At 32.6% G+C, this 72,089-nt stretch overlaps 8 protein-coding genes across 9 annotated transcripts; 6 read left to right on the top strand and 2 right to left on the bottom strand.

Annotated features, from left to right (window-relative positions):
- The first annotated feature begins 6,672 nt into the window (after positions 1-6,672).
- On the top strand, positions 6,673-7,821 carry LOC125827854 (uncharacterized). Its single transcript, XM_049507200.1, has one exon. It carries the CDS (start codon positions 6,855-6,857, stop codon positions 7,812-7,814), a length of 960 nt encoding a protein of 319 aa, XP_049363157.1. The 5' UTR covers positions 6,673-6,854; the 3' UTR covers positions 7,815-7,821.
- A 16,036-nt stretch (positions 7,822-23,857) lies between these two features.
- Positions 23,858-24,831, top strand: LOC125827620 (transcription factor MYB73-like). The gene has a single exon (XM_049506927.1). The coding sequence runs from the start codon at positions 23,931-23,933 to the stop codon at positions 24,687-24,689; it is 759 nt and encodes a 252-aa protein (XP_049362884.1). The 5' UTR covers positions 23,858-23,930; the 3' UTR covers positions 24,690-24,831.
- A 3,039-nt stretch (positions 24,832-27,870) lies between these two features.
- On the top strand, positions 27,871-29,852 carry LOC125827922 (serpin-Z2B-like). Its single transcript, XM_049507253.1, has 2 exons — positions 27,871-28,125; positions 29,025-29,852. Exons 1-2 carry the CDS (start codon positions 27,871-27,873, stop codon positions 29,850-29,852), a joined length of 1,083 nt encoding a protein of 360 aa, XP_049363210.1.
- A 13,461-nt stretch (positions 29,853-43,313) lies between these two features.
- Positions 43,314-45,398, top strand: LOC125827921 (serpin-ZX-like). The gene is made up of 2 exons (XM_049507252.1): positions 43,314-43,718; positions 44,571-45,398. Exons 1-2 carry the CDS (start codon positions 43,314-43,316, stop codon positions 45,396-45,398), a joined length of 1,233 nt encoding a protein of 410 aa, XP_049363209.1.
- Positions 45,399-46,087: 689 nt separating this feature from the next.
- On the top strand, positions 46,088-46,500 carry LOC125827622 (ribosomal protein S14, mitochondrial). The gene has a single exon (XM_049506929.1). It carries the CDS (start codon positions 46,154-46,156, stop codon positions 46,478-46,480), a length of 327 nt encoding a protein of 108 aa, XP_049362886.1. The 5' UTR covers positions 46,088-46,153; the 3' UTR covers positions 46,481-46,500.
- Positions 46,501-50,104: 3,604 nt separating this feature from the next.
- Positions 50,105-58,778, bottom strand: LOC125827627 (uncharacterized). The gene is made up of 16 exons (XM_049506934.1): positions 58,511-58,778; positions 58,101-58,364; positions 57,909-58,006; positions 57,101-57,263; positions 56,909-57,019; positions 55,219-56,157; positions 54,127-54,279; positions 53,939-54,038; positions 53,759-53,853; positions 52,084-52,275; positions 51,938-51,994; positions 51,786-51,857; positions 51,279-51,377; positions 50,673-50,804; positions 50,392-50,565; positions 50,105-50,288 (listed from the first exon to the last, which is right to left on the bottom strand). The coding sequence occupies exons 1-16, from the start codon at positions 58,613-58,615 to the stop codon at positions 50,118-50,120; spliced, it is 2,925 nt and encodes a 974-aa protein (XP_049362891.1). The 5' UTR covers positions 58,616-58,778; the 3' UTR covers positions 50,105-50,117.
- A 421-nt stretch (positions 58,779-59,199) lies between these two features.
- On the bottom strand, positions 59,200-64,079 carry LOC125827764 (mitogen-activated protein kinase kinase kinase 5-like). Of its 2 annotated transcripts, none has more exons than XM_049507090.1 (11): positions 63,595-64,079; positions 62,234-62,827; positions 62,068-62,155; positions 61,495-61,557; positions 61,250-61,413; positions 60,975-61,050; positions 60,739-60,798; positions 60,505-60,630; positions 60,057-60,278; positions 59,831-59,928; positions 59,200-59,666 (listed from the first exon to the last, which is right to left on the bottom strand). In XM_049507090.1, the coding sequence occupies exons 1-11, from the start codon at positions 64,029-64,031 to the stop codon at positions 59,435-59,437; spliced, it is 2,160 nt and encodes a 719-aa protein (XP_049363047.1). In that variant the 5' UTR covers positions 64,032-64,079; the 3' UTR covers positions 59,200-59,434. The 2 variants fall into 2 exon arrangements, 1 of the variants encoding a protein (XP_049363047.1); XR_007443012.1 differs by having other exon boundaries at positions 59,625-59,666; positions 60,050-60,278; positions 63,595-64,065.
- A 4,329-nt stretch (positions 64,080-68,408) lies between these two features.
- On the top strand, positions 68,409-71,861 carry LOC125827580 (protein OSB1, mitochondrial-like). The gene is made up of 4 exons (XM_049506880.1): positions 68,409-68,793; positions 68,881-69,019; positions 70,478-70,559; positions 71,304-71,861. Exons 1-4 carry the CDS (start codon positions 68,447-68,449, stop codon positions 71,528-71,530), a joined length of 795 nt encoding a protein of 264 aa, XP_049362837.1. The 5' UTR covers positions 68,409-68,446; the 3' UTR covers positions 71,531-71,861.
- The last annotated feature ends 228 nt before the right edge of the window (positions 71,862-72,089 follow it).

Genomic DNA, 72,089 nt, shown 5'->3' with positions numbered 1-72,089 from the left:
ATAATAAATAACTTCATTTAATTGTTTGAACTCGATTCCAAAATTATTTAGCCACAAGTTTGATGGTATGAATACGAATTTTTGGCTAAAAACATCCCTCAAATATACTCTAAATTTAAACAACATTCTTTTACTATCACAATGAGCAAAAAACATCCCTTAACTATCCTAAAAATGGTCAGATTCATCATTCCATCTTTTTTCTTGACAGAAACTAACGGTTAAATTCATTTCCTTTCATGTAAATGAAGCTAGATTAACTATGGATAAATATGTGGCGTTTTTCACATATTAAAGTTGTAATTCTTCTCACGTGAATATGATGAAAAATACATAGTAAAATATTTATAAAAATTTCACATAGTTTGTATCTTAAGAAGCGAAAAACGTCACATAAATTGGAATAAGAAAAAAAAAAAATTTATGCAATATCTAAATATGTTACTTTATATTTTTAAAAATACAGTAACTAGTGTTTATCAACAAAAATAAAATAAAAATAGACTACCTTCATACTTTAAATTCCCTCATTCTCTAGGAAATAAAGAGAAAATTATACATTTTTTTCTTGTAATATTTTGTTGCTTATCTGATTAGTAATTATATAGAGCGAAAAATATTTTACTTGAAATATTTTGCTCACTTTTTACGGGACATCTTGGCTGCTACTGTGAAGTTGAGGATGCAAACCTCTCTTCTTAGCTCATTCAATTTAGTTAGGATTGTCTATTACTACTATAAGCTAAGAGAAGAATGGGAGCAAATTAGGGGATTTGTAGGTTAATCAACCGTTAATTTTTTTGACAAAAACTAATTAAAGGATGAATCTTGCCATTTTTAAGATAATTGAGGGATGTTTTTTGTTCATTGTGATAGTGCAAGGATATGGTTTAAACATAGAGTATAGTTGAGGGATGTTTTTGGCCAAAAACTTGTATGAATACCAATTAAAATTAGATTCTCCTCATGCATTAAATTGGAATTATTAGGTACAAAAGTCCAAATAACCGTCCCAACCACACTTGCACGAGTTGGATATTTTTTTAATAGTTGTATATTTAATGTTCAGATATAATATTATTTCATTAGATACCATATCTTATATACTTTATTTTATTTTATTTTATTTTTTCTTCAAACTTTGGTAAAAGCTGTTACGTATACTTGCGTTCTAGAAGGTGACTTTAAAAGACAAACTTTTTTTGTGGTAGTAAACTAGAAATTAAAGTCGTGAAACTTCTGCAATTTTCGTTATACTCATACATTACTTTAGGCTTAGAAAAATTATTAAATTTTACCAAATTTACCAAATATCTTCGATGTCTATATTTATTTTGGGACAGACTAATTCAATAAATAAATAATTAATGTTTTCCAATATTAGGGGCGCATATTTTCTCTCTGGAAATTATATTACCGCAAAGGAAAAAAAACACTAATTAAGATGCTATTTAGATCCCGTAGGTTATAGTTTATACTGTTGGTTAATTACTAACCATACAAACAAATTAAATAAATTATATCACTTTATTAGATATGTTATGCTTTTAAGAAATGCTTAAAGTTATTGACGGGAGGTTTATTCCGTCTATTCATCTTAAAATTTATAGCTGATTAATTTGAAATTAAAGAAGGAATGATAACAACTTCATCTTAAGAGAAAATTAGAGGTTGTAAGACTTTAAGTGAACCAAAATATAGGCATATAATAAATATCTAGACCTAATAAATATCTAAATCTAATTTTAAAATAGTTAATTTGAAATTAAATAAGGCACGATAACAACTTCATCTTAAGAGAAAATTAAAGGATATAAGACTTTAAGCGAGCCAGAATGCCGACATCTAATAAATATCTAAATCTAATTTAAAACTAGTTAATTTTAAATTAAAGAAGGCACGATAATGACTTCATCTTAAGAGAAAATTACAGCCTATAAGACTCTAAGCAAACCAGAATGCAGAGATATAGTAAATATATAGATCTAATAAATATCTAAATCTATTTTATCGCTAATTAATATGAAATTAAAGAAAGCATGATAACGACTTCATCTTAAGAGAAAATTAGAGGCTATAAGACTTTAAGCGAACCAAAATGCAGACATATAACAAATATCTAGACCTAATAAATATCTAAATCTAATTTAAAGATAGTTAATTTGAATTAAATAAGGCATGATAACGACTTCATCTTGAGAGAAAATTACAGGTTATAAGACTATAAGCGAACCAGAATGCAGACATATAATAAATATCTAAATCTAATTTAAAGCTAGTTAATTTTAAATTAAAGAAGACACAATAACGACTTCATCTTAAGAGAAAATTACATAAATAAGACTTTAAGCGAATCAGAATGCAGATATATAATAAATATCTAGATCTAATAAATATCTAAATTTATTTTATAGCTAATTAATAAGAAATTAAAGAAAACATGATAACGACTTCATCTTAAAAGAAAATTACAGACTATAAAACTTTAAGCGAATCAAAATATATACATCTAGTAAATTTCTAGATCTATCTTTTGATACTCTAATGGGAGTAGTGTGCATTTTATGTGCCTAATCAAGAGGGGGCAAGGTAGATCTAGTGATGGCATGCTAAATTGCCAAGTATGGAAGGGGTTTGTAGTAGGTTACATATTGGGGGTCCATGTAGGGCTATATGATTTGCTAACCACAATCTAAGTCAATATTCATAGCTTGAGCCAAACATATCTCATGTTGAATCGTCTCAATTTATGTGTCACAATTTAAATTTTAAGAGTTAAACAATTTAAATTTGACTGTGAATTTGATCATGAAAAATTTAAATTTTCTGAAATCAAAATATTTAAAATATATATAAAAAAATTACGATAAAAAATAGATTTGTTTGAATTTCGATGTTTGAAAGATGCCACATAAATTAGAACAAATAACGTACTCAATATAAAAGCCTATCTAGAAGCTATGAACTAGTCATGAACAACCTATTTTTTGAACAATTAATTCAATTAAATATAAATGTCAAAGTAGAATAACAGCTGTAGGGGTAGTATGGTTCCAAAATTAGAGGATTAATAAATGTAATTCAGCTAATAAATAGAAGGAGTTTTCTTGTAGGTTGGTTGGTGAAGGATTGTTTAAAAGAAAATTAGGAATTTCAATCTAGAATTAGTTTGACTTTTGGTAGTTAACTTCTCTAGGTAATTAAATAATGAGCAACTCTCGCGTATAGCAAACATAAAAAATTTAGTATTGTATAATCTCACATTAATTTGAACTGAGTTCACCAATTAGTTTAAGTATTGTAAAAACTTATTTCCGATATTTATATTAGGGATGTACATGACCGGATTGGTTCAGGTTTTTCATATATCAAACCAAACCATTTGTGTAAAAATTTTATATTTATAAACCAAACCAAACTAATAAAATTTGGATTTTTCGGGTTTTTCAACCTCGGGTTGGTTCGGATTTTTCAAATACCAAACCAAACCATTGTGTCGAATTTTTTAATTTATAAATCAAACCAAACTAATAAACCTCGGATTTTTTTAGATTTTTGCATACAAACATATAATTAACTTGTGCTCCAAATATTTCTTTAGTCCAACCAAAATACAATTATCTAAGGTGTTTCTTAAAAAAATAATACAAAATATGAGATGAGTACTGATGACACAAAAATATTCAATAAAAAATAATAATGAAATCATCATATAAAATAAATATTGCAAAGTTATAATGAAAATGATCATAATTTAAAAGTACAAAATCATGCTAAAATAAGTTTAATAAGTATTAGTTACATTACTAAATATTTAAGGAAAATTAAATTTAGATTATGCATTTTAATTGTCTAAACCATTGTAAAACTAAAGAACAAATATTCAATATTATTGTCATTCTTAGTGTTGAATTGATTTTTTCTTTTTGCATTAGTATTAATTTGATTTTGATTTAAGTTTTGTTATAATTATCAACTTCTATGAACTATAATCTTTATTGGACCATTCCGAATTCTAAGTTTTAAACTTGAAATAATATATTAAAAGATAAAAACTATGAAATAGTATAAGAAATATTTTAAAATTATATCAAAGTAAATATTTTTTTCTATAATATAAAATTTTAAAATTACATATATAATGTCGGGTTGGTTTTTTTTAGTTAAAACCAAACCAACCCAAAAATAGTCGAGTTTTTTTTCCCAATACCAAACCAAGTCAAACCAAACCACTAGATGGGTTTTTTTCCGGTTTGACTCGATTTATGATTTGATTCGGTTTTCGATTCGATTTTGTACCCTCCTAATTTATATCATGTCCGAAATGCATATCATATTGTATTTGTATATATAGAATTTAGTACTTAACTATAGTTAATTAATTTTAATTTTTTACTTTATTAAATTATTTCATCAATATATATTTAAAACTTCAACAACAATATCTCTTTAAATAAAATTAACTGACCATTCAATAAAGTGTAAGTGAATGATATTTTTGTACAAGAATTCAAACTTTTTAGTTTTTACACCTTGAGAAATAAACTTTTAAAATGTAGACATCTTTTGGTAATATTATTGTTATTATTATTATTGTTACTACAATTATTATATTTTTATTATTATGAGAAGAAGAAAGGGTGTTCACCTTTTTATCAAAAAATTATAATATGCATATATGATTAAATTTTTGTTTTTTGTATATATATAATTTTTTAGCAAAAAATGTCAAGATAAATATTTTGGCTCCGCCACTAAATAATAGGACAGAAAACATTCCTCCACTTATAATTAGAGATCTCAAATTTAAAATTTATGTATAAAAAAATTCGAATAAAAAGCATTTTTAACTTTTAATCATTCCTACATGTTGAAAATGAGAATTTATTGATATTACTAACCTTTCCATTTGCATGCAATGATGCAAAATAATTCAACACAAAACAACAATTAGTCAAAGGAAATATATAGTTGTTGAAAAGGCAGAATTACTTTTTGTTATGTTAATTACTGAGCAGCAGTAATTTTGAAGCTTAGTTTTCCCTTATTTTATTACCATTTACCACTAATAATCTTGCTTCCCACGTTAATTATATAGTATAATAAAAATATAATGATAATCTATCTTTTATTATTCTAATTATCTCACTTGTAATCAATTTGTCTTCACATTAGCCAACCTACTATATAGTTTGAATATTACTAGAACATTTGTTTTAGGATAAACCACCCTTAAATCAGCAAAATTCACATAACTTTCCCTTCTATTTCTTTAATTAATTTTTTCTTTTAAAAAGCATCCCTTATTTATGCAATTAATCCAATATTATTTGTACTAATAACTTTCTTTTTAAAAATGAGCTCAAGCTTTGATGAATTTATGCGGCGTTTTATTCATTATTTCGAAGTTTAAAAAGAAAAAAAGAAAAAAAAAAATATTCGTCATTATTAGGCTCTTACTATTTTAATTTTTTAAACTTTCATCACCTTTTAATTCTCCAACAAGTAATAGACTAATATAGATAACTTGGTCACAACGATTTCATACCCATACTTTAATAATATGGAGCCACCTTTGATAACGATCATTTTATCTCAATATGAATTTATCGATGCAAGGTTGTATCAATAAAGTATATCGAACACTAGATTTTAAAAAAAAAATTAACACAAATGACAGACCTAGGACTACGAGGATATGTCAATACAGTTCTGTAAACTATAGGGTGCTTTTTTGTAATTACACAAGATGATGAAGCTCATTACGCATGGCTCTACCCTATTCAATTATATGTAATTCTTCCATGTCATTTTCCAAGTATCTTTAACTTTTACTTGAAGGACAATCCAAAATTTATATAATTGTGGGTCATTAATCATCATATACTTTCATGACGGACTCAAAATTTTCATAAAGATATTTAAAATATTAAAAATAAATATATAAACTATTTGAAGAGGATTCAACGTGTACTATTAATCATGTATGAATAATATAATTTTTCATCGATGGAGTTTCATCCAAACCCTTTTGCTTCAGACTAGTTTGGCCCTGCCTTTAAAGGTGGAGTTAGAGTTTTAGTTAGAAATTCAACAAAACTTAATAAATTTGATCAAAAAATTATATTTATATTATTCTTTAATAAAATATATACAAATAATTTATTTAGATCACAATAAAATATATTTTAAAAAAATATATTTGAAGAAGTATTGGAAACACTCTTAAACTTTATATGAATTAGTAGTTTCGTACTATTGATAACTTTAAAAACACCCAGCTACTTGATTAACTAAAGTTAAATACACCCTTAATCTTACCACATGTATGAAATACACTCCTAAATTCTCGCCAAGTTTAGATGTGTTTTCAACACTTCTCTCGACTTTTTACTAGGAGTCTCAAATTCCTACAAGAGTTTGAGATTACTTGTTATTTCACGTGGTAGATTGGAGCTGTATTTAAATTCAGTTAGCAAAGTAGAAAAATATTTTTAAAGTTATCACTAGTTTAAGAACGAAACTAATAATTTATATCATGCACACATTCAAAGATATTTTTAATATCTCTCTCAAAATTCTGAATCGGCAATTACGTAAAAATCAACCTAACATGTGTCCCAAGAAAACATGACAAATAATATTTGTAGAAAGGTAATAAAAGGCGGCTCTTTTCTTGATTAGAATTTAAACTCATTAACCCCACTTTTTATTCAACAATATTTAGCTCTCCTCTTTCTTTCTTCTTCCTATAATCTTGTCTTCTCCAATTTCATTCTTTATATAAGCATCTTAAAAAAACACCATTTCTCTGTTTCTCACAAACAGAAACCAGCACAAAAAAATTAATTAAAATGGAAGTTCTGATTCCATTTAACGATATGGATAATTTCGATTTCAATAGTGCAAGATCAACCCCATTTACTAGTCCACCATCAACACCAAAGCCCTTTAATGGCGATTTTTACTTCAGTGCTCCTCCAAGCCCAACTCATCTCTCCCAATTTTATAGCGAATTTGAAAGTTTGTTCGTTGCTGATGCTGATGATAAGGCTGAAATTACTAGCCATGTTGATGAATTCGCTTTCGATGTTAGTCAAGAATTGGAAATTGGCTCTGTTTCAGCTGAAGAATTGTTTGATGGTGGTATGATTAAACCATCCCCTGTTTTACAAATTCAAAAGAAAAACAGAGTAGGAGTTTCTGCGAAAAACAAAAAAGTTCAAGAAACAGAGTATTCAAGAAAAAGTAGTCTAACAGAGAGAGAAAGCAGGGGAAAACAGAGAGGTTCGTCGAATGGGTTGTCGAATTCGTCGAGCAGAAGATCAACAAGGTCACTTTCACCTATGAGAATTTCACAGTATTCATGGGAAGAAGAAGAAGATGAAGAAATGAAAAATCAACCTTCGAAATCGAATGCGTCTACATGTTTAATTTTGTCCTCATCATCATCTAAAGGAAGTAAAAAATGGAGATTCAAAGATTTTTTCTTGTTTAGGAGTGCATCAGAAGGAAGAGCATCAGATAAAGATCCATTAAAGAAATATACAGCTGCTGGTTACAGAGAAGGAAAAAATTCGAGCTCTCGGGGAAATGAAAGCTCTGTTTCTTCTCTATCATCATCTAAATCAATTGTTAGAACAAAAAAGGGAAAAGTTTCAGCTCATGAATTGCATTACACAGTAAACAGAGCACTTTCATCAGATTTGAAAAAGAAGACTTTTTTGCCTTATAAACAGGGGATTTTGGGGCAATTGGCTTTTAATCCTGCTGTTCATGCATTGGCTAATGGCTTTGGATTATCAAGAAAATAATTTTTTTTGATATTCAATGTTCGAGCGATGAAATCAATCACTCAAATCTCGATTAGGTGAGGTGCGACTTTTTTCAGAACCTATCAAAACACGAAATGTTTGAAATCTCAAGGGGTGAGGTGAGGTGCAACCGTTTCCAGAACCTAGCCGAACGTGAAATATTTCATCCACCAAACTTTGTTATTAATTCCATTTGTTCTTTTCTCTTTTTTTTTGTATAGACAATATTTGTCTTATATTTCTTTTCTTTTTTGTTTATGTAATGTTAGTTATTTTGTTTATGAGTAAAAGGAGTGGTTATTGTCTAAAAAAAAAAGTAGTGACACATATCCATATTCCTAAGTAAGTTTTACTTTGGTAAGCTAGATTAGATGAATAATCCTTTTTTGAAAAGGAATTTAACTTTAATATACTATATATATACACTAATAATATTATTTAGTAAAAATTAGATCTCATACTTTTCAGGCAACTGCACCAAAAGTTTGAGTTTATGATCAATAGCAACTACAACATTATTATTCTATTATCATGTTTGAATTCTTATAGGTTTGTGTAAGTAGAACTCTAATTACTTTTCTCTTTTGATATATTTATTAATTCGTACTTTTTTTTAAATCGCAACAACAATAATGTCACAATATGGGCATATCAATGACTACTAGCTCCTATAATTCAAGTACACATCAATTTTCAAACATTATTATTATTCGTTACATTTAAATGAGTATGTGTGAAGTTGAACCATTTTTTAATCCATCGAATATAAAGGGGGAGGAAGAAGAAAAAGTGTGCTAAAAAGATAGTTTAACCTATAGAACATTAGTTATTGCTATTTTTTTCAACTTATAGCATTTTTAGAGTTTTACCTCTAATACTTTACTATTGATTCAGACATTCGGTTATATAAATATTTTTCACACCTTTGGTGCATAAAACTAAATTACATTTCAAAATTAATCTTACACTTTGTAAACTTGCAATCGTTGTCTTGTAGATGCACACAAAATAAATTTTGTTACATAATATAATAATCCGCAAATCATAATAAGCAAAAAAAAATTGTCTTTCTTAAACATTCTCCTAGCATGGCAAAATGAATATCATGGGGGAAAACATGAGCATGTGCAATAATTTTGAAGACAAAAAATGTTAGTGGTACAATTTAGTCAACAATACGTGCAGTATACTTTTGACAATTCTTAACCCTTTAATAAATGACAAATATGGATCCATCAATTTATGATATGCTTTTGCATTAAATTAATATCATAGATTGCAATTCGTTTTTCTCATGTCTTGTTAGTTGAGATGTCCATCTTTCTTCGTTTTCTAGTCACTCAATAATCATGATAATATCAACTATTAAGTATGTTTTAAATTATTATTTTTTTATAATGATTTTAAGTTTGAAGAATATTTGTGTGTTTTTCCTCTCAAAATCTACCTTAGATTGATTTCGACCGATAAACATGTTGTTCGACATTATTTACTAATTACTTTAAAAGAAAAATTGAATTAGATGGTCACATTCTTTTTTTACATAGTGTGCATATTATTTTCTAAATATAACACGCTATCAAATTATCGAAATTATTCTTCATGCCATGCTATTTTCAATAATTTCTTTGTTGAGACAATTTTATTTTATACATATTAATCAAACATCTAGATCTTTATAAATTATATACCCTATAGTCAAACACTAATACATTTTTTTAATTTAAAGTAGAAATAAAGGTATATTAAGGTAAGGTATTGTGTGTCAACAAAATATGCTGTGTTACGCCAATAAATGACAAATTTGACAGAAGGCCCTTTTTGAAAAGTAGTGAATTTTTATTATTTTCGTATTTATTTGATGCAACTTGATGTGTATGATTATTCTGTTATAGTTCTATTTAATTGGCTGTGTAGAATTTATTTTTTAAAATTTTCTTTTGAACTTCTAGAAGAGCCAAATTTCTATCCACACGTAGATAAATAAATAAATAGAATAGAATATATAGAATACACAAAACTGAATATGACCGGTATCTTACTTATTCATTGAGTTTGTTTAGAAAAAACAATTAAAAATTCTAGTCTACCAAAGGTACCATCAATATTGTTTGTGAAAGGTACTTAAAATAATTTCTAACTTCTCTCTACTAAACTAGCTGGTTTTGTATTAGTTTGGCCTAAAAATTTTAAGTTTGATCATGCATCGTGGGTCCATAACCATTTTATTATCTATTTATGTGGTTGATATATATCTTGATTATTGGTAGGACGTATCATTTACGGATTGGGGTTACTTATCCCTTAAATTTTTATTAGTGTAACATAACATATTGATTGTTTTGTTAGAATCAATAAAAAGAATTAAAAGAAAAATAATCATGCGCTGGTAATGTATGTGAAACTCTTTATTTGATTTTTTTAATCGTTATTCGATACTTGAATTAAAATTTGACTAAATTTAAACTTATATTGAAAAGACTCACTTTTGATAATGCAAGATCCTAACTTCATACGCTTAAATCTGAGACTTTTAATTATTTACCTTTTCATCCTAATTGCTATTGGTATATATGAACGTCTATACTATCTTGCGTTATATGAGGTGTTTTTACAATAGAAAAAAAAAAACATAAAAATGGACAATAACAAGACACGTTTAAAATATAGGCAGAAGGTTTATTTTTATTACTTATTATTTAACCGCAAAAAAGTAAAGTTGGATCTATATTAGCTTAAAAATAAATGTATTTTTTAACATTTCCAATGCAATTATTTCAGTGCACGTGTCCTAATTTCTTCCCTTGAAAGTTTACTGAAAGATTAAGAAATGGTCAAATTTGCAAATCTTGCATGTGTTTAGTGTCTCTTGAGATGATGTTAAAGTTAAATGTTAAATTAAAACACGTTTTTATGTATTGGAAAAATAGCTATTAGGTTGGGTCAATCCATGGTAAGCTCGTGATTTCATTAGCTTGTTTTTCTCCTAATCCTATTTATAACGTATAAATATGATATTAGAAAGACGATAAAATATTTTATCATAATACATCTTCAGAGGATATTTAGATCATGGACAAAGAAAATTCATAAAGTTCCGTGAGAATTCTCGATGACACGAGTCATAGACGTTAATACAAATTTGCTTTCGCTAAAATCAGAGACCTATAAATATCCTAAATCAATATTACACTAAAATTTTGAAGCAAGTATATTTAATTACGGTTGAGCTAATTATATCTAGAGCCATCAATATGGTTTAGGCCCGTTGGGCCGGCCTGGCCTAACCCGTGATTTGATAGGGTTGGGCTACAATTTTTGGAGCTTATTTAAGAAAAGGGTTTTTTAACCCGGCTTGAATAAGTCTGTCAATTTGTGGAGCTTAAGAAATATAGATAGAGCCGGCCCGTGGGCCAAATAAAAATTAATTAGAAAATAAAAATAAAATCGAGTATTAAAAATAACAGAAGTTTACACTCAAAATCTGTTTAAAGTTTGAAATATTACAATTTACATACAAATTATGTTTATAAAATATGTACTACATAAAATAAAATTCCTAAATTTTCTAGGGAATCACTACATAGGCCATAGCCTATGGAATATTATCATAGTTTTGTGTTTTATTATGATCATTGGAAAACAATTAGGTTAATATTTCTATTTAGTTATTTATGTTTTTACTTGAAATCAAACTTAATAAATATTATATAGATAATTTTATTTGTGTATTTGATTAACAAGTAGTAACACTAGTCGATATTTATGATAATATTTTTAAATTATAATTTAATTTAAAAAATTATAAAAATATATTTTTAAGAAAAGAGAGTTGGCCCGACAAAGCCCGTAGCCCACACACTTGTGGGCTGGGTCGACCATTTTCTGGTCCACATAAAAAATGAGTTGACCTGATAATTTAGGGTTAACCCGATGAGATGGACCAGCCCATATTGACAGCTCTAATTATATCATATTGCTCATTTTTGTCCATTTGTTCAAACTTTCCTAATCCAAAATCATTGTTTTCTTGTATATTCTCCTTCTATCATCATTTTTTGGTTAAATAATAGACATTAATAGGAAGGATTAGAATAATATAATATCAAAAGGGACAAAATTTGCTTAACTTGTTCTCCAATATTCTTTGAATTTTAGAAGAGGATAGGATATATAACTTTATAAACGATTAAACTTATCACATGTATTGTTTAGATCAAATCATTGCAATACCTTTAATACACACATTTATCACTTAATAGTTATTCTCAATTTAATTTTAACTAAAATTAAATTATTTGGTTTGTTATATCATGGATAGTTCACACTTCTATAAATGTATCTCTATATTTTGATAGAAATAGAAAGTTTCAGCAGGTTCAAAATGGGGTTAGCAGTGAAAAAAAGAGCGCAACATTTATTTCTGAATGAATATTAATAGTTGAGTCTACTAAAAGGGGGACCAACCTCGTCATGGTGATAAGAGGACACCTCTAATGTGACACCTTCCCACCTAGTTATATGATCATTGGGATCGGTCGGCTAGAGAGCGGGGCTATTCTTCTTCAAAAGACAAAGTCATCCCTTCTACTGACCGAACCCTCTGAAAATGGGCCTCTTCCATTCCCAGCAAGACATTTTGGACCAACATATACCAGAACTCCATGGGCCTTATTCCTTGGGCCTCAAAATAGTCAAAACTGGACTTGTAATTTGCATTTTTTTTTAAATACCAGCCCAACGAATTAGTATAGCCCACTGCTCAATTTGGACTACAGTCATATTCTCAAAGCCCAACATGGTTTTCAATTGAATGAATCAGCAAGTAATGCCCAATAAATTGTGATAGATCGTTTGATACGAGTGATAAGAAATAAAACACATGATTATTTTTATTCTGCATTTAATTAGGCATATTAATTAGTAGTTTTGAGGTTATTTATCCCACAATTTATACTTTTTATGGTGGAGAAATTCCTTAAAAGGTAATATCCTAGATCTCAAATGTTAGCATTTTCAAGAATCAACATTTGAAATTGTCAGGTACAAATACCGATTTTCAAATTAAGTAAAAAATATTTCGGAAAAAAAGTGAATAGTATTTATGGCCAAACGGGTCGAAAATTTTGTCATGTCACTATTAAAATAAGCCAAGTACTTGCTAGAACCTTCTTGGTAATGAGTAATTATGACATTCCAAATATTATTATTTTCAGTATTTATTGTTTCCAGGAGGCACGTGTAATGTATTATTATCTCATCCTATTTGCAGTTTATATATATACTTTTTTCTATAGTTCATATCTTGTTTGATTCTCTTTTCATTTTACAAGTATATTTAATCCATTTGCGTATCTACAAGCAGCAGAATTGTATCAAAATTAGGTGACATTTGATAGAAAATGGGAATAAAAAAGAAGAATAAATATTTGTGAAGATCTTTTTTGGCCAAATTAATAAGTATCAATATGGGTACATTGTACTAAGACTTTTGTGGGATTTTTGTATAGGATGAAGGGAACCTTAAAGATTATTGTCTATGTGATAAAGCTAATGTAAACACTTCCTATAAATGGTAAAATATTACAAGTTAACGTAATGTACTATCATATCATGATATTTCACAAAATGTAGTCATAAAAAAAGAGATTTTAATACTTTTTTGAGTTTTGGTGCCTCGGTTATAGCTAATTTTAATTTATTGTAATAAATCAAATAACAATATGAAATACAAAAGTAAGTTGAGCATGAATTCCGGCAACATCATTGAAATTTGGGAAGACAGAATATTAATCGTATTTCAACTTCAAAGACGTATTTAAATTGTCACGATCCGAATTCATAAGTCGTGATGCCATCTATGTTTTCCACCGATAGGTAAGCCAACCCAAGAATTTTATCAATTTAACTAAGTACTGATGTAAAAAGGTAAACAACAAGTAGAATATCTCCAACACTAAGTCCTTCATAAATACGAAATGCGGAAACTAAAATACCACCCAGAGAATTGGTGTCATAAGTACAAGAACTTCTAAATATGGTGCATGTCTGAAACTCAAATGGCAAGTCTAATCATAAGAGATATCCTGTCTGAATACTAAAACAACAAAATAAATAAAAGATAGAGGGAGGTGTGGGTCACAGAACATCCAAACAGTGTTAGGACCGAAATAAGCAGGTGTAATGCGGAAGCTAGCAAAGCAAACCTCAAAAGACCACGATTAAGAAGACAAACGAGAAACACACCGAAAGAGACAAATTTAACATGGTTCGATCAATCGACCTACGTCACAAAGGAGATGAGCAATCCACTATAAATATGAGAGTACAAAATATAGAGAGAAACAACCTCAACCAATTCACTCGGAATATAAGGAGGTACACAAAATTCTCCTCCATAACCGCAACTCTCAAAACCCTAGGACTACATTGTGTATGCTGATTAAGTTAGAAGGAACATATTTATATTTATAGAGTCCTAAAACCTTTCCTACAAGAAAAGGACTACTCAAAATATTAAATTTTTTTCCTAAAAAAAAAACTTATTTATGGTAAGAAATCAGGACAAATAAATATCAACAAGCAGCTCACCACAACTTCAAGAAATTTCAAGCTCGGACTCAAAAAGTTTCACGAGATGCGCTCGTAATCAAAATTTAATATGTACATATGAGCAATTTCACCTTATTTTCACTTTTCACCTCCTTCATATGAAATTTCAAATAAAGTTTCTAACCCCTAAGGCTGACACTATCTAGCAACTTTTTGTCATTTCGAAAAAAATACTAATAAACATGTACATCAATAATGTTCTACTAGTACTATATAGTAAAATTAACACGTTTTCAATCACAAAAGAGAAGAAAGAATAATCAAATAGTCATAAAAGTAAATATTCTTAAAAAGTTATGCTTGTGGTCCTTCACTTAATTCAATGTAGAGAGTTTTGGAACATATATATGGAAAAAAAAAATCAATTTCAAAATTGACCCAAAGACTTTTTGTCCCAACAGCTCATCCATGATAGAGACAATATGTCTACTAGGTGTTTGGGATAATATTTTGGTTAACAAGGAAAATATTCCAAGTTCAAGTTTTGTACATTACTTTTCTATTCACTAATCCAATTAGGAATAATAATTAAAAGAATTTAATTGAAAATTAATATTTCACTTGAAATATTTCTCGATTTACTTTCTTGAATTTCATATTCTCGGCTTTGAAGATATATGGATCAGATTGTATTAAGAAATATTTTGTTGATTTCTTAACTAGTATATCCCAAATATTACCTATGAACAAAAGTCATATTAAAATAATCTACATTTCCAAGATATCATAACTCAAGTCCATATGACACGTATGCTTTGTTTGGACCTGCTAAGCTTTATAGATTTTTTCCTTGGATTATGTCATCATCAAACCTAAAATCATTCACTTTTGATTGCTTGGATTATTCCTACTCTTTTCCAAATTATAAAAAATCCTTAAATTTGATAGAATTCAAATACATCTCAAATCGTCTCGATACATCGGGTTCCGATTTCGAATACATCACTCAACATCCCTCAACATTACGTCTTGGCTTAGATTACATCACTCAACTTAACATTCCGATACATCACGAAATATAAAAGCTTGTCGGTTCTTCTGTTGTCCCGACTCCATCACGGGCCTAAGAAAAAACTAGCCAAAGAAAGTAAATTGCCAACTGTTAGAGCCAAAAAAAAAAAAGTGGTACAGGTTACAACTATGAACTACCTACCATAACCAATTTTATTGACTAGGAATAAGAAAAAAAGGACAACATTTTGTACTCCACTCATTATATGCCATATAAACAAAATTGTCCAATTCAAATAATTCAAGGGCAAAATCGATCTAATTTTTCTCTAGCGGGAAAGATAATTTGGAGTTATTAGAGTGATTTGATAATATTTTTGAGCTAGTTAACTAACGCCGAAGATAATCATCTGCCAACAACACGACAAAAGTAAAGTTGACCTATATTCAATAACTTAGAAATATTTTGACAGTTTAACCATTATAAACAATATAGGTCCAAAATAACTCTAAAGTAATTCTCAAGGTGGCAAACAACCAGTTCGAATCGGCTATGAACAAATAAAAAATGAATCAGGTGAAAACAAATAAAATAATCGAGTTGCCCATACCTAGTGGAACCTTCTTAGCAATGTCATTCTAAATTTTTATTTTTATTTTTTTAGTATGCTCAATCCATTTGCATATCCAAAAGCAGCAAGATTGTACCAAAATTAGGAGACAATTGATAGAAAATGGAATTAAAGGAGAACTAAATGTGCAAAGATTTTTTTGTCAGAGTATCAATTGGTACATTGTACTAAGACTAATGTAGTATTTTTGTACGGATGAAGGGAACCTTATAAATTATCTTGTGAATAAAGCTAAAGTAAAGTTTTTTTCCCTATAAATGGTAAAAAAAATATCAAATGATAATGTACTATTAGATGCTGAAAATTTATTAGTGATCCAAAAATTAATAATACTCTAAAAATTAATTATTAATGAGCTGGATCTTCTCTGTATTGTTTTATAAGTTGAAATGGTCAATTTAACAAGACTAAAATATTTAAGAGACAAAATTGCCATCTTTATCTTCTTTGTGGATCAATTTAATTATATTAATGTTTCTGGAGACATGTATTTATTAATTTTCATAATAGAATTTTGAAAATTCAAGAACGCATGCAATACATAGGTTCAAATACATGACTAAAGAATTTTCGAGTCATCGTTTATCTTTTAAGTTTAATATTTTTTTTATAACAATGTGTTTTTAGGAGTTCGAAACATAAAGAACATGTCTTTCAAGCAAACCAGCTGAGGGGCGATAAAATTTGAAAGAAACTTAACAAGTTGAGGAATGTTTCCCAAGGCTGCCCGTTTGATGTGCCCCCGTTAACTTTTAGAGAAAACTACACAACTTGAACTGGACCTAATATATATATCCACATTGCTTCCTTGTTCTATTCATTGAAGCAGATATGATACCATCAGAGTGTATATATATATATATATACTCTGAATCTATGATAGCATGAAATAGTCTTTTCACTGAAATAACTGTCTCTTCCTCCTTGATATCATCAGAGTATATTTATACTCTAATGGTATCAAGGAGTAAATGAGTAGTGTTTTCATTAAAGCATTGTTTCTTCCTCTTTAATACCATCATAGTATATATATATTTTGATGGTATCAAGTAAAGGCGAATTAGTAGTTCCAAACAGGGGTGACCGCTTGAAAATAGTTTCTCTTTTTGAGGTACAAAGTGCTTTTTCCAAAATTTTAACATGTCGCCCAACCTGAGGAGACATACCTCATTTGGTGTCTTTCGAGTTTCACATTCTTTTTGGTCCGTTTTTACTTGAAAAATATGTCCTATAACTAGACTTCGAATCACAATGAGATAAGAAAGAGATAAAAGTGAACAATAATTAAGATTATGTAGCTATAAAAAAAAAACACATCTCAAAGTTGAATCCTAAATAAAGACTTAATTAATTGTCTCGTAATATTTTTCTACAAACAGCTCATAATCGATAGAGACAACACGAAAACCTTTTTATTTCAACTCATAGTCTACTATACTACCAATTTCATCATGAAGAAATTAAATGGGCAGTCTAATCTATTTAATACTTATAGAATGGAAAAATAAATGAATTTTGGATTTTATATAGAGAAAGAATGGTACAACCACCGTAACCAATTATGTTGACTATGAAAGATTCGAAAGGACAACAAAATTGTACGCCTCCCATGCATGTCTCACGCGTAAACAGCCAGTAATAATGCCATAACAAACGATCCATAATGATCGTGACAGAGTGATAAATATTTTCATTACTTGAAATTTATGTTCAATTCCTGAGTATGAAAACCAAATCACCTTTATTAAAGAGTATTTAACCTTTAGTATGAAGTCCTGAGTTGCGAATTTAAATTTAATCGAACACCAATACATTGAACATCGATATGGTTTACAAACAAGTAGTGTAAATTAGGCAGCAAATTGAATATAATGGTGAACTGAGCGGTAGTTTGGTTGGAAGGGAACACTTTGGGTCCATTAATTTGTACATATATATATTCACCTCCCCAATCTTAATTGGTACGGAACCAATCTCATAATGGACTACATATCGTAGATGATTAACTTTTTTGGTATCGTATAAAAATAATATTGAATATGCAGAGTATTATGTCATATCCCACAGTAAAGTTGGAATAAGCTATGTTTAGTTTTTATAAATATGGTGTATCACGTGTTAACAACACACTTCATGCATGATAATGTACGGGCAACGAGACTATCCTTTCGAGACACTACTTATTTTTTCAACACGTACAAGAGTACAAGACCCCATATATATTATATACTTAAGTCCAAGTCTTGCAGGGTACTTTTTACGTACTATTATTCACATTAAAGGTTAATTAAACTTTTATTAGTGTATGTATGTGTCACGAGATGGCACAAAGTATTGTGCAGCCATATATAGTACTCAATATTTTTTATAATGTAATTAAACATTTCATAAGTCGATAAAATTTGAACTTTGATCAGAAACAAACTTCCAAATTATACAAATCTTTACTACTAATTGATAAAGTCCACCACGTAGAGATTCTGGCGTGAATTTAGAAAAATGCTATTGTTATAGTCGATTTTATGTCTTCCATTTAAAAAACTTTAAATTCTTTCCAAATAAAATGTCCAAACACAATTTGAAAAAATTGACATTCTTTTTTCAATTTCAACTTTAAAATTTTCGACGAGCTTAAATATCATAATAATCTAGTGTTAGCATATGATTATGTTCATTTCACTAGAAAAATGATTGTAAGCACTAGTTGCTACTACTAAGATTGAAAAATCAATATACTATTCATACAATTGTGAAAAAAGGTAAGCAAATAATCATGCAAGCCATTGATTCTTCTTTTGTCTTCTTTCTTGAGCTACTAACATGTCGACTTCATTAGTAAATTACAAAAAGAGTTAAAGAGAAAGGTCATTGTTTAATATACACAAATTAAAGTCTAAAGAACAATTCAAAAATCCCTAGAAAGAGAGATCTCATAAAATTTACCGATGATCATTCAATTTTAAGTTTAATACGCAAAAAAATATCTTTTATCACGTAAAAAACATCTAGTTTTAGTCAAATTAACTAAAGTAGTAATTTTTACTTACATTTTAATATATATTTTGACTTATAACACAAGAGAAGATGGAGTTAGATAACAATATACGATTCACTCAAATTCAGCAACTTTAACTTTTAAGTAAATATAACATGTATACAATTTAAAATGTTCTAATTTGATTACTTATACATGAATTTGAATCATAATAATGTTCATATAGTAACTTTGTTAGCTCAATATGTAGGCAAAAAAGTATACTACTAATTAAAAAACTATAGGATATAAAATAATATGAGAGGACTAAACGAGTGATTTTATGAGTGAAAATAGGAGTGAAAGGACAAGGTAGTTTCGTCTTGTAGGAGAAATAAACAACAAGTCGGTGACGCCCAGCTGTTCAACTGCCCAACTGCTTCTCTCCTTTTTCTAACAATCCATTAAACTATTTAATCAGAAATCTCAAATTTAAACTATACGGATAAAAAATTTTGTATTCGAATTATGAACATAAGGATAATCTTGTCAAGAACATCGATTCTAAATTTTGATATTGTAATTTGTAATGTGTGATAACATATTATATTGTGTGATAATATGAATATCGAATATTGAATAACATATTATACAATTATTGAAAGGTTAATTTTCTGACAGGTGGACGGCTCTACCTCATTCCTTTCGGTTCAGATTTGCAAACGTGCGTCTTCTATTTCATCAATCTGTTGTGCAATGCAGCTATTATTAATTCATTTATCAAATGGAATAAGATTTAATTAATAAATATCCTTTTAACATATTGAGAAATGATTCAAAGATGTCAATTTTTTCATATATTAAATTAAATTTATCCTTAATTCTACATATTAGATTGAAAATATACATCATTAATATATTGAAAATGACTTAAAAGTGTCCCCCTTCTACCCCAACTAGTCCAGAGGGTGGTTCCTCGAGCTTGTACCAACAGTACAAAGAAATTTCTATACTCCTCATGGGTGCACTACTAAGTGGAGTATTAATTATATCTTAGTTTTTATCAGTTTCTCAAAAAAAAAATATATATATATAAATATTTTTTTTTGAAGTTAATGAGTGCATGCAGAGGTGGACCCACACCATTAGGAGGGGTGCACGTGCGCTGCTAACTTTGGAAAAAATTGTGTATAGATATGTATGTCTATTTTGAGAAACTGATAGAAACTAGAATATATAGTAAACAGTGCACCCATGAAAATTATAGTAGTACCCTTGTAATACAATCTAGAGAAACCATCCGTGAGACTAGGATTCAAATCCAATTAAAGTTCTTTTTCATTATTTTTATTTTATGTTTCGCTTGGCTCATATTTAAGCTAAGATAATATTGATACACCTAAAATTTTCAAATCTTGAGTTCGCCTCGTAATTGTTGGTGGTACGCACATGAATTGAACGAGTAGGAGGGAAACCATAATTTTCCCCAGACAAAACCGAAGGTGAAAAGTCAAAGGAATTCAGACTTCGAATCACGTGAGATTCTTTTCCAGGCTGTAAAGTGGGGTCCAGTCCTACGTGGACTTACTTGAAGTCATCCTTAAGCTCCTTAAATTAATTGGTTGATTTCACTAATCAATTAATCTGAACCGTTGATTTATACAAGATAGATCTGGATTTGGATTCCCAGCTGTTAATTCTGAAAAGTTAGTCAAAAAGTCGTAACCCCACTTGACATTTTCAATCAACTTTTTAATTTTTAAAACAAATGTTTAATTACTAATAATAGAATTATTTTTACCATTTATAAAACGGCGTTAGACTGATTATGATACTAATAAAACATAATTATGTTAATGTTGATTATGATAAAACAGCTAGCTAATTCGGCTTTACTGTCTCTCATGTTTTAAACGCTCCCTTGTTTTATGTAAAAAAATGTCTACCTACCTAGCTAGTACGAGAATGATTGATACATTGCCTTTTCCTTTATTTCCATATTTGCCCTTTCTCGTCAGAAAAAAAAACTTCTTTATATTTTGAATCTACAAAGTTTTGTACGTCCGACTGTTCGTTGTACTGATTGAGTGATAATACAAAAATGTTCTTTTGCTATGATGTAAATGGTTTAAATTGGTCTAACAAATATTTCAACGAAGAGGTACAAGGTATATCAATCAATATATATAAATGACTAAGTGTCACTATTGTCATGTGATCGTAAGACTTTTTCAATGGATATTTTCTATTTACCTTACGATTGGATTAGATAGTTGCAAGTATTGCCTCGTAGAAATAGGTGTTGGTGAATTATTTATCTATATTTCATCCAGCGGATGGGGCTAACTAAGGTGTAGGCTATGGGTTCGTCCGAACCCAATGATTTTAGTTCAAACTTTATAATATTTTTCTTAAAAATTCATTGAATATATAACTTATTAATTTAGAATTCAATAACTTAAAATGATTAGTATTAACAATACATAAGATTTAAATTCTGATTCTAGCTCTGATTTCACCCAAGTATTGATGGAAAAATTTGTTTGGAAGAGGTATAAGCTATATCAATAAATGGTTATTATTGTCACGTCCTACTAAGACTTTTTTCAATATATAAATCTATTTACATTTTTACCTCTTACAATGAGCGTCTAAATGATTAGATCAAATTGTCACAAGTAACTTGATCATCTTACATGTCATTGAAACATAAGTTGAAAATGTATCGACCTATATTTCATTCAAGTATTGATCTATAAAATCTAGAATTTTGTAATAAAGCTAAAAATAGAGGTTACAATGCTCTATTTTAGGAAAAAATAAGAGTGAAACAAATAGAAAAAACATAAAATCCTTATTTTAGTCGATGATATATATATATTAAACACAAATTGTCTACCTTCATCAACTCTGAATAATAAATAAAATAAAAACAAAATAAAATATTATATCAAAATGACTTCAAGAATCTTATAATCGTAGACCGACAATTTTGTTATTGTTAAATTGTTTAGATTAGGTTATAAAAATATTGAGAAGGAGTTTTTGCTTTCGTGAAGTAATAAAATGTAGTTCTAAGTAATTAATAAAGGAAACCATGTGAGATAACTTTAGGATTAATTGTGACTGATGTACCAATGTTGATCCTTTTTGTGATTCTTTTATGAACTTTGTACCAATGTTGTTGTACGGAAGTTGTACAAAAAAAGAAAATCGTTAATTAAAGATCCCAACGATTCATTTATGAATCTGGACTATAAGACAAAACAGAATGCAGTGAAATTGAAGCAATAGTACTTAAAAAGCTTCAATAATAACACTAAATTCAATGTATCCACAATTCCTCTTATTTTCTTAGACCTAATTTAATAGTATTAGATATAGTAATTTGTCTTCCTTCCCCTAGATTATTGGATATCCAAATTTGTCAAATTAATCTACGTAATAACGACAAAAAATCACCAGCTGCGACAAATCTGTTTTATATCACATTTAATATATGCCTCTCGAGTACGTGCTTAACAACGGATGGTTATTCATTCATTTTTAATTATCGATTTTGAGTAGGTGGTCATCATTTTTTATCCTAACTTTTTGGAATCGTTTGGTGTGAAATATAGGATAATAATTTCATGATAAAATGCACAATTATTTTATTCTGTATTTGGTTGGAGGTATTACGTAGTTTTGAGATTATTTATCCCACCATTTATGCCTTAGTAATGAAATAAGTTATATTATATACATGATGGAATAACTTATCCGTGAATATAATTAATCTCAAGATAACTTGTTCTCAACAAAACGACCTCTTAATGTCATAATCACCCTTAATGACCATTCGACTTTATGTTTTACAATATTACTGTCTCACTATTATGATATTTAATCTATTCATCACTAATTTCCACACTTGTAAGCAACTTTCTTTGAATAGATAGAGAAAAGGATGAGATGGAAAAATATTAGTGAAATTGGTATAGTGAAAGAATGAGTTGATAATAAAAAAGAAAAAGTGATTTCAAGGCACCGAATTTTTTACTATATATAAAAAAGAAAATTATATGGACTAAAATTGTTCTTTCGGTGAAGTTTAGAATCTTCCATTGTAATTTAGAATGGTTTGAGCTATTAGATGTTGTTGAAAGGGACAAGAGTTATATTGTTAAATTGGAATCGTTGTAAACATAAATTTCCTTAAAAAAAGTGAGATATCTACCATCAACCTAAATATTTATTTTAAGGAAAAAAGATAAATATACCCCTGAATTATCTTAAATGATAATCAAACACCCTTCGTCATATTTTTGGGACATTGGTGCCCCTGTCGTCCAAAAACTAGAGCATAAATACCCTTTATACTAACTGACATACACGTGTCATAATCTTATCCACCGATTCGACATCGGATCAATGGATAAGATTGCGCCACATGTCTCTATTTAGTACTCCGTTAGAGTGAAGGACATATATGCTTTGATTTAGGAGTACCAATGTCCAATAAGTATGACGGAAGGTATCTGCATATCATTTATCGATGATATATTTTTCTTTTTTCTCTTTATTTTATTATTCAACGGTAATTTATGATATATTTACCAAAAATATGAGATAAGCACAAACACCAAATAATAAGAAAAAGAGAAAACAGCTGGTTTGCAGATGTAGGCACCCTTTTTAGTTTTATACAAGTTATATAACCCCTACCAACTTTACACAAGGCACTTTCCAAGAACCACCCCTTCACCACAGTCCAAAAAACCTCTAATTGTACCTAAAATGGCTAAAAAATAAAGGCATTTTCTTATGTTCATGCATTTCTGCCTCACATAAATCTCTATATATACACCCTTTACATCACTTAACCCCACTTAACTCACTAAACTAAACATCATTATTCATCTTCTATCTCCATTTTCAAAAAAAAATTACATTATTTTTTCTGAAATGGATTTTTTTAACAGATGTTCAACTTCATCTTCTTCTTCCGAATCATCTTCATCAGAATCTTCGCTTTCTGGTAAAAACCCTAATAAATCTGAAAGAATAAAGGGGCCATGGAGCGCTGAAGAAGATAAGATTTTAACGAAACTTGTTGAGCGTTACGGAGCTCGGAATTGGTCTTTGATTAGTAAATACATAAAAGGTAGGTCCGGAAAATCCTGCCGGCTCCGGTGGTGTAATCAGTTAAGTCCTAATGTTGAACACCGGCCATTTTCTCCGGCGGAGGATGAAGCTATTTTAGCTGCTCATGCTAAATATGGGAACCGATGGGCAACCATTGCCCGATTACTTCCGGGTCGGACTGATAATGCGGTTAAAAATCACTGGAATTCGACATTAAAGAGGCGTTATCAGCAATTAATTCAGCAGCAAAATCAGAACCCGATTGGGTTTTCTGATGTGAAAATTAATGGGTCAGGATCCGGATCTGGATTCGGGTCGTGTATGGAGTATTTAAATGCTGATGAGAGTCCAAAAGGCAATAGCAATAATAATAATAATAATTACGCTGTTACGAATAATTGTAGCGGTGAATTTGATGATCCGATGACGACTTTGTCACTTGCGCCGCCGGGAATGGGCGGAGATGAGTTGCCGGAGAAGAAAACGGAGAGTTTTCCGGAGGGATTTTGGGATGTGATGAGAGGTGTTATTGCTAGAGAAGTGAGAGAATATGTTGCTTCTACGGGGTTTCCTAATTGAAAAACAAAAAGAAAAAAAATGTTTATTATATTAATTTGTCAATTTTAAAGTTGGGCTTTTAAGCTTTGATAATCACTTTTGATTGTTGATAAGTATGCTTATAAATTGATTAATAACATGTTAAATATGTATTGGAAGCTTAGTCTTGAATTCCATCCTTCTTAATTGTTTTTAAGAACTATTTTATTTGCTTGCCTAATATGTTTGTCTTTATAAGGGGTACCAAACGACCAAATTCCCAATAATATGTGTTTGGACGTGTAAGAGAGAATAATTTCTATTCAATTTATTAAAAAAATTTGGGACCTAACTAATTTATTATTGAATAAGCAACATTCAGTAAAAATAAACAATTCGATACACTAAATTTTTCTGATGAATCAGAAAAGAATCAATACATAGCCTTAATCTGTACTTATGTAACAAAAGAATAAATACTTTGTAATCTTCGAGTCATATGATATGTACTTTACTAATTACGTTGAATCGTCCTTTGAAATGCTTGCCAGCATTAGTCCAAAATAAATTAGGGGTTTGGTTGTTGAATTTTTTGTTGTTCATCTTGTATTCCTAAGATACTTAGAACAAAACTTTGAAGAACTTGGTAAGAAACAACAAGTTTAAAGAGTATTTTTAAACTAGAAAATTAAAACTAGTAGAGAAAATAAAATCAGAAACAGATTAGAAACAATATAAAAATATTTTTTCTCAAAGAAAGAAAATCGAGCTTACTTAATGCACAGTGTCCCCTTAATGAAATCATTCCCCTCAATTACCCGAGGTTATTGGAATATATCCTCCCAGGATAGAACGATCTTACTCATCGGTGTATCGGTATCTAAAATCACAGTGTCAGCGAACCACTCAACAACAGTAAAGTACACCTAGGGGTCGTTTGGTAGAGTGTATAAGAATAATGCTAAATGAAGTGTATTAGTAATGCTTGCATTAACAATGCATGTATTAGTTATGCTTGCATTAGTTATACATAAATTATTTTTATGCATTGTTTGCTTTGATGCATAAAAAAAAAGTAAATCACTGCATAAAAAAATAATTTACAAAGATATTTTTCACTACTATGGTAGAAAGGATGTAAAAAAGGTTTTGAGGGGCAATTGAGTCTTTAATCATTTTAATGCATGCATTAAAACCATTGCATTGTTAATACCTAGAAATCCTTGGTATTAGCAATACACACTTTAATACACAATAGAGTGTATAACTAATGCTTTCATTAGTTATACATAGGTTGGAAAAGACTACCAAACAAAGTACTAGTAATACACGAGGCTAATACATGCATATTTAGGATTTGGACAATGTGAGTTTCTAAGTTCAAAGTAAGTGTTTAAAATTGAACAGGCAAATTTATATCCACCACTTATTATCCAATTACTAATTGGGTGATTATACAAGTTATAAATCTCTAAAATTCAATAAAGTCAAACTTCTAAGCTTCTATTTTTGCTAGAACATCCCCTCTTATATCGAATGTACATCTAGTTGTCAATAATCTTTATTTCATTAGTTGTTATTACATCGAGTTTTAATTCTAAAAAATAAGTTGGGACCTCTAACTAAGTCCACAAAGTAATAGAAAATAATAGAAGGTTAACTATTGTCTTTCACAAGACGTGTCGCTGTTTCACTTTGAGTTTCTTCCTTTATAGGTAAAACTGATGATACACTATAACGATAAAAAAAAAAAGACCTTATTTGTTGCAATACAATTTAAAATAAAAGGAATTCAATGGATTTCTCCTACCTATATGGTCAACTATATTTCTCGCGAGGCTTTAGATTAGTAAAAATTTATTTGTACATGACATTTACATCAAATCATATAAATCACTATAGTTACAATATAATTACACAAGGAAAAGTGGGACAAAGAAAAAGATAGGAATATACAAAATATTTTCATGTTTTGTCTTTTTATTTTGGAAACAAAGTGTGTTAGAGGGAATGTTCCTACTAGTTGCTACTTTACATATTTTGGTTAAAGGAAAAAAACATGATCCATATTTTGAACGTGCTAGAGTCTGTTGTTCATGTGAACGCGTTTTTTTTTGGTAGCTTTACAACAGCAAATAACTAACCCATAGATAAAGTAGCAAAAGAATAAAATTGTCTGTCTTTTTCTCTAGAAAAATAATGAAAATCACGCATTCAAAGATATTATTATAAATTCATTACTTTTAAAATCACAAATAGATAAATAAATATTTTGAATGATATCTTGTATAGCCACGTCCAAGAAGTATCTAATACTAGTACTCCTATAACTAATTCCACATACAACTACTTTCTGTTACAGTTCTAATTTTTTTTGAAATTCAAATTCTCTTATGTAAGGTTATTTCTTCGATAATTTGAAAGGTAAATCACATTTTTTCAAATATTTCTTCGATTGACCTCTATCACTCTTCAGTCTCATCATAGTTAACCTCTAAGTGATGTGAGTATTTGTGCATCTCCTTTTTACATGTTTAAATCATCTCAGTCTCGTTTCCCTCATCTTGTTCACCATAAATGACATTTCTATTTTTTCCGGAATATCTTCGTTCCTAATACTATCACTACTCATTTCTTACACACAGAGGCGAAATCAAAATTTTAATCTTATGAGTTCTGAATTTTATAATGACGATTAAATAAATGGATTCTAAACTTAATATTTGTACCTATTTAGTAAACTTCTTAATATAAATACACTATTTAAATAAAAATTACTGAATTCGACTGAATCCGTATATGATGTTCTAGCTCCACTTCTGCTCACACATTCATTCCAACATTCTCATTTATGCTACTTTTTTCCAATACCTTGCCCATTCAAATATCATCTAAAACGGACGTATTTTGTTGTACGTGATTTACGTCCTAAAAATTCGTAACAGATTAGAATTTATAGCAACAAATTAACCAGCGGATTTTGTTCATAATAACTGTTATTTATAGCGAAATCAGCAGGGATTAGGGTTTACATTATACCTTTCAACTTTCTTCCCTACCGATCAACAAATCCATGACGAAACGAAAAGAAGAGAAAATTGATTATTGCCCACAAGTCACAAGTCGAATTATTCTAAAGGAGATTCAAAAAGAGCTTAAAAAAACCAAAAATTCGAATACTAACATACTGCTCTCTCCATTATCTTTCCACGCCGTACTGAACATGACGGCCGTCGGAGCAAGGGGCGATACATTGGATCAGATGCTTCGATTTCTCGGTGTTCGTGACATTAATGATTTAAATTCCAAATTCTTAAACATGGCTACTGTTATTGAGAGCAATAGTAATGGTGGCCCTGATTTGAGTTTTCTTAATGGAATGTGGGTCGCTCATACGCATGAAATCAGAGATTCTTTCAAACATTTAGCCACTACTCTCTATAAAATTGAGCCTAAAATTGTTGATTTTAAACTCAAGGTACACGCTCTGTTCAATTTCGTTGTTGTTACTGTTTTCTTTTTCCTGTTATTGTTACTGTTCTTTTTTCTAAATATTGTATGCTTTATTAGTTCACATATTCTTCATTGTTGTATTTACTTTCTCATATTACTTTGATGCACTTGAGTCATAGAGGTAGAAATAAGTTTTGTGTACATTTCTCTTACCGGAACACACTTTTGAAATTATATTGTTGTGGTCATTATGGGATATAAACTAAATTGAATATATTGTTGTGGTCATTATGGGATATAAACTAAATTCAAGTACTCAATATCCAATTTTCTTAAAAGATTTGAAGAAATGTGAAATATTTATTTTTATTGGTGTTTAGTTGAAAAATAGTTCTTGAACAAGTTAACCAAATTTTAGAAGTACTGAATTACAAATGTCACTTTTATTTTTCCTGGTTCTCGTTGGTGACTCTGGATACCGAGGCGAATTCAGGATTTGAACTTATAAATTTCATTGAATCACCAATGATGTGTTCGTTATTATTGGAACTCGATCATGTCTCTGTAGACTTTGTGAAATCTATTGCTTCTTTAGTCTCTGGATCATCATAGACATTATTTAAACAAACTAATAGTAAGAGCTAGCTGAATCATCCTTCCTTTAATTGGAACTAGTAGTCCGTTTTCAGTGGAAGACAGAGCCTAATTAGACTACCGTCTTCTTATGATGGTGCACCTCGGGTGTTCCTCATGTACTTCGTGTCCTTCCATCACTATTATCTGGTGTCTTTGCCTACCAAAGATTATTCAATGGAGAAGATTGCTGGAATTTGAACTGTGTACTTTTAACACATGTTACTCTGCAATTTATTTCTAGTACAATGCAGAACTCCATAAATATTTGAGTTTTGTATTATTCTGCAGCAAGCGGTGGTAAAAGATGTTAATACTTGGGCAGAGTCTGCATCGAAAGGACTTATAAAAGATATTCTAAAGCCCAACAACATCAGAGATACAACAAAGGTCCTTTTAGCGAATGCCCTCTACTTTAAAGGTACGTGGAATTTTAATGAAGAACGCACCATAGACAAAGACTTTTACCTACTCAATGGTGACAAGATTTCAGTTCCCTTCATGACTGGCTGCGACAAATTCACCTATGGATCATTTGAAGGCTATCAAGTTGCTAAAATTCCATATGAAATTGGGAAAAATGGCGATAACAAAGAGTTCTCGATGTCTATCTTCCTTCCAAATGAAAAAAATGGATTGCCTAGCTTATTGGAAAAAGTGAATTCTGATCCAAAATTCTTTACCCAAAAATTCAACCTTTGGTCTGCATCACTTGATGCATTCTACATCCCAAAGTTCAAATTCACATACACTGCGATGAAACAAGTTGTAAGAACAATGAAGGAAATGGGATTGACACTGCCTTTCAGTAAAGAATGCAGGGAGATCACAGAGATCGTGAAACCGGATGGGCCATTCTTTGTCAATGGCATAATACAAAAAGCATTTATCGAAGTAAACGAGAAGGGTACTGAGGCAGCAGCTGTTACTGTGTTGTCCGATGATGACATGGGATGTTCGATGTATGAACCCCCTAGGCCAAGATTTGTAGCAGATCACCCTTTCTTGTTCATGGTTAGGGAAGAGGTTTCAAGATTGGTGCTTTTCACTGGAGCTGTACTAAATCCATCAAATGATCATTCAGATGCTATTTCATCAAGTGATTCTGATGATAATTAAGGAAAATAAACAGGCATGGGAAGACTTGTTTTCGTATTTTTTTCAAAAAATTAGCTTATTGTTTAAAAACTTTGATGGTTTATGTTTTCCTTACTAGTCTTTCAGAGGTCCAACTTGAAATTTTTAGCATGTTTTAGCTTCTGTTGTTTCAATGAATCACAAGTGTGTTGGAGGGAGTGTTCCTACTAGTTGCTACTTTACATATTTTGGTTAAAGGCAAAAACGTAATCCATATTTTGATCTACCTCTACCTCTCTTCAGACTTACCATAATCAACCTCTTAGTGATGTGAGTATTTGTGCATCTCCTCTTTAAATATCTAAACCATCTCAATCTTGCTTCCTCATCTTGTTCACCATAAATGTCACTTCAACCTTATTTAGAATATCTTCATTCCTAATACTTTCACTATTCATTTCTCACACACCCATTTCAACATCTCTATTCCAGCTACTTTCATCTTACAAATGTGCAAGTATTTTAATCGACCAACACTTTATCCCACACAACATAGCTAATCTAACAACCATCTTGTAAATCTTACCTTTAAATCTTAGTTCATCATATTTGTCACACAAGACACCAAATGCGAGCTACATTTAATCTACCCGCTCAAATATGATATGAAACTTCATCATCGATCTCCTATTATCTTGAATAATCGACTCAAGGTATTTTGAAACTTCTTTTTTTTCTTATTTTAAATAAATTATTTGGTAAATCTTGACCAAACCAATTGTTTTTATAACGATAAAATATGTGTAGTTTTTCTTTTAATTATCAATCTCAAAAAATCTTTCTATTTTTTGTTCAAATATCATCTATAAAAAAAGCTCAAAATAGTCTCCCTTATCTTTGGGATAAGATTCAAAGTCATCCTTGAATTTTAACATGGTGCACTAATATGTTTGCAATATTAATGCACTTTTATTCCTCTCCCAAATTTTTGCCCTCGCTTCCATAACTGCTTTGCTTTTCGATTTTAGGTTTTGATTTGAGTTCTCTTTATGTAGTTGATGTTCTCTCCTCCCCCGATTTAGGAATTCATAGTTCCTCCTTTTTGCGGTTTAGCGCGTATGTATGTATGTATGTGTTCCTATTGATTATTAAGATTTGTTTTGGTACTGCATGTGTGAACCCGGTTTCCGATTTTGGGTCGAACATAATTTTGGCTTCGTACCAACCACGCATATTTTAATCAACCAAACAGACGGAAATTGAAAAGCATAGTTTAGAAAATGTTTACTTCATACCAACCACATCCTAATAAGTCTATACCCTATAAAACCAAATATAAGTCAAGAGGTCTAACCTGAAAAAGCTTTAAAGTAGACAGAGCCGCTATGTTGTTTGGACTCTTCAAAAATGCCAACGGATGCGTGTCGGATTCGCCAAAAGTAGTGTATTTTTGGAGAATCTGACATCAAAAGTGCATAGTCCGCGCAACAAAGGACAAAGCCATAACTACATTAACACATCAATTTTCAAAACTTCATCAACTGCTTAACAAAACCTATGCTGCTCGAATTCTTCAAAAATGTCAAGGGGTGCGTGTCAGATTCAGCAAAAGTAGTGTATTTTTGGGGAATCCGATACAGGTGCGGCATCGAAAGTGAAGAGTCGGTGCAACTTAGAACAAAACACATCCATTCGAGAGAGGGAGGGAGATATATTGGAGACTAACATGTTCTATACATGAGAAAGATTACCAAGGAAAGTGCAGTTGCTTCTAGGATATTTCTATAATAACATGGCATATCTTTCGTTTTGGGTGTGGTCCAATTTCAGTTCCCATCACAAGGATTTACCTTAAAATCTTAATCTTTGTTCCCCAATTGAGCAGCTATTTTTGTAAGAGCTCTTGGGTTTTAAAGGTATGAATAGTAATTGAAGGGTTGTGACTCTCCTAAAGGGTTGTGACTATGCAGAAGAGTTGTGACCTTTATGATATGTTGTGTCCTTTCTAAAGGATTGTGATCATTTGAAATGTTGTGCCTTTTTCAAAGTGTTGTGACCTTTCTGAAAAGTTGTTTTTTTTACAAAGAGTTGTGTCCTTTACCCTTTGTTGGCTATAAATAGAGACTTTCTTTCATTTTTCTGCATTGAATTCTTCCATTTTTTTGCATACATTTCTTAAAAAACAAATCGATCGATCGTGTCTGTGTGTGTGAGATTCGTTAAAATTATCGAAGTTTGAGGTACTGCTACTTCTTTAATGGTTAATCCGTTTTATCTTGGGAGGAATTAATCTGCAACCTCGGGTACTTGAGGGGATTAAGTTTCTTAAGGACACACAATGGTTCTGTGGACTCGAATAGTTCTTTTCTTTTTCTTTTCATCTTTTATTATTTTTGATTTGCTAATCTGAATAGAGACAACCAGAGCTTCCGCTGCCAATCAAAGTAAATGGGCATCAACTTACATTAAATAAAAGATGAAAAATTTCTAATCTTTATCTTTAGGAAGTTGACCAGTTGGTGCTTCAATGTTGCCTGCTCTGAAGCAAATAATTATGCTGAAGAAGATGACAAAGAAATTCAAAAATCTTGACATGGTCTCTTAGACTTCAACAGCTTGAGTACACTAATCATATGAAAATTAAAGAGATTTTTGGGTCTTTTTTTGTGAGGAAGAAATTAAATAGAGATGCTATGTTGCACCTTTTTTATTATTGCTCTACATCAGCCTCTATGTCGTGCCACTCTTCAATTAGCATAAATTTATATTTTCGTATAATAATTTCTGATATGTTTTTGTAAATACCTTCTTTTATGAGAAGCAATGATGCTGCACTTTTTTTATTACTACTCTACATCAGCCTTTATGCCGTGCTGCTGTTTAACTAACATAAATTTATATTTTCGTGCGATGATATCTTGTCAATGCTGGGAAAAAGGGAACTTTTCATCTTGTTCTTATAACTAAAAGATGAAGAAACATACTTAGGATGAGTAGGTTTTCCCCTACCCTACTTAGATTAATATGTATTAATAGGTAGAGATAAAATCAACAAGTTATTTTGGAAGACCTATAATCTTTCGAAAGAGTTGCATTGCATCAACATCAAGATACTTTTTTTTTTAAAAAATAAAATAAAATATAAATTTATTTTATGAGTTATGTATAGAAAAGGAAATATAATTTCAAGACTTCTTGTGAGCGAAAAGGATTCCTTTTCAATTAAATAGAGGAAAATAGCTAATTATGATATATATCAATTACCAATTGTTATTATTTAACTACCATAAATTAATACAAGAGTGTGAATGTTGAAAATTAATGGCAAATGTAAAAATTATGCAAACCACATTGTATAACATACAAATTACACACTATCTCTACTCTTTCATAAATTACAGAAATTCCTTTATTTTAATACCTTTCAGATACATAATTGGGAAGCGCAGATACTTTAATTTAGGGATTTCTGTTATCAAATTACTGCGCTAAATTGGGGACTAAAAAAAGAAAATATAATTGAATCCCACAAATCAAGCATACGTTTGTTTCTTCTAACAATCAGTCGTTCACAAAAAAATAACATAACTAGAAAATTAAAATTTCAAGTTGTTAAATTGTGTCTCCCTGTTCTTCCAAAAAAAAAACTGCAAAAGCTTGATCCTAAAAATATATTTTTTTATTGTTAATTTTTGATAAAGTGAATCTGGTATACATATTGTGTATTGTTTTGTGTTTGATACAAAGTTATTTTAAAAATATACGTTACATTGGTTAAGTAATTAATGTATATGTAACTGCTAATAAGTACTGAAAATACTATTACATTGCATTGATTTGTTTAACATAATGAATTGATACTTAATTCTTTGAAAAATTTTGTATCAGATAATATAGTATCAAGTGTTGTGATATGTACCGGATAAGAGTTGTGATGTGTATAGGATAAGAGCCATAATGTTAAAAGGTACTAAACATATTACAAACTTAGAGGATTGTAACAATTGTAAATATATAGTATCAGGTTTTGTGAGACACATCAATTTGTGATTTTGAAAGCATGATAAATAATAATTGTGTATCATATACATAATATATTTTTTGGCAAATTTGTATCAGCTTATACACATCAATTTGTGATTTTGAAAGCATGATAAATAATAATCGTGTATCATATACATAATATATTTTTTGACAAATTTGTATCAACTTATAATATAGAATCAAGTGTAGTCATTTGTACCAAATTTATAAGAGACGTAATGTTAAAAGGTACTAAATATATTGAAAATTAACTAATTTGTATCAAGTATAAAAATATAGTATCTGCTAACAATATAGTATCAACTATAGTGATGTGTATTACCCTTTTATATAAGCCAACAAGGGTTAGGACTAACATAGCATTAAGTTCTTGTACCTTTAGCATGGGTGTTTGTTCCTTTTTACAACTGTCATGGCATTAGGTATTTGTATCTTTAGCATTACATGCTTGTACCTTTATATAAAAAAAACCTATAATTGAGCTAATGTAGGACTCTTTCTGGCCCTGTTTTATTGGTTGTTGTGCACGTGGAAGGCTCTATATTTGTGTCTACGCTGTAACTATTACCTTTATTTACATATATGCTAAAAAAAAATTGAACCATTAGTCCTTCTCTCAGTTAACCTCTGCAGCTCCACTCCTTGAAGCTTTAAATTCGTGGAATTCAGATTGATTGGAACAACTTTTAGGTCCTTTTACTTCTGTGAATCTTCTCTTTTATTTGTTCTGCTCATGCACAATTCTTTGTTTAATGTACTTCTGTGAATCAATCTTCTCTTTTGTCTGTTCTGCTCATGCACACTTCTTTGTTGTTTCTTCTTTGATGTTCCAACTTTGTTGTTTCTTCTTTGATATTTCAACTTCTTTGAAGAATTACGGTACTAACTATATTCTTCGATCTTGTGCTCTTGCTTTCATTTTTTGATTTGTTAGTTTCTATTGCATGTAATACTGTACAAAAGGTGTTTGATGGTATGTTTTACTGAACTTTGTTCTGTTTGTTCAGCTCATGCACACTTCTTTGTTGTTTCTTCTTTGATGTTTCAGCTTTGTTGTTTCTTTTTTGATATTTCAACTTCTTTGAAGACTTGCGGTACTAAATATATGTTTTGGTCTTTTGCTCTTGCTTTCATTTTTTTTATTTGTTAGTTTCTATTGCATGTAAGTATTGTTAGTGTGTCTGCTCTGTATTGTACGAAAGGTGTTTGATGGTATGTTGTAATGAACTTTCTTCCCTTCTATAACAGTTCACTCATAGATTCTAGAGTTCAAAAATTTATAGCATTTACCCTTGCATATGTGCCTTACCATTACGAGAGTTTATGATTTCAAAAGAACTCTAATTGTTGTGGCTCTCATTATGAAGATAAATACATATGGCACCAAGATTGAATATTGACGGAATAACTACTGACACTCTCTATTGGACTTGCAAAGTCCAAATTGTGGACATGAGTAGAGACCGACTAAGTTTGGAGAAAAAAACTCGATTCCAAAATCTGATTTTGGAAGACGAACAGGTCCTCTCGCTCATTGTTGTTGCGGCTCATCTCAGGGCAGTTGTGTATGGTGATGATATTGACAATTATGCAAAGAAGCTTATACTTTTGGATACATATCTAATCTCTACTGCTAGTGTGAAAGTTTCACTTCCTTCGTATGGAAAAGTAATACATAAATTTTATTGGGTACTTGATAAAGAAGCTCTAATTGAACATGTCGAACCAGATAACGAGCTTGAGAAATCACTGTTGCCACCGACCAAGCTACATACCATAACTTTTGCCAGTATTGCTCATATGACTCCAGGTCCCAATGCAGAAATTGGTATGCCTCTCCTACCAACCATTAGTTAGCTAAAATTTATGTCCCCACATGTAAGGACCTCATATCTCTTTATTTCTACTAGATATTGTAGGAGTTGTTCTCCGTTGTGGCCCTTCAAAATATATTGGCCACACTCAAAATAGGTGTTGCGAGGTTACTATTGCTAATGACAAGTCAGTAGAACCTTCCTTCCGTGTTATGCATTGCTATTTATGTTTCCAAATTTTGACACAATTTTATGATAGTTTCGGGAAAAAATGGTGTTAATGTATTGCTCTTGCTTTCAGGCGAAACCAATTTATGCTCACTTTATGGGACGACTTAGGAGAAATTGAAGGAACCGAATTGGAAGCCCTAATGGAAAATGGTAAAGACTTCCCTGTAATCCTTGGAAGGAACATTGGAGTCTCTGGTTATCAAGGTATGCGTGTATTACATTGTTTTACTGAAACCTCACCCTTTTACACTACTATTACACGATCATTTCGTATGTACAAGTTTATCCTTAGAAACTAGATTCAACTCCACAATACGCATAAATCCTACTTATTCTCAGGCATTACTGTTGATCAGTTGGTATTAACTTCTTACTCTACATTTCTAGCTTTAGCGTGCCATAAAAACATAGCTAACAATTTTTCTGTTGTCATAATAGGGCAAAAACAAACAAAAATGTGCTTTTAAGCAATGTGTCGGCCAACTTCGCAGGGTCATTCACCGCTTTTATCGTGAATCTTGTGCACCGACAAGTCATTTCTATTGCAGAAGAAGAAAGAGAACTGACACGCAGGTTAGTACTATATAATAAAAGATTATGTTGCTTCACTTTTGCAAATACAATTCAATCTTCTATTCCCAACTTATTTCACTAATTTTGGATCCAATAGAATATATTTCACAGATGCAACACAAACATTGACACTATGGAGCACAATTCCAACATTGATCCTACTTGACAAAGAAAGAGTAAAAAAAGGGCTATCAGAAAAGGAACATCAAACAAAGTGATTTGTAGCTGTATGTATTGTGCATCACAAATTACATATACTGTATTCTCAAAACGCTCATTTTAAGCAACCTCTTTCAACTCTAAATTTGCATGTGTCTCATGCAACTCAGATCTTTTCAAAATTTAAACTGGTAAGTTATTCCACCTTCTTTTCTGCGTTTCTGTTTCTTGTCTCTTTTTTTCCACTGTCATACCTTTGATTTGCTTCGTTATCTTCAGTTCAAATATCAGTTGATTGTATGAAGAATTTCTGCTTTGTTTTACTGAGTCTATTCTAGAATGTGAAATCAAGTTTGCCTTATATGGGCCAATTTATGCATACTAGACGTGAACATCAGTTGCGGTATTAGGTGTGTTCAACTTTATTGGAGAAATATTGTTAAGATGCACAATTTTATAACAGATATTAGCTTCGAATTGATGGTATGAAAGTTTTACTTCATAATGATACATCAGAGTTTCTTTTTCTCATTTTCTCTCTTTACTCTCTTCCTACAACTAGCAGCTGATGTCGGTTATTGACATAGAAGTTTGTTGTAAATGCTTGAAAAGGAAAATAGTCCTACTTTCCGTGTTGGTGGGGCTACTCTAAATAAGTCTCTTGATTGTGTTGTTCTAAGTGAATATTTGGTCGCTTCTGTCGGATCCAAATGTGAACTTCATTCAGCTATATATTTTGACGAATGAAGTGAAATTAAAATGCTGATACATTTCTATTCTCAAATGCTATGCTTAGACTGTCTACTGCCACCAAGTAGTATTTTTCTATTTTTTAGTTTTTGACATCTTCATCAAAGTAGTTGTACTTTGTGTTGTCTATATTTGAATTCTCATGGGCAAGTGTGCAAATCAGTTAGGAAGTTCCACTCGATACATAATATTTTGGATCGTCTTCAAGGAGCTTACATATACAAAATTCTATTGTACTTTGGTCACTTCTGTCTTAGTCCAAATATTCTATACTCAGCCAGAATTTCTTAAATAACATCTCAATACTAATTTTTCTACTGTCAGCATCATTGTGATTATATGTTATGTCTAAATTATTCCTTTTAAGTTATATCTCACTCTTGCTCTTTGTTTCAAATAGTTAGTTCGGGTTTTTCTTTTGAATTTTAGGTTTCTTATGATATTTTGCCTTCTGTCAAGTCCCAGTTGGCTAAGTCGAGTGTAAGAGTGGCCTGTTGGATTTGAAGTGCTGTTGTCTTTAAAATTTCACATTTTCTCTTTACTTGGTGATAGTAGAAATAGTGTTCGATTGTATACTCTTTATCGATTCTCTGATTAGTTGTTGCAATATTTACGCCACTGCTATCTTTTGTTGCTATTTATCATATTTGTGTCTTTTGGAATAGAGTTGACGCCAACTAATTGCAACACTTTAGGCAGAAATTTTAAATTTTTTAGCTTCTTGATTTCTTTTCCACAGTACATAGATTTTGCAGTGTAAAGGTGTTTCTGCCGAATTGATACTTTGAGTAATTCATATCCATTTGCCATGTATTTCTCAGAATATATGCATTTAGCGTTGAAAACTTTCATTTTAATTTATGATATGTAAACAAGGCGAGCAGACAATGAGCTCAAAGGAACGAACTTAAAAACACATCTATATCCCAATTGTTGCAAAGTTTTTTCATTAGGCCAAACTTGGTGAGATTGAGTGATGTAAGTGTGTGCCATCTCTAGCCTATACGTTATATATATCAATCCTTGCATCAATACAAGTTGTACTTGAGAGGGTAAACGAGAAACCCGACTCTGCGAACCTAATACACATTGATCTTTTGATTATCCATTGTTAATGAAATAGATAATGTATATGGAATATCTATCATTATGGGTCCTTTTTCAAGAATTGAACACATTACAAGGAAAAAATCATTCTCCTCTTTCTCTTGGGTGACTGCTGTATGATTATAGTTTGTTTGGAGAATATGTGATGATGTTGCCCAATGGTGATCTCTTCACTGTTGAGAATATTGGTCTCCTTGTTTATACTCTATGATTTTCTTTGCTTTTTGTCACAATTCATTTCATTAGATCATTGTGGGAATGGTTTCAATTTTATTCTTTGTTTCTTGTCAGATGATTGGAAGATTTACTATATATTTTTCACTTTAACAGTTTTAAAAAAGATTTTCTATATATTTCTGTTCTGGATTCTTTTCTATTTTGCCATTTAGTCCTGATAGTTGTCCCTGTTACATTATTTTGACAGCTGACATAAATTTCTTCTCTATTTTTCTTGTATCATGTAGTATTTGGGGCCTGCTGCAACTCATAGCTTGGAATTCCCCCGTCGTCAATGTAGGTCCTGTTACTGGACGTGGTAGAGGTGATTGAAGATCACCAGGAATGAAAGGTGGCTATGGTATGTCTGGCTGGGGAGGTAGTACATCTGGACGTAACTTTGGGATTGGGCTGGAATTCACACTTCCTTCACACAAGTATGTTTCCCTGATTTATAACATACTCGAATTTGATATTATTTCTGTCTGGTGAGGTTTGGTATTTACTGTTATAAAAGAATCAAATATGAATAAACCCAACTATCCAAAAACATTTTAATTTGGGCAAAATGGTAGTTGGCTTTTAAAGATTGGTAGGTAATTGATATTCCAAGCATCTTCTATTCCTTTCATTTCATTTTTATTTGGGCAAAATGCTTTGAACGGGTCATTTCCATCTGCTTCCTTTGGAAAAGTTTCACGTACTTGGAACTGGACAACAACCAGTTAACTGGATCAGTTCTTTCTTAATTGAATAAGAACCAAAATTAAGTTGATTGATATGTATATTATGTGTTTTTGGTTTGGAAATTGGAAGCTCACCAGAAATCTTGTGAGCTTTTGGCGCTCTTCCTTTAATTCATTTTGCATATATGTGTACTCATTACTATTTTGTCTCAATTTCTTCTCAAATTTGAAGTTTCTATCACTCGATGGTGCATATTTGACAAGATAGCTTTCGAGTTTCTTATTAACCATAAAAAGGGAACCTCATATGGCTTTTCGTGATCCTTTGTTCTTGATAGTACTGATAGTAGCACCTTCTCTTTTTGTTGGTCACGACAACAAATAAAAAGATTTTCGACTATTACATTTTAAACTTGAAAAATGACTACATGACTTGACGAGGATAAGGACCAGTAATTAGAAATACTATGATTTACTTACTTCATGCAAAAATTGTAACTCAATTTTTTGGTAAACAGAAACTTCCTTAAATTTGGTCAACCTATACATTTAATGTGACTCTGACTATTCGAGTGTTTCATCCCTTTCTCCCTCAAGGTAGATGAGATTGTCAATATCAGTTGTCCTCTTCGAGATAGGTATCAAAAAACAGCTGCTGGAATAAAGAAGTGTCTGAGTGTTTGGGATGGAGTACAAGCCTATAAAAGATCTCGATGTTCTGGCTCCTTCTGGACTGAAGGTATATTTAAGGAGTACCAATTAGCAATTACCATATTGTCTTTCAAAGTCTTATGTACAAGATGAGAATTGATAAGAATAGTATTCGTCGCAAAACTTTTTTCCATATTCATATAGATTGCTGCTGCATTTTGCAGATTGCTATCTGTAATGTTCATGTTAGGCATAGAATTCTGATGTTGGTCCCTGAAGTTATTGAAGGTTTGGGTGAGATGGTATCTTCTCTTTAGCTTTGAAGTAATAGTTTTGATATTGCTTTTATGAAAACAAGGCTAGAATGGTTGGATTCATCAACAATTTTAAGCTAACCTTTAGGATTGATTAATTTGTTTTTTTGTTTGCATTGTCATTTTTCCTCTTTGTAGATTATCAAACATCTTTCGAGATGTAAGAGTGATTCCAGAACGAGTCTTTACTCGAGTATGTCCAGTTAGAAATAACGCACTAAAATCATTTATTAGTAAGGTATAGATCTGATAGCCTATTATATTCTCTCTCTCTCGGTCTATTACATAGATTCACTGAACCAAACAACTAATAGATTTATAGTTCCTATGAATTTAAAATAGCTCAAGAGCAACGAAGATGATGAATGAAATTGATCTCCAATAGAGTAGTAGTATCCATGAAAATCAAAGAAACTGCCTACTCAAATTCTCCTCAAGGTATGTTATTTAATAATCTTTCTGTTGTAGCATTATCTGCATTTTAGGTAATGAATGGTGTACTAATCTTGCTAATCTTCGATATGTGCACATTACGATAATTTGCAGGAACAAGTAGTAATGTCTGCACTAAAAAGTTCACATGTACAAAGATCTGAAGAGTTGATACTCACTGACATATTGAATAGTCCAGAAGTTCATATATAGTAGATTTCAAAAGCAGAGAATATTCCTAATAACTTCGTGCCCTCTTTTTTCCCCTTGAAATTGTGATTTATAATTGAATGAATAATTTTTACAGACAGTCTATTATTATTTATACAAAACGAATTTTCTATGTTAGGCCCGTGCTATACCCTCTAGTATACTTATAAGAGACAAAATTTAACAAGGTATTAAGTATATTGAAAACAAAATGAAAAGCGAAATAAATAATTTTCAACATAAAAACTCTTCACATTTAGAAGTAGTATCTTCAAACGGGAAGAAATACTCAAAAACACTAATTAATGTATCTTAAAAACAATATCATCAACAACTGTCGGTGAATCGATATATAAAAATCTATTCTACATTAACAAGATCATCTTCTATTGGTGGAGTGTAGTCACTCTTCGGCCTTATAGGATCATCATTCTCGCTAACATATTCTATCTTGGCCTTGTTGAGACCATACTTTCATAACAGTGTTGCATATCTAGTGCAAAGATAGTGACTTCGAAAATCATTAGATGGGATGTTGATTTCACCGCTCAGAAATTCAACAAAAACAACAAAAATATATCGCAGTCACTACATAAAAGAAGAAGATACATTATAAAAACAGATCAAATGTGTAAGTAAAGAAAAATTGATTCAATAGTTACAGATTGTCGTTTTCTTGTTACTTAATATCTTGAACAAATTCCACCTCAAACGAATGTTATGGATTCAATAGTAACATGTGAATACATAAAATTACAGAAAAATAAAAAAAAATAGTAAAATACATACCGTTGGTAAGGCATATCTGGATATGGCCGGGGCAACCTTTCTACCCCTTTTCTTAGGTGTTTTTCCATGTGCCTCCTTTTTAGGTTTTGACTTCTTAGAACTTTGCTTAGCCATTTTTATAGGATCATGCAACCTATTAGAGAGGATCTTCATAATAAGAGATTTGATTAGTGTTAGCTGTGACTATTTGGGTCCCAATACTAAAAGACGGATGATCCATAAAGTATAAGAAAAAATGAAAAAAAAAAGTTGAAGATGAAGAGACTACTTATTTCAAACTCTGAAATTAGTTGAATGGAGAGAAAATTAGTTTGAAATTCAAAATTGGAGTAATGAATCTGTTGAGAATAATGGGGGAAAATTTTTGGAGAGGAAATCGTGGGTTGTGGGAAAATTTGAGGAGAAATTATTGGAGTAAATTTATGGGTGGGAAAGTAAGATTTAGACTTCTTCAAGAATAATGTATTCGGTAGAGCTGTCAATATGGGCTAGCCCACCCCATCCGTGCTAACCCATACAGGCTTTGACATTTTACGGGTCAGGCCGGGCTAGCCCATTTTTGGTGTGGGCCAGAAAACGATCGGCCCAGCCCACAAGTACGTGGGCTACAGGCTTGCTGGGCCAGCCCACTTTTTTTAAAATTATATATTTTTTATAATTATTAAAATAAATTATAAATTATAATTTAAAAATATTATCATAAATATAGACAAAACAATATTACATGGTGTTAATGTTACTACTTGTTAATCAAATCCACAAATAAAATTATCTTTAAAATATTTATTAAGGTTTTTCAAATAAAAGTATAAATATCTAAATAAAAATATTAACATAATTGTTTTGTCACATTAAAACACAAAAAATGTGACAATATTCCAACCATAAAAAAGTTAAAAAATAAACTCCTTAAAAACAATCATGAAACTTATGGCATATCTAACACATCATGAAATCTATGGCATATATCCAACACTTCATGATCATCTTCATCAAGCATATCTGAATCAGTTTGTGGCAAGGTTGTCTTAACATCTTTATTTTCATTTGCAATTTATATGCGGTTTCAATTAGTTAAATATTAAATAGATTTTGAGTTTGGACTCTCTTTAATTTTAAATTTTAATATTATATTATATTTTTAAAATTATTTTTATTTGGCCCACGGGCCGGCCCTACCTATATTTCTCAAGCCCCACAAATCAGCAGGCTTATTCAGGCCGGGCTAAAAAGCCCTTTTCTTAAATGGGCCCCAAAAATCTTAGCCCAGCCCTATCAAATCCCGGGTTAGGCCAGACCGGCCTAATGGGCCTAGCCCATATTGACGGCTCTAGTATTCGGTGGTTTAGTTTTGTGGGAACAATAGGAATTTTAGTATTTTTTTAAAATAGTAGGGAAATATTGAGAATATGTTAACTTGGCAAGCGTGTGTATTCTAGTAATTTTTTCTAATATTTATAGGGAAATCAGCAGGAACTAGGGTTTTCATTATAACTTTCAACTTTCTTCCTACCGATCAACAAATCCATGGCGAAACGAAAAGAAGAGAAAATTGATTATTGCCCACAAGTTACAAGTCGAATTATTCAAAAAGAGATTCAAAAAGAGCTTAAAAAAACCAAAAATTCGAATACTAACATACTGCTCTCTCCATTATCTTTCCACGCCGCACTGAACATGACGGCCGTCGGAGCAAGGGGAGATACATTGGATCAGATGCTTCGATTTCTCGGTGATCGTGACCTTGACGATTTAAATTCCAAGTTCTTAAATATGGCCACTGTTATTGAGAGTAATAGTAATGGTGGCCCTGATTTGAGTTTTCTTAATGGAATGTGGGTCGCTCATACACATGAAATCAGAGACTCTTTCAAACATTTAGCCACTACTCTCTATAAAATTGAGCCTAAAATAGTTGATTTTGAACTCAGGGTAAGTGTTCTGTTTAATTTCATCCTGATTGCTTTGTATTGTTTGTCTTATTACTTGTTGTGTTTTCTTTATTGTTGTATTTCCTTTTTCATATCATATTTACGTACACTCTACTCTTTTTAGAACCCACTAACACCTGGCTTGGATGGTTGTCACGCATTGTATCATATTGTAGGTGTTACTTCAATTTTATTGTATCGTATCAATTTGGTGTGATCATGTTATTATCTTAATGTTTCTTTCTATATTTTATAAGAGTTTTATTTTATCATTTACCAAGAACATAGAATCTATCCAAATATTTTATTCATTAAAACAATATAGTATGATAGAATACAACAAATTACAATATAATACGATACTATTCATTATGAAACAATACGTAACAACCATTCGAACAAAGTGTAATGGAGTTACACGGGATATGTTAGTTGTTGTCGTTATATTTGTATATTTTTTGAGATATTTGTTTACAGAAAAAAGATGTCAGGAAGTTGCTTATTAATTTTAATTTTTTAACTTGCTGTTATAATGTCAAACATTTCTGAGATTTGAAGAAATGTGAAAATATTATTTTTATTGCTGTTCTTGACACAAGTGAACCAAATTTTAGAAGCACTGAATTAAAAATGTCACTTTTGTTATTCCTTGTTTTCATTTGTGACTCTAGAGACAGAGGCGTATTCAGGATATAAACTTATAGGCTCTGCTGGAATTCGAGCGACCTAATTCCACACGGTTTTCTGACAAATTGCAGGATCAATATGCCATAGTTTCCCCTTGTCTGCAAGCTATTAATTAGTGTACAATGTTGATGAATTCCATAAATAATTGACTTTCATTATTGTGCAGGAAGAGGTGGCAGAAGATGTTAACATCTGGGCAGAGACTGCATCAAGAGGCCTTATCAAAGATATTCTAAAGCCAAAGTACATTACAGATGATACAAAGGTCCTTTTAGCGAACGCCCTCTATTTTAAAGGTACGTGGGATTTTGATGAAGAATGCACTATAGACAGAGACTTTTACCTACTCAATGGTGACAAGATTTCAGTTCCCTTCATGACTGGCTGCGACAATTTCACCTATGGATCATTTGAAGGCTATCAAGTTGCTAAAATTCCATATGAAATTGGAAAAAATGTCGATAACAAAGACTTCTCTATGCTTATCTTCCTTCCAAATGAAAAGAATGGATTGCCTAGCTTATTGGAAAAAGTGAATTCTGATCCAAAATTCTTTACCCAAAATTTCAACCTTTGTTCTGTATCACTTGATGCATTCTACATCCCAAAGTTTAAATTCACATACACTGCGATGAAACAAGTTATAAGAACAATGAGGGAAATGGGATTGACTCTGCCTTTTGATGACAAGTGCATGGAGCTCACAGAGATTGTGAAACCTGAGGGGCCATTCTTTGTCAACAGGATAATACAAAAAGCATTTATCGAAGTAAACGAGAAGGGTACTGAGGCAGCAGTTGTTACTGTGGTGTCCGATGATGACATGGGATGTTCGATGTATGAAGCCCCTAGGCCAAGATTTGTAGCAGATCACCCTTTCTTGTTCATGGTAAGGGAAGAGGTTTCAAGATTGGTACTTTTCACTGGAGCTGTACTAAATCCATCAAATTGTAATTCAGATACTAATTCATCAAGTGATTCAGATGATTGTTAAGGACGAAAAAGAGGCATGAGAGGACTTGTTTTCGAAATTTGCTATTTGTTTAAGAACTTTGATAGTTTATGTTTTCCTTATTAGTCTGAAAGAATCAGAGGTTCTACTTAGAATTTGAAGCATGTTTAGCTTGGAAAATTGAATTGTTTTGTTTGAGGTAAGTACAACAAATTTCTGACTTGCTAGTTGCTCTTGATATATGTATATTTAAAAATGCTTGTAACTTCTACGTGAAGGTTCAACGTCTAATATATATATATATATAAACTAATCCTTTGGTATCGTCCTATCGATTGTCAAGCAAACCTTAATCGTAACAACCTAGTTGCTAAAATTCCATATGAGAGATGCTCAATATTTAAGTAAGAAAGTCTCCAATCCTAATTACATGTTTTAAAGCGTGCAGACCTAGATACGAAGTGGACAACATCAATTAGTGAATTGGGCTGTTACAATCGTCCAATGGAAGTATAAAAATGCATTTCTAAAAGTACAAAAAATTCAAAATAAAAAATGCATAATAGTTGGTTTAACTTTATATTATATGGAAATTCCATTTTTGGTCTTGTAACTAATATTGGGCTTAATATTACTCTCCTCCTTAGGCCTATTAGGCCTGTTACTTTTTTTTTCTTCTTCTGGGCCTATAGCTCGAAAAGGGCTGTAGGTGAAGCCCTAATAGTGTATTACCCATTGATCGGAAAAAGCTGAAATCTGGGAGTTGTACAGCAAATCGATCAACTGAGAGAGCAAAGATGAATTCAATGGTGGCTTTGGGGAAGAAATTCACGAGAAATATTCAAGATAACAAACGTAGATTGTTGTCTGCTAAGTATGAATTGAGGCGAAAGTTGTATAAAGCTTTTGTTCAAGATCCTCAACTTCCTCCTGAAATGCGAGAAGCTCATCAGTACAAGCTTGCCAAGTTGCCCAGAAATAGTTCCTTTACGCGAATCAGAAATCGGTGCATTTTTACTGGTCGACCTCGTGCAGTTTATGAAAAGTTTCGAATGTCTCGTATTGTTTTTCGTGGTTTGGCTGCCCGTGGTGCTTTGCAGGGTGTAAAGAAAGCTTCTTGGTAGACAATACAATACCCAGGTAAATTTTGGTGATTGGGTTGTTGTTTTTTTTTTCGCTTTGATTGTGCCTGTGTTAATTTTGTGCAAAAAACTTGTTTGAATTTGAATTCTGCATCTGGGCTCTGTGTGGTTCAGCCAGTGTTATCGCTGACTTTGAGCAAAAGGTGTTTGTTGAAATGTTTCACTGAGAATTAATCTTCTTGTTGAAATCCTGTTTTAGTAGGATGACATATTTTATTTCTTCATAGGGCAAGGGTAGTGAATCAGAACTATTGTAGCAACTTTTTTAGTATTTACTTCATCTACATGAAATTATATGTTCAGAATGAAATGAAATAGATACAAAAATGGAAATGCATACAATGAAGAGGACACAGATTAAGCCTTTTGCTGTACTACCAATGGAGCTAGCCTAGTGGCAATTAGTGTTCACTGAAAAAGATTAAGCCTTTTTTTTTATAAGATAAGTGGTATTAATAACAACATCAAGAAGATGCATAATTTACAAGATATGGCATTTGAGCTTACAAAAAAAATCTCTAACTAACTATACAAACTATCTAAGCCAGAGCTAATGAGTTAGTAAAATCCTGAAGTTGTTCTGCATTAACAGCAGGATACAAGTTGGTCCAACTAAACAAATTTTCAGTGCACCTAGTCTTCAAAATGCCTAAAACAGTTGACTCTCCATCAAAACATCTCTTGTTCCTCTCTAACCAAATACACCAAAAAATACAAGCAGGTATCATAATCAAGATCTTCTTGATGGCTTTGTCAACTTTCCATAGACTCCAACTCTCATATGCATCCTTAACAGTGAGGGGTGTGGTCCAATTGATGCCAGAGAGACAAAAAAACATGCTCCATAATTCTGAGGCCACCTCACAATGAAGAAGAAGTTGTCTGGGGGTTTCAGCCTCTTTTTTGCACATATAGCATCTGTTTGGGAATTGGATTTTTCTTTTCTTTATGTTGTCTTGGGTGAGTCATGCCTCATATAAAGCTATCCAGGTAAAAAAAACTACCTTAGGTGGTAGCTTGGTCCTCCAAATGAGTTTCCAGGGCCAGTTACCTATCACGGGGTTTCTAGAGCACAACTGTTGATACCCTTCCTTGACGGTATAAACTCCTTTCTGGTGTCCCCATTTGAGCCTATCAGCTGCCTGGAGATTAATGTGACAATGTTGTAGTCTAGCAAAAAGGTCTACCAGATCATTCACTTCCCAATCGTGCATATTTCTTCTAAATCTTATATCCCAATTGATCCCTTCTCTATTAGCAGCAATAATAGAATTGGGATCTTGAGCAATTCTAAACAGATCTGGGAAATCCTTCTGAAGAGTGGTATTTCCAAGCCATTTGTCTGTCCAAAATTTTAGGAGTACACCATTGCCCAATTCAAAGTAAGCATTCTGATCAAATGTATCCCACAACATCCTAATACTCTTCCACAGTCCCACTCCGTAAGGAAGTGTAGTAATATTTGAGCACCATTGATTCAGCCTTCCATGCTTAGCTATGATGACCTCTTTCCAGAGCCCTGCGTCTTCCATGTTGTATCTCCAAAGCCACTTCATCATCATACTTTTGTTGTGGGCTGCAAGGTTCTTAATGCCAAGACCTCCTTGGTATTTTGGTTGTGTGACCTTCTCCCATTTGATGAGATGAAATTTGTGTTTCTCCCTATTGCCTTTCCAGAGGAAGTCCCTTCTTATCTTGTCAATCTGTTCTATAACCTCACTTGGCATTGGGAGCAAGGCCATGTAATAAGTAGGTAAACTGTCTAGAACACTATTGATAAGTGTTACTCTACCACCAAAGGAGAGGTATTGCATTTTCCATGTTGCCAACCTCTTCTCAAACTTTCCAATAACCCCTGTCCAAATTTCAGTGGATTTATGCTGAGCACCCAAAGGAAGACCCAAATAAGTGGAAGGAAATGAGCCAATGTTGCAGCCCAGAATAAGATTAAGCCTTTTGCTGTTACTTCTACATACTTATCACCATGAGAACATGGATTTATATTGCTATGCACCTTCACTGAATGTTAATGAAAGAAAGCCTTAGCATCCTAATCTCATTTACTGAAATGGGGCTGGGTTTCCAAGATTTAGAATACAGAACATTGAGAGCCTTGGGGATGATTTTATTTATTGACGTTGAATGAGATTGCAATTATCTAGGGGTTTCATATATTTGTGATGAGGACGAGTTTACATTTTAAAAGAAGTTTGAAACTGCATGGTTGTTTGAATTATTCACATCAACAAAATACTAAGTTGTTGCGCTAAATTGCTAGCGCAATATGGCTTTTCGGCCTCCTGCTAGTCCCTTCATTCCCTGTCTTACATAGGCTTAAAAGAGCACCTATGGTGGATTAGTTATTTATTTTTAAAAAGGAAGCTTATTTGCCATAGGGATCAGACACTACTACCTCTGAGGTAGGAGTAAGATCCGCGTACACTCCCTCCCAAACCCTACTTTGTGTAAGTGGAACCTACATTGTGTATGTTTTTGTTGTCGCTGATTAGACACGAATCATACAATTAATAAAATTAAGGTTAGGTGGGAGATGTCATGTGTTGCTACCAAGAGTCATAAATAAGTTCCTGGCTCACCCCTTTCTCTAAAGGGGCTTACTAACGAGCGGAGTGCCTATGACCGTGGTAGCTGCAAGCGTCCTTGGCTTTCTCTATTGTCTTCTTTTACTTTGCCCTCCTCTTGCAATTGACACTTTCAGCTCTGCTACATCTTCTTGTTTGTTGCAATACCTTTAAAATATGATGTTCCTTCTTCTGAGGCGTACTTTATTTGAACAATCTTTTCCTTAACAAATTCTTTCTTTGACAAGATTGATCATTTTATATTATAACATGATGATGTTCATGTTGTTACCACAGGTTTTCTTCTTTTCAAGAATTAGGAGCCTACCAGATCGCTGCTAGTGGATCTCATATACTAGAGTTTACTGTGGGGAAAGGTTTTCTATTTCAGGAGTTGTCTCGGCTTTTTTCAAATAAATTGTCATGTTACAATCTCTAGCTCATCCCACATCCGGGGGTTTTCGCCATGCCAATATATTTTTCTTCATTTTTGCCTCAAGATTTCTGGATGTTCTTAATCTGCTTTGATAGAACCTTATTTAAAACTTCACTGTCTTGAAACTTTTGATTATATGAGAAGACCTGAATGATTAGTCTGTGTACTCAATTTCCAGCTATGAACTGCTTATCAGGGATTTGCATGCATCTGTCCAGATAGTGCACATGACATTCGAATCTTTGCCAGAGAAAAGCTTGATATTTAAGTGGATAAGGATAGAGAGACATGTAATCCATCGAGTTTCAAACCTTGCAACATTGGCATCATAGATTTTTTGGTTATCAAGAAGAAAAAAGGGAAGTCCTTTATATGTACTAACTACTAATATAAAACTGCAACAGATAACAGTATTCTCAAACAGCTACCCTGCAATTGCTTGATCCTTAAGATTATGAAATACAGACTAGTATAGTACAGGTTCTTCATCCCAACCAGTAGAATATTCTCTCAATTGATAAATGCAAGAAGAGGCTCTATACTATAAATGATGTACATCGAAAAAGAAAAAACGAAAAACATTATCCCTTCAAGTTATCTTTCAATCTCTTTGGCCTGCAAACAACTTTCCTGATTTGGAAGGAACAGCATTAGAGCCAGGTGCATTTATCAAACTTCCATTATGTGACATGTAGAAATGGTTGTAATTGATTCTGGTAACCAGATCTGCCAAATGTGGAAACTGTCCCACGTTGAGCTTGAAAGATAGAATCTGAAATTTTGCAAAATGATATTAAGAACCAATCAAGTCTGCGATATTGAAGTAGTTATAACATTCGGATTAGAATCAAAACAAGGGAGAAAAAAGAGCTTACCCTCACGAGGAAAGCTATGCAGTCATCAAACTGTTTCTCTATCCTATTGATTTCCATTTCACACCTTGCCTTGATAGCTGAAACTGCCCCTCCACTGCTAAGAGTCTGCTGTACTGAATAGAAATCGAGAGCTAATCCAAGAATACTGTTGATACGGCTAGCAATCAATGCCCACTGGGAAAAGGAAATTGTTTTCGGTTAACCTCTCATGGCTTGATTCTTCATTTCCATAATTTAGGAAGGGGGGAAAACAAATAAATAGTGCATCCATGTGAAAATACCAGTTTTTCTGGAACAGCAAAGCACTGCCTTTGAATAGACATCAAGTAAGCCTCGTGTATTTCGATGACTTCATCCAATGATCTTGCTGCAGCCAAACCTTCACAGAGTTCACCCCATGCACTGTGATACACCTACATGGTAGGAAACACTTCACAGTGTTAAAATGTAGCAACAATTGATTGCAAAGGCCAATCTACTACTGTATTTAATGTTATAACAGTCGAGTGCAGATATTGAACAGACAACTTTTTCCTATTTCTATGAGCTTGTGAAATCACGATTTATGTTAGAAATTGCATTTACCTTATAATAGGGGTCTAAGCCCCGCTAACAATACACAAAGTAGAAATGCAGTAACATATGTGATCGTAGTAATTATTTATGAAAACAGACAAGAATATAAAGGCAACCTATAAATTTCTTCTTTCCAGAAACAAAATCACCATGTTTCAATAATTTTCCATCAATACTGGTGCCCTATACACAAATTTCTTCACAAATCAAGTGGCAGGATTATTAAAAAGGCAGGATTCATGAGTCCAAAATGTATCCCAAATGTGGCAGAAATTCCACCAAAAAATTACTATCAAAGAGAGAATGAATACCCTGTCCATCACATAGTGGTGGAAGGCATCCACAAAATGTAGCAGTTTTTGTTCCAGTAACCAATGATGCTTGCGGTTAATAGATGCTGAACTTCTGTCCTGAAAGAAAAAGTTGCTATAATTAAGTAACTAGACTTGACATTTTAATAAGAGCAAGTAAATGAATTGGTTAGAAGCCATAAAGTACACCATTCTTGAAGAAAATGGACCTTGGGTTTAATTCAATCCCAAAAGGGTAGTTAATGAGGTGAGCATTGTCCAAGACCATATAAGTAGACAAACATCCCATCTTTTAATTAATGTCGAGCACTTTTAACACCCCCATACCTTGGGGGTAACTCAACTCCAAAAGCTAGTTCATGAGGTGAGGGTTGTCCAAGATCATACAAGCAGACAAATAGTGCATCCGTCAACCAATGTCGGATACTAAACATAATTGTTATTGAAATAGCTAGCAATTGTTATTTGGGATCCAAATTAACCAAAATAAGATAACATAGAGCAAACCTTCCACATCCACCTCCGAGCTTTATCAAGAACAAATTTTGCACGTCTGACCTTCAGTAAGAACCTCATAACCTAAAGAAGACGACAAACTACTTAGAAGAGCATTCAAATCGATTGCACCTTAAGGGTAACTACAGTAGTCCATTGGCTACCTGATTATACTTCTTTATTGCTTCTGTATTAGCAATAAGCTCAAGGGGCCAAGGAACCTGTTACATTTCAACATTATTACAATATGACGAGGTTGTAAGACACCAAAGATCAGACAGCCTAAAGCACCAGAAAACAAGTAGCATACCTTGTATGTAAACATGAGTGAATCCAGACCATCAATGCCAAAATTTTGCCCTCGACTCTTGCGAGGCGTCGAAGTTGGAAGAGGCATACCACGCTGGTCATCCTCAATAGTGGCATTATTTCTTGTTACAGATACAACTAATGAATCGGGGGTGCTTAATAGTGCGGCATCAGCAGAGTATCGGATTGATTCCTGAATTATAAACAAAGGTTAAGTAAAACATAGGATAGGAGCTTCCTCACTTGCAGACACAAAGAACTGAAATTAGAGAAGTCAGTAGCAGATAACAACTAGGACGAATAGGAGAGGGAAACACCTCCAACAATTGGATTCTACAGACGTCAAAGGCTGCAGTAGTTTTTGTTCAACCCCTGCTCATTAGTATAAAGCAAATGGTCTACGAAATCTTTTATCCTCCTTTTCAGCTATTATATAGAGGTCACTCAGTCCTACTCACACAGTTCTTCCTTTTTTCTATTTTGGAATAGTCAGCTCGCACAACATAGTTTTTTTTTTCCTGTTTAACACAAATAACATTCTTTCCTTTTCTTTTGTATGAGCAGTGCTGCTGTCTTCTTGTCTTGATATGTTGGAACATGCCTTTCTGGTGGAAAACAGGATGTTCGGTAAAGATAAACATGGCAAGGCTTTATTGCATTACTTAATTAATTGATGGGAAAAAGGACAAATATACCCCCGAACTATCGTAAATGGTATGTAGATACCCTCCGTCATACTTTTGGGACATTGGTGCCCCTGTCGTCCAAAAACTAGAGCAAATATACCCTTTATACTAACGGACATACACGTGTCATAATTTTATCCACCGACCCGACATTTATTAAATATCGGATCGACGGATAAGATTGTGCCACGTGTCCCTATTTGGTCTTCCGTTAGAGTGAAGGGCATATATGCTCTAGTTTTTGGACGGCAGGGGCACTAATGTCCCAAAAGTATGACGGAGGGTATCTACATACCATTTACGATAGTTCAAGGGTATATTTGTCCTTTTTCCCTTAATTGAAAGAAAACCACTTGCATAAATAATGATATGATGGGTATTACTCCCTAGGGATCTTCAGTGTTCCATATAATCTCCCTGTAAAGCAAAAATAGGTAATAAGGCCCCTAGCGATTTCAAAACAATGCGATTTAACACGCCGCAGCCTCCCAACTTATTTCATGGATGTTGCATGAATTTACCCTCTAAGAACCTCATTAAAGTATTAAAACCCTTCTGTTCCTATGTCTAAACTCCATCTACATTGAAATACTCATCCACCTATTGTTGCTTCTCCAGCCTAAAATAACAGAAGTAAAGGCTTTTTAGATAACTTAATCCATGTAAACTACCAAGTAGTCTCGTACAACTAAAAATTATCTTATTTCAAGGTAATGTAGTTAATTGAAATTTGTTTCAAAATATTGTCCACTATATTACAGCTTAGTCTATGTTAATTACCAAGTAGCTTAGTGACTAATTATCTAATGATGTTTCATTGATTGATTGATGTTTGTCTCAAAATATTGTCTAGTATATTTGATTATGCATGTAAAATGATATTACCACTTGATTTCACTTTGACAACATAAGAGAAGAATCTTCATAGAAAATTCTGCCAACAGATAGAAGGGAACTAATGAATCAAGGAAAAGGATTGAGTGGTCAGACCTGCAGTGTCGTATTTAATTCAAAATCATCATCCAAACTTTCTCCTTTGTCTAGTTTATTGAAGACCACTGTCAAGAAGTGCTGCAGCAGATCACCTGAAGAAAGCAATATAATAATCCTGTAAAGAATGCCAATGATGATTGACTACTAACAAGTAGCTTAACAAAAAGCAATGTGTACCTGAGCCTAACAAGTATATAGCACGCAGCACTTCCAGCTCTTCTAGCAGTCTCCACTCAGACAGTAATTTTGACAAAATATTTCTGCCAATACAATCAGCCTGCAGGATATAACAAGAGGCAATCGGACATATTAAGCCTCAACCATGTAAATATAAAAAGGTATTTCAGATGACTACATGCTACTACCTGTTTCTTTATGAAGACAATAAGGCATTCTTGAAGAATAACCGTAGGCAACGGAGTATTCCTTGGTTCGACCCTCCCAATCCAGTTTAAGGTCCTTGAAGGGAGTGTGCTATTTTCCTGGAAAGGAAATACCTCCGATACATGATCATCCTCCTGTTCCAGAAATCATGTTAATTTTTAAATTTTTAAAACAATGGAGTAACAGCTAAACTAAGACAAGTACTTGCCATAACCAGCCAGAAGAATTGATATGAACTATTTAAACTAAGTTCACTTAAGAAACATATGAAAAGCCTAATCTTGACAGAGCTGCACTTCCAACTGAAGGTCCTCAACAATTTAACGAATATGTTAAATTTCAAAAGCGAAACTTCTAGCCACTCAATAATACAGAAATGTCTGTTATAACCCATGTCCCATGCTTAACGCATGGATTGATATCCCAAATGAGGTTGTGCAGATTCCCAAGGGAAGAAGCAAGAGAGGGATGGTGGAAGATCGAGAGCTATGCAATTACATGCTGCACTCAGAAAACGCACTAAGTTGAAGTCTTGCATGGCGAGGATGATGCTGGAAATTCAAGAAAAGCTGTAATTTAAAGGTCATGGTGAATTTGATGGCATGCTAAGCACACACTTCAACCTCGACAATTAAATAATAAGCAGTAACAATCTGTTAGAAATGACTTTCTTTATGGAAGAAACTATAAAATTTTAATCAGTTAATTAGGGCAGTTGGTCTCAGAATAAGTTATCCACCCTTGCTGAAGAACACTACATCTAAATTTCTACCATAATAAAGTAGGAGTGTGAAAAAACAAAAAAACACTTGGCTGGACTAGAAAATTTTTGGACGGATTTACAATTTAGACTACATTATCACATCCATTGTTTTGAAAGTTGTTTTTACAGGTGTAAAGTACTACATATTTATATGATATGACCTGGTATAATATTAGGCTAAATAGCAAATCATAGATAAATGACCTCTTACCAGCGCCATAGGAAGTGGCGGTGAGTAATGCTAAGCATGTCAAAAACAAGTTAAACAATTTCTGCTTTTATAACTACTGAGGTTACAGGATATAAGTACCTGAAAAGGAGGAAGAAGAGTTGGAAAGGGGAACAACTCCTCCAGAAAAGTGACATCTTCCTTTAATCGATCACGTTCAGATTCACCAAACTGAAAACCGAAGGTATAGTTTGTACTTTTGGTTGCCACAAATGATCCAGCACTTCCATTGAATATTGCCTGCCTTAATCCCTCATCATTAAGAGGGGGAAGGAAAAACTCTCTAGATAAATTCAATGGACCCCAAGCATCCCTATTTGCATGAAGAAAATTTTGGCTAGTAGTTATAGCTGGATTTTCAGGACGGAATCCTAAGGATAGAATATCATTTCCATCAAAAGCTAGCTTATCTCCTTCTACAACAAAGCTATCCACTTCCTCTCCAAGAGCATGACATGAAATGTGATTAGCTTTTCCTTTCTGAGCCATGGTATCAACCAAGAACTTACACCATTCTTTATCTGAGCATGTCATCTCTTGGAAGCTCTCGTTATTTCTTTCTACTTTTTGCTTTCCAGTAAATGATTTAACTAATGGAACAATTTTCTTTTCCTTCAAAAAGTATTCAGATATGTGATCCCCATAGCCAATAAGAGCTGATAAGGTGACACAAAAGATCTCTGACAAGCTTAACCCAGCAATACGGCCACTGGCAGATACTGAGGATGTCATACGAGTATGTTGTACAAGCTGCAATGACTTTCCAGCAGAGATAATATCCCTGGCTATCTCTTTCATAAACAGAGGACACACATCTAAATCTCTCCCATTTGCCCCTTTTTCTTTGGCCAAACCAGACACATCATTAGGCTCTTTTCTACTCACGTCGTTTGTCCGCTTTATTGAAAGCAAAGAATCAGTGACACGACCAGTATCCAATTTTGCAGATCTCAGCAGATAGCTCTTCTCCCAAAACTCAGACTCCTCAACTGCAATTCGTTTGTTAGCATGAAAGAACATCTGCATAAAAAGCATACATGCATAAGATTGTCTTAGAGAATGTCAATGTCTAAACATAGGTGTTGCTGAACTGTTTTCTATAAGCATAACTATGAAAATCACTCGGTCAGTCTTGTAATATCCCTAAGTCACTCTTTTCCAGAGTTCCATCGTGTGACTCATAAGTTCAATGCCCGATAGTCCACACTTTTGAATATCTCGTTTTTTCTTATAAATTGGGGAATTAAAATACTCTTTCTCCACTAATGAGCATCCTACCACTTCTTAATATAGCATTAAATAGCTTGGTAGCCATCCTACTCCAACCTTACAAGACACTTCCATACCTCTATTCAGGGCAGGGCTAAGATAATCACAATCATATAAATAAAAAACTTGTTTAACAGTAAAATTTTATATCTCATCATTGATCAATAGGGTACGAGATTTTGCTACAAGAAAAAGAAGCTTATATTTGAGGTTTGGATATGAGGAACAAGTCTCTTATAAGTTGCAAGTTGCTATTATATGAACATCTTCAGCATTCCATTTGCTCTTATACATGTGTGCAGATAAAAAATGACAGGGCATCTACTATCACAAGCCATTACTGAGTTTCACAAGTTTAATGTAAATGTGTCCATTTTCTTTCTAATGATGTTGAAGCATGCAGATATAAACGTGCTCCTGGAAGCTGTTATTCTGATCTATGTTGAAAGCTATATGAAATCATTTCACTATTCCATTAACACGACTATTAATAGAAACTTACCTCCTCAAAGGGGTCGTCCAGAATTCCTTCATAAAGCCATGAATCAAGGCCCTCAATGTATGGCAAAAGAGTGCTGACAAATGCATGTAATATCATCCTGTAAGCATCCTCCTGAAATTATTTACTCCAGATAATAAATTATAAGATGAAGGACTCAGCAAATATGTCCAATAAAGGAAAGCAGTTTCAAACCTCGCCACCTTGCACAAGACAAACTTCAGTCAGCTTCTTATATAAATAATTAAGAATATGCACAGCAATAGCTGTGGCAGAGATAGGCGAATCAGTTTCATCATAAGCTTGTGGAATTGCCTCTTGCACTACTTGAAACAAAAACTCGGCTCCTGCACACAAACTAATATCGCATGATAAATCTTGTTAGGAACTTCTATTAAAAACCCCTAAGAAAGGACAGAAAAAAGAACTGTCAGCAAGACCAGTCAAACAAGTGAGCTGTTAAAATTCTTTTGGGTAAGGCATGCAAAAGGGGAGGGGAGCGCCATTGGACTCTCCCTTGGCATTTCAAAAGGAAACGGGGTTTCGTGAAAACATGTACTAGGAGTTTTCTCTTCAACTCCTAGTAGTTGTAACTACCCAAAGATGGAAAAAAATTCCTCTTGCCACCCTTTTGTTTATATGATATTTAGCTCATCATAACTACACCTCTATCACAACAAAAAACAACTACATATCCCCTTATCTTCGCTTAGTAACCAATTTAGCTGTATCATCCTTGGCTCAAATTCCATTTACTTCTATGACGAGTACACTACGTAATCTTCATTCTTCCAATCTTCTTTCCATAACTTCTTTCATTTGATAACCTCTTTTTCTTTATTCTTTTTTAAGACAAATCGCAAATGCCAGGGGTGTATTTAGACATTTTCACCCTTTTTCTTTTCATTATGCTTAATCACACTAGCATCACTGAACTACACCATGCTATATTTTTCGAAACTTTCATTTCACAAGGTAATTCATTTGTATTCTATTTACCAACCTTGATAAAGAACTTGACAATCCCAAGAGCGTTGGAGTAGTTAAACTACATGAGTCGACCACCTTCATCTCCTCTTTCAACGCACCATTTCGCAACCACTGCTCCATAAAAAGAAGAAAAAAGTTGTCTTCTTTCTATATCAATGCATACACATACAAACACCCAAAAGTGCAAACATGTTGAGCAACTTACTGTTAGCCAAGTGGAGATAGAGCAACAAAATGCCCTCAAAGTAGGTGGTGGAGGACGCACAGATTTCTTAACCTCCTGAATTCTACTTTCTACCATCTTTAAACATGTCGCCGCATAGGTAAACTGATTAAGAACATGATAAAGACTAGTATGCGAAAGATGGCTAACATATATCCCACTCCGAACACGAAATCGATGCCCTAATTCATCCCAATACAACATTGTACTCGAAAACCCTTGTAATATTTGCAGCACATTTCGCACCTAAAGACAAAAAATCACAAATGGGGGAAAAGGGGTAAATTAAAGATGAAAACTTTCAGCAAATTCGAATGAATCAACTAAAACTGAGTCGGCTATACGAATCCTCATAGCGTAATATGAAAAGGGTATGAAAAAATTGAACTTACTAAATCAAATTCGTTAGTTCGTAAGGAGGAAATTGGCTTCGCAAAGTGTAACCCGTCGGAATATGAAGTGTATAATTTTCCGATTAAACTCTGGGGAGCTTCCATTTTTCTGTTGTCTACAGTTGATAACACTACAATTTGTGAATGTTTTCATGGATCCATTTCAGTCTGAAGTTACAAATTGCTCCCATTATGCTGCAGGAAAATTCTGCCCCGCTTTCTGATTCAAAACAAAGGGTAAAATGAAAAGGAGGAGAATAGAAGGGGGAAAGTGTCTCAATTTTCCAAAATTTTAGTTTTTCTTTTTTTCCCTTCTTCTAATTGAGTGTGGTATCACTATTGGGCTCGACTAGATTTGAATTTGTCCTTGAAAATTTCAGTATCCCACATTGAGGGTAAAATACCTTGAGAAGGGTAATTTTATATAGAGTGTTATGGATGAAGAAGTATTTGTTACTCCATCACAACTCTCTCATTACAATTAGAGAAAATTTTCTTAACGACTAGGGGTTCTTGTTACAATTAGAGAGTTTTCTTAACGACTATGTATTGTTTGCTTGTTGATTATAGATGAGTTATTTATGTATTAAAACTAGCATAATTGTGTACATTGTTTGGTTGTAAAAATGAGGGAAAAAGATACTCATATTGAATTTAGCATAAATCATTTAATTGTGTACACTAAATCATGTTTTCAATCTAAAATACACTATTAACTCCAGAATCATCTTCAGTTCTTCATGAATATGTTACAAAGATATGTTTGCCTTCAAATACAAACATCAATACTACACAGAAGATGTGGATGCATACGGGAATTGAGATCTCTCCCACATATGGCAACATTTTGACTAATCATCCAACTGAAGTTCTCTGTATCTAATTCTCCTGATCTGTACATGAGTTTTCCCCCTCTCCATTCATTTATGATCTTATACAGAGGTTTGGAATTTCCTTTCCTATGATTCTATAAGGACTTCTGTTTTCAGGTCCCAGGCGAAAGCTACTAGGGACGCTTGATTGGCTGGCTGCACGTGAACTCGAGTTCAGCTCCATTGAAGAAATACAGGGAAAGACTTCAAGTGCAGAACGTGGAGAATGGTGAGAAGCTGCTCCATATTCACAGGTTTCAGGTTGAGTTTGCCGGCAAGTTTCACTGGAAGAGACACAGTTTAACTTGCATAAGATGGACGTGATAGTCAATGGCACAACACAAGATATAGTATCTAGCTGCAATTGTAGATACTAATACGCGAAAAAAATAATCTCACAGAATAAAGTGTTTGGTATATAACATGACAAACACAAGACAGTTATTACCTGCTACATGGTGATTTTGCATGCCTGCCAGATGTTCCTGGTAACAGTGGTTTTTGTTCCTTTTTATGGTTGATTGGGTTCTTAGGACTCAGGGTATCCTGAAATGTAATGAATTCAGAGTTTAAAATCATTTGGATTTTTTTTTTTTAGAGAATCTCACAAATAATACAGTGACGTTAACCCTTAATGTCACGTCAGTAGCAAGCTAGCAGCATGTACCACTCACATGGAATTTCTTCCCCGGAGAATCCTCTGGGCAACCAGCAACATTGATACTATGCTCAAGGGAACTAGTACTACGTAAAAAAGCATGTTCAAGTAGCATCATAGCTGATAGCCTATCTGCAGGTTTCCTCCGAAAGCAGCACTGAAGGAAATCTTTTCCTTCTGGAGATAATTTTTCTGGTATCGGTGGTGATTTGTTCAAGACACCGAACATTGCTTGCACCTAATAAAGCCAAAGCATGAACATTAAGACACTTACAGAAACCAATTCACGAAAGCCTGAAAAGTAAGAACATAGCTCTAGCTTTATTGAGATTAAGCCAATCAGTCAGCCTTGCTCGTATATTAACAAGCTATGATGCTATATTGACAACCTAAAAGCTCACAAATATATTTAAGCTTGTAATGCGATTACATTGTTCTCAAAATGAGATGCTTTAAACACTTACCCAACTAAGTTCTCCCCAAGGGGGCTGTCCAGTAAACATCTCAATAACAGTACAACCCAGGCTCCATATATCAACAGCTAAGGCAAGCTCTGGATTGGCATCTTTGCGCAACACAGCCTGCATTACCTGCATATAAAGTTAAGTCCAGACATAAGTGCAAGCCAATTAATAAAGGGGAAAGAAAACTGAAGCCAGGCAGAGGCAGTAGCCGCGAAATAGCTTAACAATGCCCACCTCTGGAGCCATCCAGTGAGGGCTCCCTTTCAGAGAAAGATCAGTTGCACAGCTTGAAAGCTGGGAAAAAGAGAAACGTTATAAATTACAGCGGTAAGATATGCATGAAAAATAATCAATGAAAGATCAAGCTCATTCATTTTCACCACAGATCAGGGTTTACAAGAAAAATACTAAATTAGAACGAACATAGAAAGTCGCATTTTCAGTTTGGCATTAGAGTTCTGAAAGCTTACATGTTTTGCTAACCCAAAATCTGCAAGCTTGACAACACCAGATGCATCTACAAGCAAATTTGCTCCCTTAATGTCCCTACTCAGAAAAAATCATTGAAACCAACCATTAGACTGAGCATCACTGTCAACGAAAAGTTTTAAAAAAAAAAAATGGTAAAAGAAAATAGTTTCTTCCTTGCTTATAACAAGGAATTGCAACACAGACGCTTTAGTGTTCCGTTAATGAATCTTTAAATCAAGTGACATATACCACATCGATGTAACCCAGTATCTACCTGTGTATTGTCTTAGTGCTATGCAAGTAAGCCAACCCTGATACAATATGCCTAGTAAAGTTTCGAACTATTGACTCTGTCATAGCTCCGCAATGTTCCCGAACATACTTATTAATTGAACCGGGGTGCACATATTCCAAATATATGCAAAAGCGGTCTTCCATCTGAACAACAACAACAACATTTATCTTTCAATATTCTAAAGAAATACCTGAACATGGCAAGAGAAAGATAAATGTTCTTACTATTTCACTGCCATAATATTGAACAATATTTTGGTGCTTTAACTGCTGGAGAACTCTTATTTCCTACAACAGAAGTAAGGAAGAAACTGAATCGATTTAGAATAGCATAAACAAGTGAAAAACATGTCATAGTCTTTGCAATCCATCACAAACTATGTATAAGCAAGTAGAATAAAAAACTCCACAATATGAAGCCCTCAAACTTTTTTCCCAAGTCAGTTACCAACATTCCGAAAATATTTTCTCAATGATGCAAAACGTGAAGGAGGCTTATGAAGTCAAAGAATATGATCAATAAAATTAGCTCCATGGATACGATATTGATTTTTGCATCTTCGGGCACATGATAGTTAGCTCAAAGTTGGACATAACCTTAAGTTGACTAATTTGCTAATGCAAGTTAGACAACCAGGACATATTATATAACATGCTTAGTAAGTACTTGTTTTAAAGTTCACTTCACTTAACAAAGATTTAGCCTTTAAATATGTTTTCTCTCACCGTGTATCTCATACAATTGCAGTTTATATACAAATTTTGATTATGTAGCCTAAGAAGACATGAGGATGTCACCTGTTCTAACTGCTTTATACATTCAGCAGATTTAGGATCATCAGGAGTAAGATCAACCTCTTTCATTGCACATAAAGCACCGGTTTCACTGTAAAAGGAAGAAAAACAAAAGAAGCAAATGTTACATTCCTACCGAGTTACTTACTAAGCAAGCTCTATCCCTTACCAGTTAGTAGCTTCATATACACTTCCAAATGTACCACGACCTAAAAGCTTCCCCTTTAGCCATTGACCCTTTGCTGGTGATACACATGGTTTATCCATATTGCTGTGTATGGTACATGATTCTGGTTGTCGTGGAACTCCTGGTGGAAGGGGTAGTGGATGCACATTGTTGTTGTTAGCTTCATTCCAACCTAGAGAACTTTCCGGAAGAGATTTATGATGTGAATGCACAGCACCACTTCTGCTGTTCCTGATTCTGTTAGCTGAACTTGGTAAAATTGGGCTACTCAGTGGAGAATGATCAGCGCTATTTATAACCCTTGTGGGTGAAAGTTGGAAAGAGTAAGCCTCTGAAGGTGATGATGAGGCCTGATGCAAGGGATGATGAAAAAGGTCCTGTGTACTAAACCTTTTTGGGCTTCGGACGGGGCTTGTAAAACCACTACTCGGGGCACTTCTAACAGGAACATTCAACCTGAATTCAACGCCCTCAGCATTCAGATCCTGAGCGAACCCCCTACGCCGATAAGTTGGAGTAGATGATCTTGGATGCTGAGAACTTTTCACCTCAGCTGGAGTTCGACCAAAAGTTTCCCTGCAACTCGCAACAGGTTAACATTTCCGCGTTCGGTTTTTGTTCTTACAAAATCATCATAGCTAATCGAACATTTTCCCCCAAAAACAAAGTAGCACACTACAAATCATCATTTGAAACAACTACAAACCACATGCTCTTTCACAATTCCAAACCTACCTTTATGGTGAACCTTATAAAGGTTACTGCAGTTAATCCACAACCCAAAAAAGGAAAAAATAGTTCTTTTATGGTAATGACCTATAAAGTGTTACTGCAATCAATCCACCCCAAAAACTACTTCAAATTCGAACCAACTACCTACTACTACTAAATCCCTTTACATACAGAGTAACCTATGGCGAAAAGCTTTCATCATCAAACCGAAAATAACTACCCCTCAATCCCAAACCAGTACGAATCGGCTAAACAATACTTCACTCAGAAAGGTAGCATTTTTTTACTTAAAGCGTAAAACATACATGTAAGAAAAAACTCAAAAGTTTGATAAACATACCCAGCATGTCAATTTGTTTGACTGGTTATGACTTGACACGAAGTTTAACAAAGTAAAAACCGCTTTTGAATCTCGTGGTCTTAAACTAAATACATAAAATATATCAAAATATCATTTAATCTCTTAAATATGTAAGGTGGAAAGTTACAATCAAAGGGTTGCCAAAAATGGAAAGACTCATTCATTTCGAAACAGACTAAAACGAAAAGTAGGACTAAAATTTGAAATTGAGTATAAATTCTGAACAATGGGTTCAATTTTCAAGACTAACCTGGCAAGAGGAGGACTTAAAAGCTCCCTGTCAACTCTACCCGGCAAATTAGAGTCAACCGAGTTCTGTTTAGGCAGAGAATTGAGCTCAGGGAGCGGCAACGGCAGTGGCACAGCAGAGGAGTTAGAACAGTGACGGAGGTGGTGGTGAGACGACCTAGAACCCGACCCGAAATCAGCGTAAGAATCAGGAGAACCCGGCAAAGACTTTGAACGTTCATCAATAATCAGTGCCTGAATATTAGGTCTCCGCAAACCAATATCCTCATCACTAACATGTCTCAACTTCCTCTGCCTAGTAAGCTTCCTTCCGCCGCCGTAAATCCGCCGGGTATTCGGTGAATAGGCCGGAGAAGAAGTAGTACTAGCAGTAGTAGAAGAAGAAGAAGAGTGTTGAGAACTTGAAGATAGTGAAAATGCTTTCCATAAAGACGGCATTTTTCATGGCAAACAAATACAGAGAGAAAAAAAAAAATGAGACTACCCAGAAATGAGGAATGGGATTTTAATGAAGCAATGCATTGAAAGAGAACTTTTTTGTCAATGTTTGAATGTTTCTTAAGTGAAAAAGAAGGATGGTTATAATTTGTTGTTACAAGTCAGAAACACGATTTCTTGTATTTCTGTAAAGTCAAAATTACCTGTAGTAATCGTTTCAATTTATGATATAATTGAACTTAAAATTTATAATTTAAAATAAGTTATTTATATTATGTGTATGTAAATTATTTTAAAAGAGAAATATTGAAAATACTTTGAACTTGGTGTAAAATATTAGTTCCATTCTCAAACTAATAACAATCTTAAAAATGCTCTTTACTTGACTAATAAACTTAGATATACCCTGATCTGCCACATGACATAGCACGTGATTTCAAACTCTTGTAGGAGTATCAGACCTTCAGTTAAAAAAATTGTGAAAAGTATTGAAAACATCTCTAAATTTGGCGAGAATTTAAAAGTGTATTTCTCTTATGTTGCAAGATCGGGGGCGTATTTAAGTTCAATTAGTCAAGTAAAAAGGGTATATCTAATTAAACTTAGATATACCCTGATCTGCTATATGACATAACAAGTTATCTCAAATTTTCGTAGAAATATGACACTCTTAAAAAAAATTGAGAGAAGTGTTGAAAACACCCTAAATTTGGTGAGAATTTAGGGATGTATTTCATCATATTGTAAGATCATAGTGTATTTAAGTACAATTGCCAAGTAAAAAACTATTTTATAAGATTGTCAATAATTTAAAAATGAAACTAATAAATTTATAAAAATATTTTTAATACTTATCTCTTATTTTATCGGGAATAAAGGGATAGTAAATATTTTGTGAGTATAGGTGTGTAAGTATATGAAAGGATTTTCCATGGTATTACGAGGTCAAGGTTGACCCTTGACAAAAGAAAAAACGAGGAGCGTGTTAATTAAAATTGAGAAACTCTAAAAGTACGCTGAAAAAAACATGTTGGTGTTTGCTTTGCTCCCTGGGAACAGCCCTATTCTTTCGTATTTATATTAGAGCTTTGATTAAATTTAATGAAAAAATTTAAACTTTAACTAGGAAATTGAAAATATGAAAAAAACAAAACAAAAAAAAACTAAATAAACTCATATATATATAGAGAGAGAGAGCGCTTTTTATATAGAGCTTTGATTAAATTTAATGAAAAAATTTAAATTTTAACTAGGAAATTGAAAATATGAAAAAAATAAAGAATACAAAAAAAACTAAATAAACTCAATATATATATATTTATATATATATATAAAAGATCATTTTAAATATACAGTATAATTTTCTGTCGGAAAAAGTTGATAAACCCCCTTGCTCCTACTTAGTTTTGCCCTAAATTAAATTTAAGAAGTTGTTTGGTCATGAGAACTATTGACTTTTTTTGGAGTAAGTTTAAGTTAGTGTTTAGTTATAATATTTTTAAATCCAATTTGGAGTTTAGATTCTAAACTTGGAAAAGTTTCAAACTCCAGCACTTACAACAACAACAACAATCCATCATGCATGTGTGATCCCACAAATAGGGATTGAAAAAGATAGACGGTTTTTAATAGATCATTAGCTTAAAATGATTATTTTTTACTTCTATTTGTGTAAATTCTTAACGAAGTGCTCTCTTTCCTTTTTTTTTTCCGAAAAGTATAATCAAATACAATTTCATTGATATTGACAAGTGAATTAGTGCATTAAAAAAACATTAATTGGAACGCGTTATTTATATTTATTATATAGTGTAGAATAGAAAGAAATGAAAGCTGAGAGTCACTGCCACTTTGACACTTCAACACTCCTTGCTAGCCCTGCCGCTGCCGACCCAGTCAACTCACGTTCCATTTTTGTGATAAGTGATAACAATTGACACGTATATTATTTGTCTCAATTTATATTTCGTATTTTCATGTTCAAATTATATGAATTTTGATTGAGATATATTATTTTTTTAGTATATGAACATGAAAAAAAATTTCAACCTATATACTTTTATTTTGTTTTCAGTTAAATTAGTATGTCTAATCGTATAGTTTTTCCTATACGTAGTGACATTGAAGCCATATTTGTTGGGTGAGAGGAACCAATGACAAAATTAAAGAAAATTAAGAACGATTTTCAATTTTATAATTTTAAATATAATAATACATACTATAAATTAACACAAAAGGAAATAATTGTTGATCTGGAATGAATAGTAAGAAACATATTATACGAGGTAAAATACATGGATATTAAGGAAAATATTACATTGTTTGACATCAATTTCTTTTTACATAGATATTGTGTTGTGAACCAAATTGACCCCGTAAGAGCCTACGGGCTATTAGAGAGTTTTATTTGGGATTCAGACTCATTTACATCTTGTTAAAAAGGATTAGGAGTTAGAAGAACGGTTCTGAAAATTATGTCAAAGCTTCTCTCATTTCCATTTCGGTTTTAGTATCTCATCCCCTTCTGATTACCTTTTTACTCTGTATTATCTCCTTAGCTAATGTTGCTATTACCTTTGTTGCTCAGATTCTAAGTTATAACTCTTATTCAGTGATCTTATAATATATATTAGTACTTGTGTTGGAAATATGATTTATTTCACATTGTGCGAGTTTTTTTTTATATAATCAAATCAAGTTGTCTATAAGAACACAATAATACAACAAAGTCGATATACTAATTTTAAAGATATAGCAATGACGTGCTATAATAAGGGGTAGAGTTGATTTTTTAGGTCATTAACAATTACTTATTATTTTTTATTTTTACATGTAAAATATCTAAAAAGCTATTTTTTTCTTTAGTTCAAGTCGTAGTGACTTACGGATCTTAAGTCCTCTAGTAATGTGAAATATTATTTGGAATATATATACTTTGAAATATGTGTAACAACCAAATACTATTTTTGATCCTCTCTTCTTCTTTTCTTTATGTTCATACTCCATCAAAATTCAATATTTCATACCTTGTGAATCATGACTAACAAAGGATGTTTTTTGTGGGGAAAAAAAAAGAGAAGAAGAAAAGATTCTCTTATTTATTTGGAATGCCATAAATTTTCCTAAAAAGTATATTAGAGTATATTACAAGTGTAACTTGTGAACTTGTAATTGGTGAAACATATGATGTTTTGACCATTGAGGAAAAAATGACAAAAAAAAAAGCTCTTATGTTTGCACTTTGCGCATAGGTTAAATAGTTCTTTAAAAAAATTAAAATATGAAGTAAGCTATACAATTAGCTAAAAAACAACAGTAGTAATTAGCAACTATAATCATGTTTAGCTATACTCTATTTTAATTAGCATACTGACTAAGAATTTGAAACATATAAGAGATCATGCATATTTGATGTAAGTAAGTTGAACTAGTCAAATTAGATTGATCATTGAAATTCTTTTATATTGTCAATATAAAAAAAGTTTTAAGTTCTAATTTTTTTTCACCAATTATTAAAGGACTCATATTTAATTTTTGACCTCTTAAGAAAAGTTGTGAAAGTGTGTACATTTAGCCAGGAGTTTCTTCTTCATTGGTTTTAGTTAAAGAAACGTGAAGAATACCATTATTTGTTTCATTGAGTTTGTTTGTATAAAAGATAAAAGTGATTTATTAATTTTTAAAGGTTTGAATTAATCTAACATCTGATGACTAGCTTTAATCGGCTAAATATCAAATTTGAAGTTATCTAGTGTTGATTTGTGCAAATAATCCATTATTTTGGGTGTCAGAAAAGGTCAAGTTGGGCAAAACTAGCTTGATAAAAAAAGGAAACTTATGTAAATCTTACTAATGTAGGAGTTAATTACTAGATACACTCTAGTTTGTAATATTACATATCATATCAAATTTTAGTACGTCCAGCTACTAGATAGACACGAATCACACTAAATACACTCTCCTATCCGGTGTGATTCACATGTATCTAGGATACATAACAAATTTCGCTCGCCTCTCTCTCTAGTAGCAATAATACATGTATCTAAGTGTATCTTCTTTAATAAATGGTAGAAAACTCTTAATTAGTGGTAAGATGCGTAATATATTGAAAGTATAGATAATAATAATATAAAGTGAAGTATGTCTAATTATGTAGTTTTTCCATGAAAAAACCAATCCGAATTAGAAGGTAGAAACCTGGGTTGGGTTGGGTTGGGTTGGGTTGGGTTGGAGATGTTAAGAGAGTTGGGCCGGACTCAATTTTTGGCCCGCGAGATCAGCAGTGGTGCCGATCCATCGGGGCACCGACCCGATTGATTAGCTTTTCCTTTTTAGTTAGTTAATTAAACATGTGATTAATTAGCGATTGTAAGAGACAAAACACCCGCCGAAAAAAAATAAGCTGCCACATTTCCATGGCAGCAGCCGCCCGTTCCTCCGCCGTATTCAAACGGGCAGCTTCAACCGCCGCCCAAGTTCTCCGACACCAGAACTTCTCCTCAGCGGCGGCGGCAGCGGATATTCACCGGCCGGGGGATTTCTACTGCGACGATAGTGAAGGCGAAGAAAGTGCAGTGTATCAGCATACCCTCAAATTCCAACGCCCGTCAACCATAAAACAACACCAGCTTCTCCATAACTCCGTCAGTCTCATAGGAAAAATTGATTACCCATTCAAAAGAGTTAACACTAAAAACGGCTCTTTTGGGGTTCATACTTTACTCAGTGTCTCCGGTTCTTCTCAATCCCGTTCGTCTTTTAAGTGAGACTCTAATTTAACTACTATTTGCAAATTAATTACTATAACTATTAATCGAGTGATCGTCTGAGAAATTTTAACACTCTGCAGAGTTATGTTGAAGATGTGGGATGAAATGGCGGAAGTGTCAATGGAGCATTTGAAATCGAATGACTTGGTATACGTTTGGGGTCATTTGGGATCATACATCAAGACTGATGAGAATGGTAAACATAAGATGAGATACCAGGTTTGTAACCAGAAAAATGGTGAAAATTGGATAAAAATTTCAGCTTTGATATAGGTTAACAGCGTTGATACAAATTTGTCTAGTATTTGTTATAGGTTAACTATGATGTAGGGAATCTTAGTAGCTCAGTTGTTTGTTTATCTAAACTTTCGCCTTGTTGTTGAGGGTTCGATTCCCTACCTTGTATTTTGTCCACAACATGCAATGATTGTTGTTAACGTGGCTGATTTTTCGTAAGGGCCTATGGGCTAGAATTGGTGAAGGAGACGGATTCAGTTGGTATTATTGGGCCAAGTAAAATGTTGGAGAGTTTTATTTGGGATCCAGGCCTAAATAGCAATTGGTTAAAAAGGATTGTGTTAGAAAGAAGAGTTCTATGCCTATTATGTTGAAGCTTTGGCTCAGTCTGTTATCCCCTCATCTCCCTTCTATGTTCTAATATCTCATCTCCTTTTGGTTACCTTTTTCCATGTTATGCTCATTAGTATTGTTCAATATTACCTCATTGCTCCAATTCTCAGTTGTAATTTGGATTCGGTAGATATAGTATACGTTAGTGTTGTGTTGAGAAATTTGGATTGTTAGTAATGGCCTGGGCATGTTGGTTATCCAGCAAGCGTAGGACTGCCCATTGTGTTATGATCTAGGACTATGACAACTTTCAGTTATTTGTGAAAAAGCTCGACTGAATTGCAATAAGGAGGACAAGAGTATAGGAAGTACTTGGATACAAAGTTGCAAGTACCTTTCTTTTGTTTAACGAACTAAGTGACCTTTTTGGTTGGGACACCGAGGCGAGGATAAAATGATACAGAAAAGTGCACATAGTCTATTTACTCCTCATGAGATTATCATTATCTGCCTTTTGGCTTATTAGTGTTTTAGATTTCTGTAAGAATTCATCTTCAGATGCAATTCTCTTTCAAACTCGATCTATTTTGCTATTTAGTAGCATTGTGACATTCTATGATAACGAGAGTGATGGTATTATTGCAGCATAGCCAACTCATTAAGAGAAACCCAGTTGTCTTCTTATAACGTTCCATTTATTCTCTTTGACATAGCACACAATTTTATCTTTCAGAGAAGTGATTAATTAGAATTGCATCTGCCATTTGGTGTTTAGATTTCCTATATGAGTTGCCTTTTTTTTCCGGGTGGGTGGGGGGATATGATCAGCTTTGAATATCTCTTAAAAGACAATGGCTAATAGAGGAAGTTGTGACATAAGTGCACCTATTCTTTAACAGTTAAATTTTCTCCTGGATCTTCAAAGAACAAAAAGGATGGAAACAAGAAATACCCTCAAGAAAACATGATCCCGCATTAGATGTGTTTTTGTAAATTTGAGATCCTGTGCTGAACAAAATGCTTTTTCTTTTTCCATATTTTTATGTAGCTTGTGCTGCACAAAAATGTTTTCATTTCATGTTTTCATGTACTGATTCTTTTGTGAAGGTAGATGTGAAGGAAATAAATTTCGTGACTCCAGATGTTCAAGCCTTAGCAACCCCAGAATTTCAGAAGAAAGAATCAAGAGGTACATGTGGCCTTTCCTAGCATTTTTTATTAGTTATGATGTTCATAGATTGTAACCAATTGGCAGACATTTTCTATATCGGAGTGCAATGGGCCTAAATAGAGCATTGTACATGCAGCATGTCTGAATAATTGAAAAGTAGCAGACAGTAGGAGGATAACTTCTAAATTTCTAAAACGAAGCTTCAGAAGTAATATAAATCAAATATTAACTTTTGACACATTCACTATAGCCTAATTTTAAAATCTAAAAGTATGATTTTACTTAGTATAGGAAAATACACCTTATTGTGAGATACTCGTTGTCACTTCCACCTTTCAATTCTTCGAGTTAAAATGGATGGGGTGGGAATTTCTGTCCTGACAACAGAAAGAATAAACAACTAAAGAGACTTTATAAAATGCTCACATAATCCAGGTTTTGGTGATCCTGTTTTTTATAGTTCTCTTGCCCCCTATGACCATTACATTTGGTTGATTATTGGAACTAATGGGATATTGAGACATGAACTGAATTATGAACTTGCTCGGAAAATCCTCCAACAATTTGCTGCTTTGGATGATGTTTTGAATCATTTGACACTTTTTTTAGCACTAAACCAAAATGCTTGGTTGCCCAGTAATCCAATCAATCAAGCTTTAGAGTGATTGATGGTGCAGGACTGTGCATGTTGGGTATTGAAATTTGTTGATCCTACATATATATGCTTCTTCGAACTCGTTAACTCATTTCTGGCTTTCTCAGGTGAAGATGAATTGGAGAACTACAGGAACCGGATCCAATTGTGGCAAATTTTCTTAGCTAGCCCTTTTGAATGGATGGACTTCAGGAAGAGTAAAATCAATCCTAAATACCCAGACTTTAAGAACAGAGATACTGGTGAAGTTCTCTGGCTCAGGACAGATGATCCACCATGGATAAAAAGACAGTTGGATATCCTAGATTCAAGATTTTCTTACGAAAGTTTCTAAGAACAATTAAGCTCCATCAAAGACATGTCCTTTTGAAGGGCCCAGAGCAATGTTGAAACCTGGTCGAAGAGAAGTTCCATGGGTCTTCACAAACATCAAAGGTACTGTTGGCTATGTGCATACTTCGTATAATACAACTTGCTTTGGTAAATAGAACAGGATCTATCCCCATTATAAATGAGAAGAAAGCCACTGTTTGTTTATGTCACAAGTTATGTAATCTTAGCAGTAGTACTAGTTGTTTAGTGCTGCTTCTTGAAAAATATGTCTTGTACATAAGCTTCTTGTAATACTTGTATTATGAAATTTCTTGACCGTTTCCATGTTACCAACGTATGCTGGTTCGTTCTCATGAACACTATGCTTATCGAGTTCATATCGACGATCAGTTCCTTCGTCATTATTTTACGTGGGAGCTTATAGTTAAGTTAATAAAAATAAGGGCAAATACGAGACAAAGTATTTCTTGTATGCCTAGTAATACATGGCAAATTTAAGCATTTCCCTATTTATATATGGGATATTTTGAGGTATAGATATTTTTTATTTAGTCTTCCAG

The sequence above is a fragment of the Solanum verrucosum genome, unplaced genomic scaffold, assembly GCF_900185275.1.
Source record: "Solanum verrucosum unplaced genomic scaffold, falcon-dt-bn FXZP01000064.1, whole genome shotgun sequence".
In the NCBI taxonomy this organism is placed as follows: Eukaryota; Viridiplantae; Streptophyta; class Magnoliopsida; order Solanales; family Solanaceae; genus Solanum; species Solanum verrucosum.
This window is presented reverse-complemented; position numbering and strand designations above follow the sequence as displayed.

Coding starts and splice junctions, on each gene's coding strand:
- LOC125827580 (XM_049506880.1), top strand. CDS start 68,447: ATGGCAGCAGCCGCCCGTTCCTCCGCCGTATTCAAACGGGCAGCTTCA. Junction 68,794..68,880: donor CAATCCCGTTCGTCTTTTAA/GTGAGACTCTAA, acceptor AACACTCTGCAG/AGTTATGTTGAAGATGTGGG. Junction 69,020..70,477: donor AACATAAGATGAGATACCAG/GTTTGTAACCAG, acceptor TCTTTTGTGAAG/GTAGATGTGAAGGAAATAAA.
- LOC125827921 (XM_049507252.1), top strand. CDS start 43,314: ATGGCGAAACGAAAAGAAGAGAAAATTGATTATTGCCCACAAGTTACA. Junction 43,719..44,570: donor TAGTTGATTTTGAACTCAGG/GTAAGTGTTCTG, acceptor ATTATTGTGCAG/GAAGAGGTGGCAGAAGATGT.
- LOC125827922 (XM_049507253.1), top strand. CDS start 27,871: ATGACGGCCGTCGGAGCAAGGGGCGATACATTGGATCAGATGCTTCGA. Junction 28,126..29,024: donor TTGTTGATTTTAAACTCAAG/GTACACGCTCTG, acceptor ATTATTCTGCAG/CAAGCGGTGGTAAAAGATGT.
- LOC125827627 (XM_049506934.1), bottom strand. CDS start 58,615: ATGGAAGCTCCCCAGAGTTTAATCGGAAAATTATACACTTCATATTCC. Junction 51,378..51,785: donor CTCGGAGGTGGATGTGGAAG/GTTTGCTCTATG, acceptor TTTTTCTTTCAG/GACAGAAGTTCAGCATCTAT. Junction 50,566..50,672: donor TTGCTGTTCCAGAAAAACTG/GTATTTTCACAT, acceptor TCCTTTTCCCAG/TGGGCATTGATTGCTAGCCG.
- LOC125827764 (XM_049507090.1), bottom strand. CDS start 64,031: ATGCCGTCTTTATGGAAAGCATTTTCACTATCTTCAAGTTCTCAACAC. Junction 62,156..62,233: donor GTATATGAAGCTACTAACTG/GTAAGGGATAGA, acceptor TTCCTTTTACAG/TGAAACCGGTGCTTTATGTG. Junction 60,279..60,504: donor CTTGGGGAGAACTTAGTTGG/GTAAGTGTTTAA, acceptor TGGCTTTATTAG/GTGCAAGCAATGTTCGGTGT.
- LOC125827620 (XM_049506927.1), top strand. CDS start 23,931: ATGGATTTTTTTAACAGATGTTCAACTTCATCTTCTTCTTCCGAATCA.
- LOC125827854 (XM_049507200.1), top strand. CDS start 6,855: ATGGAAGTTCTGATTCCATTTAACGATATGGATAATTTCGATTTCAAT.
- LOC125827622 (XM_049506929.1), top strand. CDS start 46,154: ATGAATTCAATGGTGGCTTTGGGGAAGAAATTCACGAGAAATATTCAA.